We start from the raw sequence: 72089 nt of genomic DNA, 5'->3' as shown, positions 1-72089 counted from the left end.
TGTAGGAAAGATTTTCTTTCTCTGCACTGTAAGTGATGTTTTTGATTTTCTGCAAAGAACAAAGGTTAAAGAGATTCATGTAGTTGTAGCTGTGTACTACAATTCTATATCTGACACTTAATCACTGTTCCCTTTCTTGTGGGGAAAAGATTCATCAAAGTCATGTATGAGGCAAAAGGGCTCTGAACTTGAAAAGTAATCTGACAAAATAATTTTAAGTTCTAATTCATCGTGAATATAGTTACTATTTCTGTGGAAAATGAAGATTCAGATGTTATTTTGTGTTGGTCTTTTGTCTAACTAGATTAAAACTTTTTTTATGTTGAGACATATATGCTAAAGTGTTCATTTCTCTGCAGTGAGGTATGCAATGTCATTAGCTGACATAGAGGCCAGCTTTTCAGAAGGACTTCAGAAAATCATGTTATCATGTGTTAGTTTAATTCTAGGAGGTGTTAATATATGATTGTATTTCCATCACCTGGGTTGTATCTCACAAGTATGCAGTGAAAAGACAGAGCCAGGATCTTACAGTAGAATGATTATGTAATGGAAGCAGTCACTAGAAAGAAAGAGACAGTTAGTTCATGCATTGTTATGGTGAATATCTCATACAAATGTACTCTCTTGATGATTCATTACATTGTACAACACTAACAATAAAAAGGTATATCATTCAGTCATTCTGCCCTATCAATGATTTTAATCGACATTACTGGAGCACAGGTAGCCTTATTTTGGTTAAACATAAGAAGTGTCATTTTATACTTAAACAAGAGGTTCATCAGATTGAGATTATACTAAAACAGCATTGAAAATACCAATGGTATCTAGGTTTTGGTATACATATTGTATCCCTTTCATATGCTAACTTGATATCAGACCTCAATCCATAAGGAATAGACCTTGGTGATCTGTATGGCTCCCTAATATCCCTGCATGTGATGGTTACTCAAGCTAGGGACAATGTCTTCGGCACCACCTTGGACTGTATTAGAATAGATGGCAAGGTACAGTTTGACACTCTTCTTTTGATATCTTACAGGTAGGGGTTTTGGACATTGTAAACCTGTGACTGTTTAGCAGAGGATGTCAAAATAAAATATTAACTACTATTATAATATACATCACATAATTAGTTAAATCTAAGTATAGCAGAAAGTGATTGCAATTTTACAAGGTAGATCTAAAACTGTACATAAGATCTTCTAAGCTCGATTCTGGTCCAAATATGGTTCATAAGTGTCACGGGGCAAGGATAGTAGTCTTTTTGGGGGGGTGGGTCCACACTCCACACTTGCAAAATGGGCAGCTGTTATCCTAGTGCTTGCATTGCTGCATCATACCTGACCTGATAAGTGAGAAAGGACAAGAACTTAGAAAAACACATAACCAGGTGACCATGGTAACAGAAATACTGATTGTATTACTTACGCTTACGATATAACAGAGTTATCGCCCCTAGTCTTATAAATTGCAGCATGCAGAAGCCTATGGCTACATTTCTAGGCTAATTTTGATACAGGGAGACAAACGAGGCAAACACATTATGATGTCTATAAACGCTTGTGTTAGCAGTTCAGCAGTTACTAATAAAAAAATAAAAAGAAGCTTGAGAACACAAGTGAAAATGCCTAGAAATGTTTCTCTGTTATGCCGTTCCTGTAACTAGTCTAGTCTAGATACAGATTTGCTGTATCCAAGACTATTTGCAAGCTTCTGAATGGTGTCAAAGTCTGCTCTTCAATTTTCCCTTAATTTTGCTAGTTCTCTCCTCCTGCACTTTTACAAGCTTATTACTCTAGCACTTTACCAGACTTCTTGTAGCAATTATTGTAGCACACAAAAGTGCTACCAGCACTAAACGTTCTACAAGGAAACAGCTCCAGTACTTATTAGTAATGCCCAGCCCTCCAGGCATGTCTAAAGGTCAGTTCTATGTGCTTTCTCCAATTAACCTGGTAAACTTGGGCATCCTGAGGCAATGTAGCAACTGCCTCATGTACACTGACAACCCTCTCCTCTTACCTTCCAATACTCACACTTGTGAGAGATGCATTTATATATCCAAATTGGAAGTCATGCACTCTCCAGCCAAGACCAGAATAGCTGGTTAAGAGGAGAAGGTCAACACTTGCACCACACCACATGGAACACATAGTCCTCTAGAACACAAACCAGCACTCCCTTTACATAAAAACATGAACTGCACACCCACCTTTGCAGAGGCTCTCAATAGAAATCTACCCAAGCAGCAGAGACCTCCAAGGCAGAAACACACTTGACCACCACAACACAACACTAATCATGAGACACATAACTCTCCTAAACAGTGTTCCACTCAATCAAAGCCCCTAAGGCAAAACAGCATGCCCAACACACTAGTCATAGGTGACTCAATAGTGAGGCACACTGATGTCCCACTCACTAGGATGAATAAGGAGAAAGTAACAGTCAGCTGCCTGTCAGGTGCTAGGATCGACCTCATAATGCACACATACAGGTCCCACAATAATAGGTACAAATATGACTCTGTTATTGCACATGTGAGTGTAAATGACCTGAGATGTACCTCCCTGGACTACATGAAAAGAGACAGGTAGGAGCTCTTGGATTATGTAGCCCAGGTGGGTATGACCCTAGCCCTGAGGAGCATCCTACCATCACCCAGAATGATACCATAGTACAAGCAGAAAATTATTGATTTCAACAACTGGCCAAGTTTCTGATGTCATTCTAACGGGATCCAGTATCTGCCTGGGATGACATGATTGACAGACCTTGATGCTTTGCCAGAGATGGCCTGCATTTGTCACCCCTGGGGTTCCAGATACTGGCCAAGGCTCTTGCCACCCCCATAGTGCCTTTTTTAGGTGGTGTTGCACAGACCAAATTACCACCATAACAGCTACAAACAAATGCAATCTGAGTGTCTTGCTGCTCAATGCTAGAAGTTTAAATCTGAAAATACACTCGCTTGAAGCACTCCTTAAAATGGAGAACATTGACATTTGTACCATAACAGAGACCTGGTTCAAGGCAGCAGAAATCACCCCTGTACTACCAGCCTATAAATCATTCCACACATTTTGGCCTCAGAACTTGGATTGAACCTCCAAATGCGGTGGTGTTTCCGTATTCATAAAGGATGCACACCACTCCAGACTGGTAGCCCAACATAATGCATCTGAGATACTTCAGGTGCAGCTAACATTGGGTAAGACAGTGATTCAAGTCATAGCCTGCTATAGGTCTGCAACCATGTCCCAAGACTCACACTCCATGTTCCTAAGTACCCTGGAGAATATTAAGGTCACACCTAACACTCTCATACTGAGCGACTTTATCTACCCCCTCCAGTAACTGGGAAAACTACTCATGTATGAATACACTTGCCCGACATTTCCTGGAATTCATTAATTCCAATGCACTGGACAAGCTAGTTCATATCCCCACTAGAGGTAGCAACATCCTTGATCTGGTCATTACTAACATGGGCAACCATTGCTCTACACCAATAGTCAACTCCTCCCTGGTTAGATCTGACCACAAACTAATCACCTTGGAAATCCACATCCCCCCCCCAAAGGTAACCACCATGAAAACCTTTTCCAAAGCTAACTTTGGGCACCTAAAACAGAGGTGGCTAACTTCACTGCACCCGCTCAAATGGAGATGAGTTGCATGACTGCTGAATCATACACCAATGCACTGTATGAACACGTACACAAATGTATCAATCTCGTCATACCCAATAGAACCAAGACGCTCTCCTCCAAAAAAAAAAGAAAGCCAATTTGGTGGTCCCCTGCCATAAACAAACTCTACAACAGAAGGAGGAAACTGATGCGGAATAAGTTGAAGTCCCAAGACTGGAAAAACTCCCTTATCAGCCTCAACAAAAAGTTGAGATCCCTCATCAAATCCTCTAAAGCTAGCTATGAAAACAGAATTGCAGCAGATAGTAAAGACAACCACAAGACTTTTTTAAATTATGTAAAAAATCTCCACGGCATCACCTAGATTTGATCTGAGCTACTGCACAATGGTACCTCCTATACCGAGCCAACAAATATTGCCAATATATTGGCTGACAGATTCAGTGCCAACTTTACCCCTCTCTCCCCCTCTAAAGGACCAATCACAATACCAGTAGATTGCCAGGAACCCAGTATTACTGCTGCACAGGTTAAAATAATACTGTCCAAGGCCAAGAATACAGCTTCTATGGGACCTGACAATATCCCTGGCTGTGTTCTACATGAACTACAGAGTGAACTGGCACCTCACCTGTGTGCCCTGTTTAATCACAGCCTCACCTCAGACTTTGTCCCTACCGAATGCCGCACTGCTACAGTCATCCCTCTCCACAAAGGAGGAGCGACTACAGACCCTGGTAACTATCGCCCCATTAGCCTGACAAGTCTGATATGCAAAACTATGGAACGCATCATCATGGACCTAATAAACAAGGATATAGAGATTCTCCAAACTCTGGATCCCACACAGTGTTATTTTGTGAAGGGTAGATCATGCCTGCTCATCTTGGTCAACTTCTTTGAGTCAGTCACCAGAGCTGTGGATGAAGGCAAGGTGGTTCATACAGTCTACCTTGATATGGCCAAGGCGTTTGATACTATTCCCCACTCAGGAATCATCGAAAAACTCACTAAACTAGGCATCAACCCCTATATCACTAGGTGGGTTGCAAACTGGCTCACAGGTAGAACCCACATTGTGAAAGTAGCTGACTCCAAGTCAAGAGTGGAGTCCCACAGGGTTCGGTCCTGGGTTCTCTCCTGTTTAGTATCTACTTCTCTGAAGTCCAGGCCAACACAAAGGGACTCTGGCTGACAAAGTTTGAAGACGATTGCAAGTTGGGAGCTATTGTTAACTCCCCAAGTTATGTTGACATCCTACAGAAAGGCCTCACTGAGACCAACTACTGGTGTCTGAACCATGGCCTTAAGCTCAATGCCAAAAAATGTGTTGTCATCCCCTTTTGGAAAAAACTCGGTTCCCATGAATTACCACATCGATGGTAGTCCACTGAGCACAGAAGGCGTTATAAGATATTTGGGAACACAGGTTGACAGCAACCTCTCTTTTGACCACCACATTGCCATTGTGGTCAGAAAGTCCTTCTGTGTGGCACATCTCATTACTAAGGGTTTTGCATCCAAGAAGAAAGAGGTCACTGTCTCTCTACTCTTCCATCATTAGGCGAATCATCGAGTACAATGCCCCATTTGGCATGTACCTCACTAAACACTTGCAACAACTAGAGAGGCCACAAAAGTACCTAAAAAAGATGATCCTAGGCCTTAAATATTTGTCCTACATGGACAGACTAAAAAAACTCCAACTATTCTCTGTCTCATATCACCTATTTAGAGGTGATCTCTGCTTGACTTACAAAGCCATGTCTGACCCAGCTCTGTTAGAAATGCTACATCTAAAAAAATCCCAATACCTCCACACCACACACTCCAGAGACCTCACCATCATTACCACAATCAACAGAACATACTGGAGGGACAGGTTCATAACCCAGAGACTGCCCATGCTATGGAATAGACTTTACATACATGTCAAACAGAGCACCTCACTAGCCCTCTTCAAGAGAAAACTTGATGAGTGGATGGGAAATAGAAAATTCACCCTGGGGATCACTCTAGTGGCTCTACTTGACAGAGGCACTGGGAACTAAGGTTGGTTGGCATGATGTCAGGGTAATCCTATTGGCTAGGCTTGTAAAGGCTCCAGGGCCATTAGCCTAGTACACACCTATGAACCTCTGAACCTATGAACAAGTGGAACATGCGGCATCATAAACTTAAATATATAAAATCTTTCTGATGTAAGACTAATACAGATTAAAAGCTATATAAAAACAGTGTGTCTATAAAAAATATAACCAAATGAAGCCAAACACTCAAAATCAGGGATGTCACCACCCAAAAATAGTAACCAGATACGAAATAAACTTGTGTTGTTATCCATAGCAATTTAATAATGCAGGAGAGTTTTTGTATCTTTAGTTCATGAGACTTTAAATATCACACAAATCACATGGCCTACATTACATGATAGAAGTTAATTAAAATGAAACAAAAATATGCACAAAAGCAGCGTAAATAAATATATTAAAATTACAATTTAACTCAATACCCTATTAAAATTGCAACTTTGCATAATGCAGCTTTGACACAAAATTAATGAAAACATCTTCATTTTAACTTGTTATTCATCTGGTACCTAATTTTAACAGCCAAAATGATTCTTTGTATTCAATCATCCTTTCACACTCCTCAGCTCTTAAGGTAAAGGGTACCTTTTCCAAGACAAAAAATAAAAATCTTTTAAAATTTTTATACTCCCTTGAATGCTTGCTAAACACATTTATTGGACACTACATTTGTTGTCTTAACTAGTGTTCTGCCTTGCTTGCAAAAAATGATTCACATGAAATGCAGGTGGCAATATACAGCAACCCTTTTGTATCACAGCTGTATGCCCCTCTGCAACATATAGTCCTGGGGTAACTAGGAGCCATAGTATTACAAACTCGATTAACAACCTATTATTGTCTACAGCTGCCACAACTGGCCACTGTTATTGTTGTTATTACCTGAGCCATCCAGTCTGTTCAACTAAGATTCTAACTTTTCTTTCAAATTAGAAATGTATTTATTAATAAATAATGGCTCAAAGGTTCATAGGTGTTTACTAGGCTAACGACCACAAGGGCCTTTTTAAGTCTAGCCATGCATCCCACATCTCTGACAAGTTCTCTTAACCTTGATAAGTGTAAGTATGGGCCTGAGAGATGAGCCATTTACAGGTTACCTGTGTCCATTAGAGACATAGGTGCCAAACCAGGGATACATTTCCGGTTTCCTGTCCAATTGTCCAAGTTGCACTTGAACTGGGTTAGGGAGGAACTCTGCTTCACATGGATGGGGAGCCTACTCCATAGACATGGTAGTCTCTGGGATGCATACCTATCTCTCCAGAAGGTCCTATTTATATGACAGGCAAGGTTTAAGTCTTTAGAATGGGTAATTCTGGCACTGTTTGTTTTGTGGATATGCAGGAGGTCCATCAGAATGGGGTCTGACAATGCCCTGTATGCCAGGAATAGATCTCCCCTCAAAAGCCTGTAGGAAACAGAATACAGAGATAGGGCCTTGAGGCGGTCAGCATAGGACATATTATGTACACCCTGTATTCTTTTAGTGAGGAACCTCTGTGGACATTCCACTTGTTGGATATGCCTGGTTAGGTACATACAAAAGTGGGCATTATATTCAATGACAGGTCAGATGAATGCCAAATACAGTGGAACAATGACTTCCTTGGACTTAGATGCCATACCTTTGTTTATAAGTTGGGCAACATAGAATGATTTCCTCACCACTGTAGACACATGATGCCCAAAAGCTAGATTACTATCTATGTGTGTCTCTAAGTCCCTGACTACTGGGTCAACTCTAAGGGGTGTGTTGTCAATATGATAGTTACCAGGGATGGATGACTTCCCAAAGGATACTGTTATGCATTTCTTGGCATTTAGTTTTAGTCCATGGTTCTGACACCAGTTATTTGTCTGTGTCAGCCCCTCCTGGAGAACATTTGTGTCAGTATGAGATTCAATGACAGCTCTTAATTTGCAATCATCTGCAAATTTAGTCAGCCAGAAACCACTGACATTGGCCTTGACTTCTGAGAAGTAAATGCCAAAAAAGGAGTGGTCCAAGGATGGTTCCCTATTACGCCATCGCAGACGCAGGTTGTCAAATGCGTCTTTGTTGAACAGTAAAGCGTGAAAAGGCAAAATAGTGAAGCAGCGTTTCAGCAAATTCTTTCCTGGGAAAGAATTTGTTTGGCCGCTTTTGCTACTTTGCCTTTTCGACACTATAGTGCAATCTCAGAGTTGGTATATTTAAGTAGGGGGGTATGGGGGACACAGCCCCCCACATTAAGTAATGTTTTACTTTTTTTTTGTTTTGGAACAGTGATTGTTTTCAATTGGAAAATAATCACTGTTCTGAAGTTTCGACGTTGTAAGCTTTCATTTACATGGGATCGATTATCTGTCATTCGCTCTTCTGAGCATGCAATATGATAATATAGATCCTCCAAGGACTGATCCCTGAGGGACTCCACTTGTGACTGGCCTCTTTGTAGAGGTGGACTCCCCAATTCTAACTTCCTGGGACCTGTCTGTGAGCCAGTTGGCTAACCATCGTTCCCATCAATTGTTTTTGGAAGGTTCTTCTTAATAGTCAAGTCTCAATTTTCCTAATGCTATTTCTGTTTAACCCTGGCTTATTAGTATAAGGCAATATCATAGTACAGCTCCAGTTCTGTTCTACCTTCCCACCCCATTTCCATAGTCTCATTAAGATCAGTGGAAAATCCTCTCATCTACAATCCTTGACCTCAACAAAATTGCCATATACGAACTTTATTGTCTAACCCCTTTCTCTAAACATTTCACAAACCACTTTAGCTTCCTTCTAGGAATTACAATCTTCAGAAATTAATCTAGTAAGCCTTAGTAATGGGCCTGTAATCAGGCCGTTTTTCTGTCATATGGATGATAATTTGCAAAATGTAAATAACTACTGGAAGAGGAAGGCTTCCTCTACCTATTAAAAACAAGTTTCTTCCTATCATCTCTACTTAGTACATTCACAACAAAAAATTGATATTTTTATCAAAATGAAATGAAAACTTTAAAAATTTGTATTGTTCATAAAATCCATAAATTGAATGAACTCATACTTGTGCTGGAACCTGAGACAATAACTACACATATTGCAACTGTAACCATTTACTGACACAATAACCAACACAACTAATAACACATTATATTCAATTTGCAGCCACCAACTAAACACATTTGTAACCTTCTCCTTAAGCCAGTTGATGTAACCAAGCCCTTTCCAGCACCAGCTGATAAGTGTCTGGATACATAACACAAGCTACCTTGGGCATAGTTTCAATGACCTTGGGGGACTGCCTGTCAGGCCAAACACTATTTGCCTTGGTCGGGTCTTAAATCTGAACAATGAACCACAAGGGAGATGAAGAGCGAAAAACACAAAACCAACAACCGAACAAAATTCGCTCTAGAGAAGCCAAATAAGGGTCTAAGACCTGGAACAACGAAGTTAGTTGAAAAAAGGCTTTAATTACAAACCAGCCAAGCACACTTTAACGCTGTAATGCAAAACTGCGTTTTCGAATAATATCATCATCAACCAAAACGTATATCCTACATCATACAAATACTCTCCTTTTATAACCTACGTAATAAAACAACCAATCAATACAATAAAACAATTATACAATCACTTTGTGTCATTACCCACAGTAACTCATCTTGGGAAGACTGGTATTAATTACATTTTATCAAAAAAATAAATATTTTTAAAAAATGAATTTATAAATATTTAATACATATAAAGTTATAATACATATAAAATTACTTATAAATAATACCAACAATCAATTACAAATAAATATACTATATGAATTAAAATGAGTTAAATAAATCATGTGTTTGACACCATCTAATGGATAAAGATGGAATTGTAAGTCATAACTTCGCTGCCCTTAGTTTAAGAACAGGGAGGAGGGAAGCCATATCATTGAGACCAGGATTCATGTTGGCCTCTAGTATGATCTGCCAATAGAGTTCCCTATATTCCAGTTTACTTTCCCACATACCACCCCTAGCCTCCTTGGGAACCACTTCTAAAACAAAAAAGAGGAAGGAGGCCTGATGGCAAATCTGTGTATGTCGAAATAATGCATTGTTGCCATTGCATTTTTTAATTTCATAAAGATGTTCATAAATTCTAGACTTTAACTTCCTTTCTGTCTTTCCCACATAAAAGGAATGACAGAGTTGACAAACAGCAATGTACACAACTCCATTGATGTTACAATTGGAATATGTGTTATCAAAAATCTGCCTGTCTCTACTGGGAAGGTGGATACTGGTACTATTAGCAAAGCTTTCTGATGAAGTCTCCCACTTGGAGATGAAAGCGCTAAAACGTTTTTTGTTATTAAAGATGGAGTGTTTTAAATAGCAACTGGCGTCCTGGATTCCTGGTTCTTCCATGGTACTTTTCACTATTAGCAATGTACTGACATTGCGAACAGAAACCACACTTGAATGTTCCAACCTTACCTGTTCTAGTCTTGTGATTCAAACTACCCCCAAATTCAAACAAATTCTTGAAATTAAAATCTTTCCTATATGTAAATTTTAACGGTTCCTTGTATATGTGTCCCAAATCAGTAAACTGTTTAAACCTATCCCATTCTCTTGTAATAGTCTGTTTGATAATATCCGAGTCTCCAGTATAATCCATAACATATGCTTTTTCCCAACAATTCAGGACATTCTTGTTGATTGTAGGACTAACTTCTTCCAGACCCAAGATTGGTGCAAATCTACCCTTTCCCCCTCCAGTACCTCCTGAAACAACCCACTAACCAACTTTTCTGGATACCCCCTCTCTCTAAACAAATCCATAATAAATCCAGCATCATTGACAAAATCTAAATCATCAGAGGTCATACGACTAGACCTCACCAGTTGCCCCTTAAGAAGATTATTTTTCTGAAAAAAGGGGTGACCGCTCGTGAAATGTAAATAGGAATTTGAAAAAGTCTTTTTCTGATGAATTTTAGATTTAAAGGAATTATTAGACTTGGTTAAAGAAACATCAAAGTAGATACATTCATGTTTGTTTAAATTATAAGTGAAGTCCAGAAAATTCTGGTTCTTAAATCTGAACACCCACCATCTAGGTGTAGAGGCCACTAAGTACCAGCCAAGATGGGGGGGAAGAAAAAGTGGGGAAATGCTGCAAGGCACCCATCAGATGGCATTATCATGCTGTTTCCACACAGTGGTCCATGAGTAATGCACATAAACATATTAACTTTAGCAAGATACAGTATTGAAATACTTTTCGACTGATAACACAATATCCACATTAAAAAGATCAAAACCTAGGCTGTTCAAATGAACTTCATCTTAGTCATAAAAGTCTTTATTTGGCTTGGCCAAGTCTACCTTTTCAGTCACTTGGAATCCAACTTGCAAAGCTATATGTTCCACCCTATCATTTATAAAATATCTGGAGATTTCTGTTGCTGCCTTTTGCCTAGCTCTAAGCCAGTGAATTCCCAGGATGATGAATGACCAAAACAACACCATTTGCTGGTATACGGATGAAGATATTGTAAATCAGATAAACATCTGACTGCAAGTTCCTTTTAGGAGCGATTACTAAACCATCCACCCAGATGAATAAGCAGAAATCTGGGTAAGTTTCTGCCAGCTGTGAGCTAAAGCCACACCTCCCAAAAATGAAACCACGAAAGCCCTGAAAAACCAAAACGCTGGACTTACCAGTTATTATGCTTTAGTGACCCATGATAACCTAAAGGCTGGTACAAGGCTTGGGAAGCAGCTTTACTGACAAATGAATGTCTGACAATCCATACAATGTAAGGTAAATTAAAGAAGTTAGTATCTAATGTGTGACAAAAAGGCCACAGACCACAACCTCCCCATTTTTTTCAAAACCTCAGTAGAGTGCCTTTGCATTGCTAAATTGGATGTGTGCCCTATCCAAAAGATGCTACACCCTGGCAAGTGAGAGCTTTAGCTATAACCAAATTGCTTCAACTACCTTATTAGGCCGACCTGATGCTGAAGTAAAAACAAGGTCTTTCCTTGCTGGTCTAGGAACCAGCTTTGTCAGTAGTTTAAACCAATACACCAGGCAAATGGCCAGGTTCCTATTTCTATCTATTCTGACTTGATACCCCTCCCCCCCCGATCGTTCTTAGACTTAACCAACCAAATCAAATGAAGTCATCATGCATCATTACATCATCCCAGCTGAATGAGTTCAACATTTCATTAACACATAAGGCTCCTCCAGATAGGCACAGAACATCATCACCTACATGGCCAAGGAATAAAAATTGATGTCTGTGATAAATAACCCTTCAACAATGATGACTAGGAAGTGTGACCCAATCGTCTTTCTAGTATCCATGGACACTTTGAAGTTTTCTCACCCTTTCAGCATCCTAGACAGTACCCAATGCCCTGATACTTCCTGACACTCCAGTAAGTGTGATAACCAACCTAATGCTGCCAAGTGTATATAAATTGTATTAGGTGAGTCACCCTTGCAACATCTGTGAGCCATGAATTTTATGAACAAAGACAAACTCTTCTTCCCCTGATTTATTTGTAATGAAATATAAAAAAAAGTTTAAAGGCTTAAACTGATGATAAGTATTCCTTATTTTGTATTTTTAGCCCAGGAATTAGACATTAGTGATCCAGCTGTGGTTCTCCACTCAGTCATACTTCTGGAGGACTGTGCAATCTGCACAGCTATGCAGCCCAAGCCAAGTGGTGAAACCTGCCAAAGTGAAAAAGGGGCAGACTGTCCGCAATACCATTCATACTCCCTGGAACAATTATGCCAGTAAAAGGTAAACTCAACAATACCAGCAATCTAACTACCGAATGTAGCCATTTGAGGGCATGCACTACTGATTCATGGTCCGAACAGGCACCTTGCGATTCATCAACTGATCTTACCATACCAAAATAGCCGCCCATATTGGGAAAATCTCCAAGAAGGTAATGTCTGTCCTCCTCTCTAAAGACCATGAGATGGCTATTTGGTGGCTAACTAAGAGCCATGAAACCAGCACCCCCCCCCATAACAGTAGCTGCTGCATCCATAAACAGTTGCAATTCTGCGGATGAAACCCAAGGTGATTGCCAAAAGGATACCTCATTTTACTGGGCTAAAAAGGTGTAACACAGACAAAGGTCCTCCTTGACTCTGTGTCTTTATCATCACCTTGTAATTCTTGAGTTTGCTACCTTTATCAAATTGGAAAAAGCTCTTAGAAAGTTTATGCCTTGGGCAATGGTCCTGCAAGCAAAGTTCAACAATCCATGCAAATGCATTATCTACCCTATGGAAGCTTTTGTGGTACCAATAAACTGTCTGATAGTGCATTTTAAGTTTTACAGTTTAACTCCCTTAAGTTTGGAAGTCCTTGAAGTAATATTCACCGATAAGCTCAAAATGTTGACTCTTACGTATGCCCTTCTGACTTGTCCTTTGCCAAAGGAATCCCCATATTAGCACAGATATCCTTGAAAAACATTTCCTCTACAGCCCCATCCTTGCCCTTTCTGATAATCAGGAAATCATCTAAGTAATGGATTCCTGATTGCTGAGGTGCCCTTTGCTGCCAGTGACAATGTATGGCTTTGCTGAAAGTTTCGAAGGTGGAACAAGCTACTGAGCATCCCATGGACATGGCCTTGTCAAAATAGAATTTCCCACTTAGCTGAAAACCCAACAGGGCCCAGACTTCTTGACTGATTGGGATTAAGTGAAAGTGGACTTTATATCCAGCTTGCAAAGCCATGGACCTGAATATCTAAGGATAGCATCAGCTGCTTGACTTGAGGAAGAGTAACGCACTTTATATTGCATTTTGTCAATTAATTAGTTGACAGATACAACTTGAGAAAGAGAAAGGTAGTGGATCAACCTAATTTCACCCTCTCTCTTTCTGGGGACCAAGCCTATTTGGGAGAGTTTAATTTGGGCCCAGGGGGTTGCACAAAGGGACCCAAAACCCTACCTGCCCATAACTCCTCCTCGATTAAACAAAGGGCAATATCCTCATGGCCCTTAATTGATAACAGATTCTTAACCTGTCTGGAATCTAGATTAATTAAAGAACTAATTCTAAAACCATGAGTAAAACCTTCAATAGGAAACTGCACAGCTTTAGCATTGGGCTAACCTGAAAGCAACTGAATCAGATTATCTAATCTGACTGGGAAGTGAGAATTATTGCCCTCTGGCCTGACCCCTTGACACATTGACTCTAGAGCCTTGGTAAGGCCAGCTTCCCCAGCCAGCATTAAATTGTAAAGAGGCTGAGCTAAACTCCTGAGAGTTGGATAAACTGTCATGGAATAAAGGCTCTGGTTTAAGCCAGCACCAGTTTGATCAATGTCCTTTGCCACAGGAAGAGCACTGATGTGTGAAACTTGCATGGTGGCCAAAAATATCTGCCACTGTTAAATGCCCAACAATATTTAGCCCCACCTGTACTAATAGCAGCAACACCATTTTCCCCTGTATATGGTTTCTACAACATTACACTTAGCCAAATGTCAGGATGACGTTGTTCCCATTTGACAGATTTATCTACAGCTTTCAACTTCCAGAATCTCTGATCGAAAGAACACCAAGCTGCAGTGCCTCTGATGTGATGCGATTTCCTGACTGACAGAAAATAGGCAAGGAGTTGTAGAGCATGACTGGGTTCTGTTTCCTCTATAATACTCATGAAAACAATAAAACCTAAGGCCCTCATAACCAATTTTCTTGACAATGGCCTATCTGAAGCTTTTTTACTAATTGCTGCTAAGGCTGCCATTGGGCAGCCACGGTGGTGCAGCGGTTAGTGTTGCTGCCTCACAGCAAGAGGTTCTCCGGTTCGATTCTCGGCTGGGGTGCCTTCTGTGCGGAGTCTGCATGTCCTCCCTGTGGTCGCGTGGGTTTCCTCCTGGTGCTCCGGTTTCCTCCCACATCCCAAAGACATGCAGTAGGTGGATTGGACACTCTAAACTGGCCCCTGGTGTGAGTGTGTGTGTGTGTGCATTCTGTGGAAGGTTGGGTGCTGGACTGGCAACTTGACACTGTAAAACTCCACTGCCAATCATGAGCAGACAGATGATCCACTGTGACGACCCCTAACCAGGAAAAGTCGAAAGAAGAAGAAGAAGAAGCTGCTAAGGCTGCCATTAAGTTTTTTGCCTTAGGATTATCTGAGTCCATAAAGTGATGGATACCGTCTGCATCTACAGTCAAATATATCTACGAAATCTGCTTAAGTATTTTACATTTAATGTTAGGTGGAATGTAAGCAGTGATGTCTGATCCTGGAATGCAATTTTCAGCCAAATTGAAGCAAGCCATTGGAGACAGTAACTGGGCAATGTTAAAGTTGGTGTCCTCCAAGACAGGGGTAAAGAAAGCAGCCCAAAAGGGGATCCATGCCAGTTGGATGGGCAGGAAAGGGTGCTGCCCCACCAAAGTTCCTCTCTAAAGCTAAGTCAAGTAGTCTGGCCCAGCCCTCTTCTGGGAGCAAATTAATAAATTCATCAAGGTGTTCCACAGCAGACTGCTCCCTGTCACCTAAATTCAGAACACCATCCACACTGTTGCTATTACCTTCAAGCAGAGCTGTATCTTGATCAAAGGAAGTTGGATTCTCCCCAGCAGTAGGCATGTCCTTTCTAGCCCTTCTTCTTGCTTTCTGTGGAGGGTTGGATCCTTGCATCTCTTCATCTTCCAACAGTGGCAAAGTACGCTTCTTTCCAGACGACACTTGCTCCAATGTCTGAGCTGCATCTAACTCATGGAAGAAGCCCTGCACCATTTGAGTTATTTTGTTCCACCAGTCTTTGGATACCTGCAGGGACTGGAAGAGACTAGAGAGCTGCAAACAACATTTATGATTAGTCTAGTAAGGGGGAACATTTATTATTATTATTATTTTTATTTTTGTTTGTCTCAACATAAACACTTACTTAATCTAGAATTGTCAATATTAATTCAGTTTAACTACCTACACCCTTAGTGTGAATACCCATTTAACTAATTAGTTATTGACTCATATATGTCATTTACTTACTAATAAAACTCTAAAATATCTACTTGATTACTGAACAGTCAGCAGGTGGCACAAAACTTCACTAAAGCTCTTTGAGTGTTGCTGCTAGAACTAGGCTACATCTCCTCAGAAAAGGGGTGCAATAGCTGAGAAGCCCTTCACCATGCATATGTAAATACTGTCCCCAGGTATTGGGATACAGTAAATATATTCTCCACTTCTGACCTATAAATATCCCAAGGTACTGTAATACACTAAGTGCACTCTGCACTCACTGTGTGTAAGACTCCCCAGTTACTGTAATGTAATAAGTACAGTCTGTACCTGTTGTGTGTATTTAACAAAAAGTAATGTAATATTTGAAGTGCAGGGTTCAAATCCTGTATATAACTATTGCCGGTACTTAAATCATGTCTCTCACTGTCCAACTTTTCACAGAATGACCAGATTTTTGCCTCATATTTTTGGTCAATTCCTTATTAAAAGAGGTTTTCTGGCAAGTCACCAAGGACTGAAGTCTCTAAACAAACTACATATTGACATATATTTGGATTTCAAATTCCATATCCTTCAGAAAATGTATGCTAACAAAAATCCTGTTAAACTAGCAACTGAGTTTTTAAGAGCAATATTTAAAATATGTCCCTATTTTTTAGCCTTTGCCCCCCCAGTATTTTAGGCTTTGTCCAGATTTCTTATACTGAGAGGTGTACAGGTATGACTTAAATATATTAGCTGTAAACAACACTCAGAATTCACCCTCTTTCTTTAAAAGGAGCCCGTGCTGTGCCGAAACCCAGGGAATCCAAGGGCAGGGAAGCTCCCTAGCCCCTCTCAGTCACTCAATCAGAGTCTGCTGAACACCAACTTCCATCAGTAAATTCTTTTGTTTTATTTTATTATTGTTTTTATTAGAAAGAGAGAGAATGAATGGATCTTCAGACTCACCCAACCACTAACTTCACCCAAACAACATATTAAGAAAAGAAAAGAAAAAAAAAACAGATTCAAACCTTGTAGCTTGTGCTGATGGTACCAGCACCCTAACCATTATGCCAACCCTTGGTACAAATCCAGCTAAGGATATGATTTACTTGTTTGGTCACTGACAAATGGCTCCATCTTAAGCCAGTAACCAAATGATCCTCTGTGCTGGAAACCAAAAGATCCGCCGGGCCGGTGCCTTGAAATTGTGCACACAACAGCCACATTTGCATCAATATAACTCTAGCTTCAGCTCATGGACAAGTGGGCTTACAGATAAGCCTTTCTTGTCACCCTTCCATACAATAAAAATAACATCAAGGTAACATAGATACAAGCCCAAGAATTCTTTGAAATGTCTATCCAAAATGAAAGTTGTATCCCAATACCATATAATAGAATCTGCATGTGCATATACAGGGTTAAAGATTGACTCCATCTCTACTCCTTTTTTTGATGATAAAACTCTCCACTCAAAAAGCATAAAATGGTTTTAAGACTGTATCTATTAGACTATGAATTAAATTAATATTCAAACTGGAAAAACGTTGATCCCTAGACATTGCTACACCAAACAACTCAAAGCCCTTTTCATAGGGAATGCAAAAAAAAAAAAAATTGTCACAAGCAGGGTAGCTTTCCCAATCAGCTTCAGAGATAAATACTGAAAACAATTGTCAGGAGTTAGCGCACAACAAAAGGCTTGTCATTTAAAAAGAACTTCAACTTTTCATCAATAAACAATGCAAATCCTTCAGTTTTAGTCATCCCAAAGACCACTATAGCTGTATACTATAAATTATCTAAAGCCTTGTACACTTTCAGAATACAAATAGTGTTGGAATAGTCAAGGATTTAACCAACAAAACATAATACAACTGCTTAACAGTAACTCCTTCAATTAAATAGTCCATTAACTGCATATCAATGCTATTGTAAGATATATTAATAAGATTCTTAGATGTAAATTCATAGGTTTCATCACTCAGTAAATCATTTACCATTTTACTGCTGTTGTCCAGATGGTCTACCATCACCAGACCTCCTCCTCCTTTATCAGGGCTTCATAATATGTATTTCTTTACCCCCTCCTTTATCAAGGCTTCATAATATGTATTCCTTTACCCCCTCCTTTATCAGGGCTTCATAATATGTATTCCTTTACCCCCTCCTTTATCAGGGCTTCATAATATGTACTCCTTTACCCCCTCCTTTATCAGGGTTTCATAATATGTATTCCTTTACCCCCTCCTTTATCAGGGTTTCATAATATGTATTCCTTTACCCCCTCCTTTATCAGGGCTTCATAATATGTATTCCTTTACCCACTCCTTTATCAGGGCTTCATAATATGTATTCCTTTACCCCCCTCCTTTATCAGAGCTTCATAATATGTATTCTTTTATTACCAGTCACTCTTCCAAAGCTTCAATTCACCCCTGGTTAAATTCAACCTGCAAAATAATTTTTACTTACAAAAGTACTTAAAATGCTTTTTACAAAGACTTACAGAAATACATTACACAGGATTAAACTGGGGATTAAGAATAAATTGGAAACATCATTACAGTCCATTGAAAATGCAACTTCGTCTTTTGAATAAAACATTTGAGTTCAATCAAAATGCCAGCTAACTTTGGTTTAGTAGATGGCACAAAAATCAAACCCTTTAAAAACAGATCCTTTTTTTAGTCACTTTAGTTGAGCTATAGTTAAACATTTTAAAACGTTTCCTCTCCACAACTTTATAGTAATAAGGGCAAAATTAACCAGTACTCCCATTTGCACACTCTCTCTTCAACTTCCTGCAGATGAACTACTGTGGGGAGGACTGTTGATCCCTACACAGTGATAAAATCAATCCTGATTGGCCTACTACCCCACCAGTTATACAGATTTGCTCACTGTCTTCATCCTGATTGGCCTACTACCCTGCCAGTTATACCAATTTGCTCACTGTCTTCATCCTGATTGGCCTACTACCCTGCCAGTTATACTGATTTGCTCACTGCCTTCATTAATTTAATTTGCCTCTACCCCAGTTGAAGTCACATTATCATTGTTCCTTGTCAAAGGCAAATGTGAATTCTTTTTAGTTTTATTGTTGTTACCACCTGGTGTTGGACAGGCATGCTTCCCTGCATAATCTCCATGATCACATGTTAGCTTCTTTGCTTTCCTTACCGTAACTAAACCCATCTGTTTGTCAATGTTATTAAAAACTTGCCAATAATCACTTTCTTTGGAAGGGAAATAAGATCAGTGGCTATGGATTCATTTCATTTCATTACACCTTGCATTCAAACATCTAGGACTCTGTTACTCACTCTAAACAAAATTTACATTATTCTATAAAACAGCTGAAAATAAAAATGGGTCTATATTACATCGTTGAAGGGGCTGTTCATTAAATGCCTTTTCATCGACACATAATAATCAAAATACCAAAACCCCGAATGGCCACATAAACAATTTTTTTTCCCAGGGGGGAAAAATTGCTTGACCATCATTGGGGATTTGCCCTTTCCTCCACTGTCATGTGATCTTGGAATTGATATATTTAGTTAAGGGGTGTGTGGGGGGCACAGCATCAGGGGTTTGAGGGGCAAAGCTCCCAACTTCATACGGTCTGCAAATCTTTTTTTTTTGCTGCTGGTTGGGAAAAAATTCACTTATGTGACCATCCAGGGTTTTGGTATTTCAATTATTTTGTGTTGATAAAAGGGCATTCAGTGAACAGCCTCTTTGATAATGTAATATAAACCCAATAAAAACAGCTCACAAAAACAATTCACTTTATTAAAACAATAAACATTGAACAAATGGTAAGCACTTCCGTTCAAAATGAACTCCATATCTCTAGGTCCTTATAGTCAAAGCAATACGTAGCGGTCATGATGTGAAATAGAATTTGCTTCTGTATTGTTAGGAAACTTTCAAATTTGCAACTCCTTTGGGACCCTTTAGTTGCAAATATACTCACTGAAAAAAAAAAAAAACATTGGCAATGCCTATACTTCAACAACTTTTTTTCTTAACAATTTCAACTGCTCTCCAAATGCGGGACTCAAATGACTCCTTGAAGTATGCACCTTACAAGTAGACCCAAAAGTCACTACTTGGTTAAACCATGCTTCCCAATCACAAAAGTTTCTCTGCTTACTGTCACTTTCAGCCACATCAACTCCACATTTTACAAAGTTGTTGTGACCTAAATTAATGCCCATAGCAGTATCTCAGTGGGGGTAACTATCTCCAGTTAGGTCCTTGACTTGAAACTAATGCATCCACTTCTACATTACCATTGCTCTGCTGCACAAACTGTAATAACTCCAGCAATAATCCAGTAAAACTACCTGACATTTGTAACCCAGAGTTAGAACTCTGCTCAAGAGATAACATCTGAGTGCACATGGTACCACAAATATCAAGAACCAAATGAAACCAAACACTTTGGACCAGTTGCATCTCAACCAAAAGCTGGTAACTATGAATTTGATAGATGGCATTTCTGTTGAGGTAAAGAAAAGTAAATGGGTGAATTTTCCACCATTTTTAATGTGAGCATGATCAGTAAAGACAACTGAGCTACTAGGGTAAAGCAGGACTGGAGTTATGCTATGATGTAATAAGCAGGGATTAATGAGAATATGATTAGGAAACATTAAGACTTGACTTCTTTAAGAAGAACGTGGCTACCTAGAAATGGAAATTAGAGTTTGCGTTGGACAGACTACGTGGCTAATGTAATAGCAACAACAACAAAAGCATGGCAAAGTGTGGCAGCTGATGGCAATGCAAGATTATTAATGATGTTCCTAACATTATGGTACCCAATTACCGTAGAACTATAGGTTGCAGAGGGGCATATAGTTATAACACTAAAAGGGCAGCTTAAGTTGACACCTGTATTTCATGCGATCATTTTATGTTGGCCAGATGCTGTCAAAACAAAGAATTTACAAGCGTAATTATAGTATTAGAGCAAGGGATTCAGTAAATGCGTTAGGTAAGCACTCGATGGTGTGCAAAAATTTAACAGATTCCTATTCTTGTCTTTGAAAAGGTACCCTTAACTTAAGAGATGGGACATAGGAAAGTACAATTGAATTCAAAGAATTATTGTAGCAATTAAAATGAGATGTCATGTAAAAAACAGTTTAAATGAAAATGTTTACATTAATTTTGTGTTGAAGATACATGCTGCAAAGTTGCAATTTTGATAGGGTATTGAGTTAAAGTTGTAATTTTAATACATTTAAGTTTTTGTGTATATATTTTTATTTTAATTAAATTGTATCACGAGATGTAGGCCATATGATTTGTGTGACATTTAAAAGATGATTGTTTGTACATTAATTTATTTTGATAAAGTCTCATGGATAGATGAAACAAAAGCACTTGTGCTATTAAACTGATGCGGCTGTCAACTGTTGTGCTTTTCCTATCTGATTGTCAGGAAAAAAACAGAAATATCTATGCAACATAATGCTAAAATATAGAAATCCATAACCAGCAATTAACAGTGCACTAGTTCTGATGGATGTATGGTTTCAATGGTAGAGTTCATCCATCCATCCATCCATCCATCCATCCATCCATCCATCCATCCATCCTCAGCCTCCTTTTCCCATTTTGCATATGGGGTCAGGGTGTCACTTCAGTAGTGACAATCATCTCGACCCAAGGTTTACACCACCAGGTGGCTAGCCCTGCCGTGGTAGTTCATTCATACCACTCACTCGCATGCACACACACACCTATGGCCAGTTTAGAGTGTCCAATTCACCTACTGCATATCTTTGGAATGTGGGGGGAAACTGGAGCACCTGGGGGAAATGGAGGAAACCTACGTGACCACAGGGAGGAAATGCAGACTCTGCACAGAAGACACCCCATTTGAGAATCGAACCGGGAACCTCTTGCTCTGAGGCAACAATGCTAACCACTGTAGCACCAACAGTAAAGTCATCCCTTGCATAATTATAATAGTAACAATAGGAAATCTACTTTTGGAGACCTAATGCAACAACTTTCAAGACCATCTCCTCATGGCAGCAATGTCAGAATATGGATAACGGCTTGAAAAAAATGGGGAGCTTGTGATTTTATTTAAAGTTTAACACTACTTTCAACAAAAGCACATCGTAGCTTTTTTTTAAAAAAAAAGTTTAGCATTAGTTACAATAATGTCATACTGCAGCTTTCTCTGAAAGATAAGCACTAGTTACAACAATAGCAGCGTGGTGCAACTTTTTTGAGAGTTTAATACTAGTTACAGCAACAACATGGTGTAGCTTTCTTTGAAAGTTTAACACTAGTTACAACAATAGCATGGTGCAGGTTTTACTGAGAGTTTGACACTAGTTACAGTAGCATAGTGAAGCTTTTATTGAAAGTTTAACACTAGCTACAGCAATAGTTTAATGCAGCTGTTATTGAAAGTGTAACACTAGTTGCAACAATAGCATGGGGCTACTTTTACTGGAAGTGTAACTTACAACATTAGCACAGTGCAGCTTTTATTGAATGTTTAATACTAGTTACAACAACATCAAAATGTAGCTTTTATTGAAAGTTTAACATTGTTACAACAATAACACAGTGCAGCATTTATTGAAAGTTTAACTCTGGTTATAACAATAGCATAGTGCAGCTTTTATTGAAAGTTTAACACTAGTTACAACAATAGCATAGTACAGCTTTTATTGAAAGTTTAACATGAGTTACAATAGCAACACAGTGCAGTATGGAATTGCAGCTAGCAACGGTAAATAAAGTTCAGGACAACTATCCCATTATTCAACAGTTATACAGTGCACAGTAATTTTTCATTTTACTGAAATAGGATACCAAACTGCAAATATTAATACTAAATGTAGTGAATGGCTTCCTTTAAAATGAAAGCAGCCACTCTCTGCTTAAACACAGTTTTGTTATAAGCGTGAATGCATAAACATTATCTGCTAACCTTGTAATCTGCGTGAGGCAATCGGTTTGTTCACATGCACCAGAAAAGTGGCATTTCAACAACAGCACACAGTTAAATCCTAAACATATATTACTATGTCTTGAGTCAGAAATACCATTAACTAAGCAGTAATGTAAGCTATACTTGGGATTAATTTATGACAGATGAAGTAACTCAGAGAACAAAAGTACTTCTGAACACACTTTACTTTTCCACAGGTTTAATCAGCATATCGATGCTTTAATTCAAATATAACTCATGTTATTTGCAGCAAAATATTCTCTGACAATAGCAATGATAGCAATGTCATTAGTCCAGGTATAACCCCCTCCCCACACACACAGTTATATTTCAATATGATATCCACATACTTGTTTGATGATATTAGTTTTTCAGAATAATTCACTCAGACAAAAAAAAGGAACAAGATTGCACCTCCAAGTGGTCTGCAGATATTACAATCTAGGGATCATAAACATGAAGTTAGATTTGAAGACAGGGCAGCACTGTTTACATTTATTAGAGATCTGCATTGCTGGCTTCCACGGCAGTTGATGTTCTGGTCTCCTTTGAATTAGTCATACCTATTTGTTCCTCTTTAGTGGCTTACACTGCTGCAGCCAGCATCTGGCAGCAATCTTTATCCCAGTTAGCCACTGCAACATGTTCTAGTTCTTGATCTAACCCACATTTGCTGGTTGGCATGCATGCTAAGAGAGATAACCCCTGCTATTCAGCTCTTTTTACATGTGCACACCTTTATATGTGTGTGCTAAAGTCTCCAGTCTAGGTATAGCTTGCAGAATCCAGCATCTCTCCAATTCCATCTGCTGCATGCTGTGAACATATTCTGCTGTAGTTACCAGCATCACTGCAGATTAGCTTAATTGCCAGCCCATGATGTGTGAGAAGATGTCACTTCAAACACTTACCCCTCCTGCCCCTTAGCAGCTGCACCATTGTCCAAGTTTCTAGTTGCTCCCAGTTCATGTTGGTCACCAAAATACTTTTCTGTGACATGGAAAGAAGTTACACAATGTCATTATATCTGATAACCATTTCATGGTTTTTATGCTGCCATTATCTTATATTTCTTATTTATTCCTTGCTACATAGAGCTTTAATCCCTGAAAGTGGCATATGTGGCAATTTTAACATAATCCGTGATATTTAGAAGGAGAAAAACACACCTGGAATCTGACAAAACTCACTATAATTTTCGACCACATCAAAAAAGGACAAGGAAATCCACTGACAGGACATACAGTTCTTTATTATTTCCATTGGGTACCTCGGCTTCTCGCCTTCTGTTGGAACATTTTCAAATTCCAGTAGCCATGCACTTCTTGTCAAAACACAAAGGGTTGGAAAACAATTTATTTTTCAGCATTCTTGCATGTCCCATGTCTTTAGGTGGTAATTTTAAACATCAGTTGGACGGACTGGAACGTCATATGATTATTAATTTTCATACTTTACATCCCCAGAGAATGAATATGGAAAATAATTTAAATATTTAATACAGCGTAGTAATACATTTGAATCAAAGTTAATAAAGGTTACAAAATCAATCTTAAAAGAATGTACAATAATTTGTTAGGAAATTGCACTTAGTGTTTGAATTAATATTTGATGTATTTATACTGAATGTGTTTAATTTAATGTGAAAATGTGTGGATGCATGTTTTTGTATTTATGTGTATATATATATATATATATATTTATATATATATATATATATATATATATATATATATATATATATATATATATATATATATATATATATATATATATATATATGTATATATATATATATATATATATATATATATATATATATATATATATAATATGCGTTCGTATATTTATATATTAATGGAGATATTCATCTGTATAATAAAAGTATTACAGTTGTATGTATATATTTCTATGAATTAATTTGTATTTAACAGGGGTATTGTTTACTGGATGAACAGCATTCCTTTTCAGTGCGTTTGCTATTTTTTACAAAAACTGGTTCTGTGGTGAAGTATTCACTTAAGGGTGTAATTAATGTAATTGGGAAAGTTTAATTGATTTGTTGTTGGTTAGGATTGGTATATAAAGGGACATATTTGGAATATGAAAATGTTCCAACAGAAGGCGAGGAGCCGAGGTACCAGAACGGATGTAATAAAGAACTGTATGTCCTGTCAGTGGATTTCCTTGTCCTTTTTTGATGCGGTTCAAAAATTTGGTTATCTTATGTTTTTGTGGAGAAAACTCACTATAATGCCTTTTATCTGCTTAATGAACTGAGCTTCTTGTTGGAGTTATTTCTGTTTGAAAACAAGCAAGGTTTGGCAGATTACAGTAGAAAGAAGAACATGTCAAGTTTTCCTAACATTAAAATCTATACCTGAAAAGTTTCTGTTTCAGTATTTACAAATTACCATTGATGTTAGACAACTTATTATGGTAATATGTAAATGGTTTTAGAAAACAAGAATGGTGTGCTGTAAAAAAAAAAATTCAGGTGAAAAGTGGCTCTGAGGTTCCTTTATCTCCCTCTCTTGATATCCTGATTCAAAAAGCGACCATCATGTGATCTATTAACTTATTCTATGGCATTTGCAGCTCATGGTATTATATAGATGCTTCATACACCAGACATTTATACAAAACTGAGTAGCCTTTTACCTGTCTCAAGTAATGGCATTTTCACGGATTTACCATCCTCTGTCATATATATTACCTGGCACATTCCTCTTCAGATTCTGATTACAATCAGCTTGAGTTCAGCACAGGAGTCTTATATTTTAATACTAGCTTTTACTGAAAAATAGGACAGGAACCTTAATTATGAATATCACGTTTTAATGAAAATGCCTATAAAGCAACTGATTTTTTATACAAGTGTTTATTCATACTGATAAATAATAAAATCACATATGCCTTTCTTTCATGGAGTTGTATCACGCATCTCTACTAAGAGATTGATTTCAATTTATATTTTGTAAATGCTGAGTAATATTTGCAAGCTATATAACAAGGTGTATTTATAGTTTTCAGATGTAGTGCACTTGGTTCTGGTAAAAACAAAAACCAGCTGTGTCTACTTTGACAGGCTCAGGTATTTTACTATTTTTATCAAAGCTGGATGACAGAAGGTCAACAGCAATTTGGATTCCATGTTTCTACTAGTCTAATGTTTTGTTTCCAAAGTCTGTTACAAGTGAGTATGTCAACATTGACTGGATGACTGACCAAATCTGAGGCACTGCAGACTCTGTGCATGTTTGACTAACTTTTTATCTAGACGCATGACTCCCAACTTTCCAGATTTACACAGAATGTCCAGATTTTTCATTCATATTTTCGGTTTGTTCCTCATAAAACTTAGTTTTTCGGGAAAATTATTAGCAAATCTTTGAGGGTTAAAGCTAGAAAATAATGACAGACATTTGAGTTTCAGACTTTAAACCCTTTAGAAAATTCACACAAATGTAAAACCTGTTATTTTATCAACTTTCTAAGCTTGTAAGAGCAATATTTAAAATTGTCCCTATTTTTTGAGCCTTTACCCCTTATTAGTTATGACTTTGTCAAGATTTTTTGTTATAAGAGGTTGAGAAATATGTCTATACATTATATTTAAAATATACACTATATATATATATATATATATATATATATATATATATATATATATATATATATATATATATATATATATATCGGTCTACTTCTTTTGACCTAACTTTCATTTGCCTGACACTTCATTTGACTGACAAGTATTATTAGCAAGAAAATGGAATATGCCCCCTTCCCCACTGCAGTGCAACCCTGGAGTTAGAATATATAGTTAGGGGGGGTGTGGGGGGCACAGCCCCACACAATGGGGGGTGTGGGGGGTGAAGCCCCCCACTTCATTTCATATGATATTGTTAACTTTTGATGTAATATTGCTTAGTAACAGAAAAGTAAGTGGGGGGGCTATTTTGACTGGATTCAACATTTTTTATCGTACCTGAGGTCCGTTGAATTGCTTTTGCCATACCTTTGGTGACTGATTTATTGGTTTCTTGCTAATAATACTTGTCAGGCAAATGAAGTGTCAGGCAAATGAAGTGTCAGGCAAATGAAATTTCAGTCATTTGGTCTCAGGCAAATGAGTGTCAGGCAAATGAAAGTTAGGTCAAAAGAAGTAGACCCATACATACATATATATATATATATATATATATATATATATATATATATATATATATATATATATATATATATATATTTATATACACACACACACACACACACATATATATATATATATATATATATATATATATATATATTCAAATAAGATATGCAAACCATATCCTCTGTTTCACTCATTTTACTCACTTCGATTGTGTCTTGAAATAAATCTGACTTGCAACATGGATAATGCTGAAAACAGCCTCTCAACAAACTCCCATTACCCAATGGGAAAAAAAAACAACGAAAGGCAAGTGAACAAACAAACAAATATAAACAAACAAAAAATTGTGCATTTTTTAAGGAGATATGTTAGCTTGTTCTATAACTTCCCTTGGATCTACACAAACAGCTTCAGAAAACATTTAGTCGATCTTGTGAGTTTGTGAAAAACTGAAAAAAAAAATGTCATTTAAAAAAAAATCCTGTATTGTAGTGCCCATTTGTTAGAAGTTGCCATGAACAAGCACTTGGAAATTCTTTTCAATGTATATAAAGTGTTTATTCACTCTACATAAAAGTGAATATAGACCGTCTACAAAGGCTGTTCTGATCTATGCAGAACAGCTTATGTGCTGCTATGAAATGTGTTATACAAATTCTGCATATCTGCTGGTCATGTTATTATATGGTTATGTTATGCACTTCCTAACGTATGGAGCTAGTCAAAATTACACTATTAAAATGTACACTAAATGGAAGTCCATTTAATTCATAATAGTGTTTTATAGCAATTATAATAGCAAGCTTTAATCCTTGCCAAAGACATACATTGTATAACTATGAGTCTTTATTTTGCATGTCTTGGTAAAACACAAAAGAGATGCAAACCTCAGATAAATATACTCAATACCATGCATTATTTCTTTACTGACAATAATATGATCACAATAGGAATGCTTTTTAGTACTATTAAACATATACATAGGGGTAAAATAATGTATGTAATGAGTTAAGTTTTATTTATTCACAAAACTCTTTTGCTGTGTCAGAGGATAGATGAGGAACTTAAAAATAAATGAAACATGGCATGGTTTACTTTATTTAATTACTAGCTTGCTGATGTTTTTTTTTCAATTTTAAAGGTCAGCTCTGCATGCCAGCATATGTTTAGCATAAAAAAGAAGTTCCAGCTGGTAAGCGTTACTACAATATATATTTTTTATCTTATTTGAGTCTTTGCAAAATGTTCATCACAGCTTACTAGTTCACATAAAAACTCTCTAGAAAACTGTTTGAAAATGTGTCTTTATTTTTTTATACTTAAAAAGCAAAGACTGCAGGAGGAGGAAGGAATGTAAACACTAATTAAGGGAAATGGGAGTGCAGAAGGAGCCACAATCAGACACGTGCAACATCATCATCCACAATAAATGCATAAATATGTACAATGTTATTATGCATACTTCTATCCAACTGCAATAGAAAAATGTAAGAGAACAAGGTAATCTATATCTTAGTTCATATTGCAATTCTGTTTTGTATTATACTATCTTATATCTAATTTCTGTATAAAATTGCTAAATATTAAAAGCATTGTCATAAATCTTGCATCTATTCTAAACCAATGTTTACATATTATGTCTAATTTGGTATAATTATTTAAACTGTAGTAGTTTTTTCTAGTATTTTAAAGTTTATAAAATTATTGTTCTTAAACATGCTTTGTAATACTTTGGAGCCCAGGCCTCTGCTGAAAATGGATTCTTACCCATTCGGACTTTCCCGATAATCAAATGTCATTAAATAATAAATAAAATAAATATCACCTATATACAAACTACAAAACATTCGAAAAAGGAAGGTGCATCTCTGAGGTTTCCAGTGCAGAAGCTAAATGAACTGAGATCCTGTTGGAAAGTTATACAAGACCAGAGATCATTTATTTGCTAAATGGACACCTATATTTTTACAGTGGAAATCACCAAATGAAAGCTTCTGCATGCATAATGGTTGCAGTCTTTGAATGATCAGTGGAGAGACGGGTTGCATAAAAGACAAAATGGTACAGTTATTATCCACAGTTAAGATGAGTGATAGTATTTTATAAAATTATACAGATGTGCTTAAGTATTTAACAGAAAAGCCAGACCATCCATTTAATCTAGTGGATCTTTGGTTTACATTTGTATGGATGCTTCATACCTAAGCAAAAAGATGACATGTTTGTGAAGCCAAAAACATATATTTCCAGGTTCCCATTGTGACCGGTACATATTTATATCCATTTTTAAATGACAAAGAGATTATATGTTGCAATCTCTGCAGGGAAATAAAAAAAAGTGATTTAGGATTTTCCACAAGAAGATTTTCAAAATGAGGACAAAGAAACTGTGTCTGTGTTTGAAAAAGTTAAAAATTGTATTGCCTTATATGCTTTTACAGTTGCACTTTCTAAAAAGTCATTTTTGTATTGTTTAATTGGTGTAGGCTACACACTCAAGTGCGCTACCCTGTTTATAGCATTTACGGTGCTTTCTGTGTGATTTTCTGTTATTCTCTGCAAAAAAACAAGAAAAAAACAAAAAAATATTCTTTTTCCCACCTTACTGAACTAGATTAGTCCAGATTTCAGGCTTTGCTGAATTCCGGACTGTGGTATAGGTTCCTGTGTTGCCCATATCCTTACTTGGATAGGAGGAAGCTTCTCTGTTCACCAGTGAGAGTGGGGAGCTTTGAGCAGCCGATCTGTCCCTAGAGGAGTGGTCTCAGCCCAGAAACTAGTAGCTTATTGGCCGTTTTGGGTCAATTCCTATCTCTTTCAGTTTCCCTGCTTTAAAATCCGCATTTGCGTGGTTTTGCACAATTTTGCGCAGAGCGCAGCATCGGGCAGCGCCACTTAAACAGGTTTAAACTATTCCCAGCTCCACAAAGTCTACTCTTCACTTTTTCCCTTAGAACTGTTGTAACTCTCAAAGTAAGCACTCTATTTTCCTTCTAAAGCCCTGCACTTGCTCAAATCTTATAAGTAAACACTAACAAACTAAAGCACTATACCCTCTTATAATCTTTATAAGTACTTGGCTCCCTATTGGTCCTTTCTGATCAGTCAGTAAATAGTTCCTTATACTATTCTGGTATGTCCAAAAGGCAGTTTCAGGTTTACTCTCCAGTCGAGCTAGTGAATCTGGGAATCTTGAGGCAATGTTACAATTGCCTTATGTACACAGACCACCCCCTCCTCCTCCCAACAAGCTCAAATATATGTGAGAGATGCAACTATACAGCCAAACTGGAGGCTGAGCTCTCTCAACCCAAGACTGGCACAGTCAGTCAGGAGGACAAGGTAACCACTCACGCCACAAATCCAGTCTCACATAAACCTATCGCATCAGCAAACCAAACACATAAACACACAAAAACATACTCGGAGGCTCTAAATAAAAATCTGCCAAAGCAGCAGAGACCTCCAAAGCAGACATCTAAGCAACCGCTACTCCACAATACCCACGTAGCACATACTTCACAAAGTCAGTGTGCCACACAGTCACAGCCCTTAAGGCTAAACAACACACCAAATACACTTGTAATAGATGACTCTATTGTCAGACACACTGACGTCCCACTCACCAGACTGAACAAGGAAAAGGTCACTGTAAGCTGCCTGTCGGGTGCCAGTATCTGCCACATAACACAAGCACTCAGGTCACTCCAAAGCAAGTACAAATATGACTCCGTCATTACCCATGCTGGTGTGAATGACCTGAGACGTATCTCCCTAGGTTACATGAAAAGAGACATAGAGGAGCTCTCTGATCATGTAGCCCAGGCTGGTATGACCCTGACCTTGAGTAGCATCTTGCCCTCACCAAGAATGATGCCACAGTATAAAGACAAAATGATCAATTTTAACAATTGGCTAAAGTATTGGTGTCATTCAAAGGGAATCCAGTGTCTGTCAGCCTGGGATGACATGCTCAACAAGCCACATTGCTTCGCTAGGGATGGCTTGCACCTGTCACCTATGGGCTTTCGAATACTGGCTAAGGCTCTTGCCACCCCCATAGTGCCTTTTTTAGGCAAGGCTCAAAAGACAAACCCACCTCCATAGAAAACACAAGGAGAAAAAACTAAGGGTAATGCTGCTCAACATCAGAAGTCTAAATCTCAAGATGCACGCACTCGAGGCTCTCCTCAGTATGGAGAATATCGATATCTGTGCAGTAACAGAAACTTGTTTCAAGGCTCCCGAGAGCACTCCAGCACTACCAGGTTATAACTCATACCATGCTTTTCGGCCCCAAAACTCAGACCAAAACACAAAAGGAGGGGGAGTATCCATATTCATCAAAGATACCCACACCTTCAGGTTAGTGGCACTGCACGAAGCATCGGAGACCATCCATGTGCAACTAACAGTGGGCAAAACTGCCTTTCAGTTTGTAGCCTGCTACAGATCACCCTCTCAATCTCAGGAACCTCACTCAGCTTTCCTGAAAACATTGGAGAATATGAAGGTCTCTCCAAACACCACAATATTGGGTGACTTCAACTACTCAAGCCCAAACACCCTCACCCAGTGGTTCCTAGAATTTATAAACTCAAACGCTATGGAACAACTGGTCACCACTCCCACAAGAGGGGACAACATATTGGACCTGGTCATCACCAACATGGGGACTCTATGTTTCACACCAGAGGTAAACCCCTCATTGATAAGATCAGACCATAAACTAATCTCACTGGACATCCATATCCTGTCCCCACCCCCAGCCAAGGAAACCACTGTGAAAAATTTCTCAAAAGCAAACTTTACACTTCTTAAAACTGAGGTGGAATCCGTCAAAGCCCCAGTGCCAGTGGAAAATACTGGCCGAACCACAGAATCCTTTTCAAACGCATTCTATGAGCACCTACAGGAATGCATGGATCATGCTATCCCAAATAAAACCAAGACTCACTCCTCCAAAAGCAGGAGACCTGTCTGGTGGACCCCGGCCATAAATAAGCTATACAATAGAAGGAGGAAGCTACTACATGATAGAGCAAAATCCCAAAAAGGGAAGGCACCTCTAATCAGTACTAGCAAGAAACTATGATCCCTCATAAAATCATCAAAGGCCAGCTTCGAAAGAAAAATTGCCCAGGATGCTAAGGATAATCACAAGGCTTTCTTTAGTTATGTCAGGAATCTGGGTGGCAACTCCCAGATATGCTCTGAGTTAGTACAAAATGGCAAAAAATACACTGAACCCGCAGACATTGCCAACATCCTGGCAGACAGGTTCAGTGCAAACCCCCCCCTTCCCCCCCAAAAGAGCAAATGTCTATCCCAACAGAATGTAGCCTCCCGGACATCACAGATGCACAGGTGAAGGCTGCCCTCTCTTTAAAGCAAAAAACACAGCATCAGTGGGACCTGATGGTGTCCCAGGCTACGTCTTACACGAGCTCCAAGAAGAAATGAACCCTCACATAAAGTCACTGTTCAAACTCAGCCTTACTACAGGATATGTACCCAAAGAATGGCGTACAGCAACAGTGGTCCTGCTCCACAAAGGTGGTGCCACAACGGACCCCAGGAACTATCGCCCTATAAGCCTGACTAGTCTGGTCTGCAAAGCTATGGAGTGTATCATCATGGAACTCATAAACAAAGACAATGGGAACCTCCAGACACTGGACCCTACCCAATTTTGCTTTGTTAAGGGCAGATCTTGCCTCTTAAACCTAGTTGACTTCTTTGAAACAGTTACCAAGGCCATAGATGAGGGGAAGGTAGTCCACACAGCCTAGCTGGACCTTGCGAAAGCCTTCGACACAATACCCCACTCGGGCATCATAAATAAGCTTACCAGCTTAAATATCAACCCCTATGTCACAAGATGGGATGCAAACTTGCTCAGGGATAGAACCCACATGGTCAGAATTGCAGGTGCCATGTCCGACTCTAAACCAGTTACAAGTGGTGTCCCACAAGGCTCAGTCCTGGGACCTCTCTTGTTCGGTATATACTTCTCTGAGGTACAGGCTAACATGGGAGGACTATGGCTGACCAAGTTTGCAGATGACTGCAAACTGGGAGCTATAATTGACTCTCCAGCTGACACAAGCATCCTCCAAAAGAGCCTCACAGAGACAGATGCCTGGTTCCAGAGCCACGGCCTCAAACTAAATGCAAAAAAGTGCACAGTCATCCCATTTGAGAAAAACAAAGTGCCCACAAAGGAGGTAATCCATTAAGTACTGAAGAAGTAATTAGGGATTTGGGGACACAAGTAGATAGTAATCTCTCCTTTGACAATCACATTGCCATAGTGGTTAGAAAGACCTTCTATATCGCCCACCTTATCATGAAAGGGTTCACATCTAGATCTAGAGAGGTCATTGTGCCCCTCTACTCACTCATTAGGCCCATAATTGAATACAATGCCCCATTTAGGATGTACCTTACCTGACACCTGCAGCAACTGGAGAGACCCTAAAAGTACCTCACCAAGAGGATCACGGGCCTCAAACAGATGCCCTATGCAGTTTGACTAAAGAAACTCCAGCTCTACTCAGTTGCTTACCGCCTACTCAGAGGCGATCTATGCCTGACGTACAAAGCCATGTCTAACCCAGAATTAATGGACATGCTCCACCTCAGGAAATCCAAATCCCTTAGAGCTACACGCTCCAGGGACTTAAACCTCAGCACAGCAATAAACAGGACATGCTGGAGGGACAGATTCATATCCCAGAGGCTCCCCTCACTCTGGAACAAAATCCCAATCCATGTTAGGCAGAGCCCCTCACTGACCCTGTTCAAGAGAAATCTTGACGAGTGGATGGGAGATCGTAAGTTTACCCCTGGGATCTCTTCTGTGTCCCTACTAGACAGAGGCACAGTAAATTAACCTTAAATGGCTATCCTCTGTGACCTACTATACAGAGGCACAGTTAACTAATCTAAAAGGGAGGCGAAAGCAAAACACACTCTGGCCAGGCTTATAAATGCCCTAGGGCAGACAGCCTAGTATCTACCTATGCACCTATAATGCTCTCATTTAACTTCTGAGTTAATTTTTTAACCAAGAACCTTTGACGAAGTATTCCAAAATATCACATTTGGATATAAGCAAATAATAGGCAGCTGATAGGTTGTGGAAATTAACTTTTTATAATTAATTCAACCTAAATATAATAAACTGTTCTGGGATATAGTCACCATTTAGTTTCTTAGACATGACATTTCTGGCCTAAAATGTTCAGTTTCATAATAAAGCCTAGCTTACATTTGTGTAATGACTCACAGAATAATAAGTAATCTGTTTAATGGTGTGACTTTTATAACCTTTGCCATGTCTTGTAATTAAGTATATCCACCTGCCTCAGCGAGATCAAGGATATGTCACCGATAATGGAAGTCAAAGCCAAGTATATGAAGATAAAAGACAGTTCTTCAGAAGTTTAATTGAAGAAAAAGTATTGATTATATGCAAGTATTCAGGGTTATCTGCAAATTTATACTAGTAGGTCACGATGGTCCTCCAGAATATTTCCAAACTTTTCTAAGGGCAGGTAAATATGAATAGTCTATTCAAACAGTATTGTCTTGTAAAATGAAGCCTGTGAATATAAATTCAAGCCCAGTAGACCAAGGCCTCCTTAATATCTATATTTGTTTGATAACATTTTGATAATGGTTTTGAGACGTGTGACATGAAAAGCATTACTAGATGAGTTCCATAATATGACAGACTTGCTACTTGATGGATGTCGGAGTACAATAGAAACAGTGTTGAAGAAATTAAATATATAACTCCTGGAAACGTGCTACTGAATGAGTAGTGAAAGAAAACTTCAGTCCTTTAAAATCTGATTTATAAATGCATTAAAATAAAGGTAAATAACACATCAGGCCTGCTCCAAGGAAGATCTAACCACCAACACATTTTAGTTGATAGGGCAAAGGCGGGACCATTTCTTACTTTATAAGAACGTAGGACATGACTTAATTAGTATACAACGATATGAGGAATCATGACATTATAGAGTTTCTAACAGGGACTGGTGTAAGTAGGGACAGGACAAAGTCTAAAAACAGGAAGTTTCAGCTTATTTTCACTGTTCATAAACCAGGAGTGAAGGACTGAAGAGTGAACATTCTGTTTAGGCAAACTTTGCAGATAAACACAGAAAATGTCATTTTCAGTGGCTTTGACTGATGGATAACTTAGCAGTTGAGTATTAATTTGCAAAAATGTATAAGAGGAAATATTTATTGCTCACATGAGGATGTTCAGTTATAATGGATTACTTTATTTTAGCCCTATACCCTGAAAAGGATGGACTATGTGCTAGAAAATAATGCCATATAAAGCACAAAGAGTGATATTAAAACAGCCTGAAATAGAACGTAGAGTGGGTGACTGTAGAGATAATAATACACAGAACTGCAGTATAAGTTCTCTAGAGATCCTAATGCCCAAGCAAAAATACCTTTTTAATTGTGGGTTCCTGGTATCCTCAGTGCACTTTTATTCATTTGCATTTTTGTTGTATTGTGAAGGTATATCCATCATTGACTTCATTACGTGTTGACACCCATGCCTTCTTCCTCCTTCAGGGCTGGTCATTGGTCAAGACTAGGACTGTGCAATCCTTTACTTTGTGGGAGAACAGATCCATCTGCTACACTGGGGGTTATAGAATGTCTCGGTTTGTGACAAGTCCAGCCCAGTTTCCCAACATGCATGTTCCTAAACCAGGTGAATGCAGAGGATGTACAATTGCTCCATTATCTGAGCTGTGTAGAGGTGTCAGCCTACAAAATATTGTGGCTGGCCATCTACTGACTGAATCAAATAGCTGTAGTCCCTAACATGCATGTGTGCTAGCAAGTTGGGCAGGGCTTTGTAATGACTTCTTGAAAGTGATGTCCCATCCTCTGCAAGTGACAACCTCAATAATCTCCCTCTTCTCCAAGACAGATGTCCAAGCAGTACCCTGGTCTGTACCAGACAGTCTAACCTCAATAACACCCTCCTGTTGTATCGCCTTTTCAAGAATTGCAAAGCAGATCAGTCCTGGAGTACATTTATAGGTACCTATCCAATCATCCAGGTTTAATTTTAAGGATGCCAGGTTGTCATTTTGTTTAGTGCATAGGTGAAGTTTGATACAGAGGTGGGTAGACACTGATTAATATATTATTCTCCCTGGGGTGTTTAATTTATGTGCTGGTGAAGATTTATCATCCTAGTTTTTGTTTTAGTTGAGCTACGTGACTTGCAAAGATACAGAAGATCAAGAAGAATGGGGTATTAAGTGGGGCAGATCACAAGACACAGCCACCTTGCAAGACAGAGATGAAGAGCTAGGATTTTTATGGTGAGATGTGAATAAAGACGTCCTCAGTGCAGAGAATATGGCAGCAGAGGGCATAAGTTGTAAAAAGACTAGCAACATACTCAAAAATAAAGAAATAAGATTAGCCTGATTGCAGAGAGAGAGAGAGAGACAGAGAGATTATGAGAATCACTTAATTTATAATAGTAGGAATTAATAGAGCTGACATTAAGAACAGAGAGTAAACACCTCACCATGCTGCAGAAAGAGGCAGATTTTTTTAATGCAGGAAATATTTGGTAGTGTAACGGGGATAAACCAAAGAAACACCAGTAAACCACAGCCAAGAACACGATGAACCAAAAATAAATAATTCCAACAACCATTCCAGTGTCATTTGCCAACCGCCATCCCAATCATCTACAATGAGCGTGTCTAATATACAGGATATAAGTTTATTAAACCATGGGCACACTTTTCCATGTTTACTTAAAGCACTATATTGATCACTTCTTGTAGTATTATTAAGGTGCTCATATATTTTGGAGTGGAGAGTTTGCTCCGCTTTCCCCCACATGAAATAAATCACAGTTTGTGCAACATGGAAGATAAACCACTTCAATGGAGCAGCAATCAAATCTTCCAATAACAGAAAATTCAAAGTCAGGCCATCTGAATACAATAGCTAGTACTGCACCCTTCCTGTTTTTAATTAGTATAAGCACAGGCCTTCTAGTTAAGGTAGATATCCAACTAATCAAGTTCATGGATTGGTCAGGTTTTTTTTCAAATCTGTTCTTTTTTTTTTTTAATTTTGTACCCTTTGGCACAGAAGGAATAGTTTGATACCCAAGGTCTTTGTCATGTTTTCAAAATAAGAAAATACACTGCAGCTGTGGGTAATCGCTTGTTTTACCATGGGACTCTCAATATTACTGAATAACACCATGAATTAATCAAAAGGCTGGTTATTCCAAACTTTTCACTTTTACAACTTTTGCAACAGCTTTGTTTTAAGGACAACAAAGATCTCAGTTTTAATTTTATCATTTGCAATAACAACTATTTTTATTCCTTTGCTAATAGAGAGTTGTGAGGTCAGTATGAAGAAAGAATGGCACCTCCCTTACACCTCTGGAGGATCTACACAAATGCTGGTGCATCAACAGGGCCAAAAAGATTTCCAGCGATCCAATGCATCCTGCCAATGGTCTGTGCACTCACCTGTCCTTAGGCAGGAGATACAGAAGCCTATATTGTAAGACCACCTGACTAAAAACCAGTTTCTTTCTGCTCTCCATTAGACTGTTGAACTCTTGCGAAAAACGAACCATGACACCTGTTACATAACTAGGCTATGAAGGGGCTTACTTTATGGTTGTGCAATAGCTAAGTGCAATACTAAGGTAGCTCACCTACACACTGAAGAACTGTAAAGTGCAATATACAAATGGTGCAATAATTCATTCTATTCATAGATATGCTGCTATTGTTTCAATTTTACTTTGACAATATTACGTTCATATTGTTCTTTGTCTTCCTTGTCTCCTGTTCTGGGATGGGTGTGGGTCACTGCTGTCCTACTTTACTTACAAATTGCTACTTATTAAAATTCTACTGTGATATTTTATTAATTTTTCTCTGTCTAAATGTGCGACTGTTTCCTGCATTGAGAACTAAGCATTGTAATTTTGTTCAGCTACACTGCTGTGTAGTGCTGAATGACAATAAAGTTTCGTTTGACTTTGACTTTGATATTGTTTTTACCTTTGGTTGGGAAGTGAGTCCCTAACATTTAATGTAGACCCATTGAATGTTGATAATTTCTGTTCCTTCATACACAAAATTCCTCAGTTATCATATACACACACACACACACACACACACACACACACACACACACACACACACACACACACACACACACACACACATATATATATTTTGTTTTTTATCTATCTATGTGTGTGTGTGTGTGTGTGTGTGTGTGTGTGTGTGTGTGTGTGTGTGTGTGTGTGTGTGTGTATATGTGTCTGTGTATATATACCTTCCCTGAAAAAAATATTACATTGAACAAGTGATTGAGGACAAATATTTGGTCATCAACCTACTGAAAAAAGAGAAAAAAAATAAAACATTTTTTTTTTTTGCATGGGGACATGCCCTCCCACCCCCTTGTTAATTGCCCGATTCCTGTTGTACTGAAATTTTAGACAGAAATAAAAAACAGTATGTGTGATCAGATGTTTTTTGATTACACACACAGATTTCTTGTTTGTTCGAGAAAATGTTTAATTAAAGGAACACTGACCATGTCTATCTATCTATCTATCTATCTATCTATCTATCTATCTATCTATCTATCTATCTCTCTCTCTCTCTCTCTCTCTCTCTCTCTCTCTATATATATATATATATATATATATATATATACATATCATGGGTCTGCTGAATTTTCTCAACATACCCAAATGTCAAAGTTCACAATGATGCCAACCACAAAAGTTTGCCAACTTGAAAGTTGACACCCTACTAGAAATGTGTAAGCAATAACCTTGACACATGCAAAAACAAGTTAAAAAAATGAATAGGTGCTCCTTCCATACTCCCTGCTAATTATATATACCAACTCCAAGGTTGCACAATGTCAGGAGTAGGGTATTTTTTCCCGCCCTGAGAAATGTGTAATCTTGCACACCTGCCAACCATCTGTATAGTCTACCAAATTTTGTCAACTGTGCTACTGTGTATGAGCGCTTGAAGAAATATGCTGCTGCATTTTTTGTGGTTCTTCCTACATACCTGGAACCATTGATTCCTTCCCCTATAAGCCCAATCAATTCAGTCCCTCATCCTGAGCATTTTCCAATGAAGGCACAGGTGGGCAATCATGCGGACACATGATAATGTTTGCACCTTTGCTGGCATCTTTGCATTAACAGTATTTTTTGGCCATAATTCCACCCCCCCCCCAGTGGCTGACATATGTGCCCACATCTTTGCAGAGGCATCCTATGCCCTACCCCCTATATTGACATGTTTCTACACCAGCACACATGATGGTTACCTTTACTGTCTTCTGGTTATCAAGCAAACATTTCCTAGTGTGGTGGTCTTTACTATCATGAAAGCCTAAAGATGCAAGATACCAGGTTGTTCTGACTAGGACCAGCATCTACCTTCCCCCAGGATGGGCAAACACTGCTTATTCTCATCCATATGTACCCTCCCATTCTCACATACCCAGATCTTTCAGATTCTGAGTGACTATTCAAATTTCGCTCACTTGGATTGCAGTCATGGCTTTTTCCTTATGCACCACAGTGCCAGATAAATACACTGTTGTATTAAATGAATACATTCTTCCAAACTACTGCCAACGTAAAGTACAAAACAGATAAAACCTTCTGTACTGCAAAAGAAAACGTCAAAAAATAGGTCAGGAAACCATGAATCTTTAATGATGAAAATGTATAACATAAATGCTGTTAATGCACAGAAGTCCACATCTGAGAGCTACTTTATATTGAATACAAAAATTATTATCAGCTACAAGCATGTGCAGTATGTAGAGCCCCCCCCAATAAATAAATAATGCTTACCCATGTTTAACACTAAAATTACATGCATAGTAAAAATAAAATTAAATGAATCTGCTAAATAACATTATTCAGCAAGCAGCTATAACCTTCATAGGGGTTTTCACACAATGCAGACAAACTAGAGACTGCATATAACAGGCCATTATACTTTTTGACTGTACATATTCTTTAACAAGCAAGGAAACTGAAATAAAAAGTATCGCTAAACCTAAAAAAACCTCATAAACTAAACAGTGAAATACAAGTGCAAACTGGCACCTGAACCTTGTGCAATTAAGCCTTGAAAGGCTCTACACAGAGAAAAAGTCTTGTTATACTAAATTCTTTGGAAAAGTCAGTTGTACTAAAACAAACAAACAATAAGAGCTCTATACAGAAATAAAAAATTATGACCTTTCACTCCAGTGTTAGCACAGCAAGATCGTATCTACTACTTAGAATGTTAGATGTGTGAAAACATCCAGAAAAATACATACTACAACCGTATAAAGAAGGTTGAGCAGACATAATAAAACAGCACACTTCACATCTGGTCCTTCCTGTAGGACCACTGTACTTTAATGGGACTACAAACCAATGCAAAGGAGCATACACTACAATGGAATACCTTAATAAATGCCCTGCTCTTCAAAAGCTCTAAAGCTTTGTAGTGATAGTCATGGCAAGAGGAGTGGGTGAGGAAATGGCAGATGTTATTAAAAAAGACTGTAAGGTGGTAGAGTTTTTTTTTTTGTTTTATTTATTATAAGGCAGTAGTGAATTGAGGCTGGCCATATTCTAGCTGTGCAAGCAGGACATTTTTAACTAATTCTGCTCTAGCAAGTTATTACATTAAATGACATATCTGGGGCACAGAATATGGGGTCTATATCACATATTTGAAGTTTTATAACTTCGAACATGTAATGTTTGTACCATTATGTTTGAACTCTGAACAGCAAACGTCTTCTCAGTTGACCAGTACTGGTCAATCTAAAGACTTTTGCTGTTCAGAGTTTGTGTTTTAGTTTTTAAGACCATTATGTTTGAAGTTACAAAACTTTGATTATGCATAAAAAAAAAAAAGAAGGGAAAACAAAATAAACTGTTTTAAGCAGGGGGGCAAGCAACCCTCTACCCCCCACTACTTAAATATACCAGATCCGAGAGCACACCACATTGAACAAAACGGAAACCTCCGCTTATGGAGATTTCCATTGAAATGCTCAAACTTTTACAAATTCGAACTTATGGCCTCGACCATATGAGGTTCGAACTTGTAAAAGTTCAGCTATGTGATAGAAACCCCAGAATTTGAAGTAGTTTACTGTAAGATGGCAGGAACAGATGATGACAAAAGGATACCCTTTAGCAAACTTGAAACTCCCCTGAAAAGTAGTTATTTGGGGCAAAAGATACATGGGAAAAATCTACTCATTTTTTTGTTAAAAGGAAGTACAAAGTATGAGTCAGATTTTCTTGTTATATCTGGTTAGCTGTCTTGTACTATGACCATTTATAAGCCAGTAATCATAAAAGGATTCAGCAGCCAAGAATCATTAAAAAACAAAATTATCATACCCTACTATTTATTGCTCATTTGTACTGCAACCTTTCCTTTATGGGCCTTCTGCTGTCCCATGATTAGTGGGATAGCCTATGAACAAAATGTCTATGAACTGATTTGTCAAGTGCATCACACTCCCCCCCCCAGTGGACACAGCAAGGTGTATTTGCTTTGAAAAAAGGTGCTAGGTGGCACATGTTTATTTTTTTAAATAAAGAAACTTAGTGGGTTTTTTTTTTGTTTACTAAATAAGTAAGCAATCACCTCACAGTGCCTGATAGCTGCAGTGCCCTATTCCTACACAGACCATAGTTTAGGCTATGGGCCCAGGGAGCTGCCCAAATCACCCCATTATGTAATCTGCCAGTGGGCAAAGAAAAATCTGCATATAAAACTGCAAATGGCTATATTTACTTCTTTCAAACTTAAATTTAAATATTTCTTTTGAAGTTAAACAATTCTTAATTGTGCATGCAGGATGGTTGTAAAAAATAAAATGAATAATTAACACTAATGCTGTTTAAAATTTTAAATACATTTGCAGAATAGCTTTGCAAAGTTCCTAAAATACTTTACTAGAAACTGAAATTCTTCTTTAAAGTAAAAATATGTGGTCACAATTTGTTTTTATAGCCAAAGTCCAAAGTGAGCTATTGTTGCAGAGGTGAGGCTGATGCTATGCCAAGGCTTCATCTATGATAAAAACTGCAAACTGATTCAGAAGTTAAGACCCCTTGCTTTCTTCCTTGGAAATATAAACTTCCCATAGACTTTATTTACAATGCAGAGATTGGTCAGTCGACTGACAGTGAACCACTGATTGACATGGCAAACCAGAAAGCCACAAGAATGATTAATAATGGCATGAGGTATTGCTAAGTAACACTGTCTCAGAATGTTTCACTTGAGATACGTCTATATAGATTTTTATGTTTATGGATGAGCTTGTTGCAGTATTCATCTGTGTACACACATATATATATCTATATATCTATCTTTATATCTATCTATATATATATATATATATATATATATATATATATATATATATATATATATATATATAATATGGAAAGTCGTCTGACACACTGGAAATTGTTTCTCTGAAAAAGGGCATCGCATCAAAGAGGAAAGAGAGAGTATGGGAGGAAAATTCAGATCCACTTCCAAGACATGAGGGACATGAGAAGCCTATGGCAGGGATACAGCAGCTCACAGATTATAAGTCCATGTCACCCCAATGTGATAACAGTTTGGAATTCCTAAATGAACTGACCTCCTTCTTTGACAGATTTGAGGAGAAGAACACCACCGTACATTCTAAAATAAACACTGACAAAGAGGAGACAGTGCTCACCTTAAACTCCGAGGAGGTGAGACATCAGCTTATGAAAGTGAATCCCAGGAAGGCTGCTGGATCAGACAACATACCTGGCAAGGTGTTGAAGGGGTATGCTGATCAGTCATGGCTGGTACTGCCAGACATCTTCAACTCATCCCTTTCTATGGAGAAAGTTTCTTCATGTTTCAAGGAAACAAGTGTCGTCCCACTTCCAAAGAAACCCAACCCTACTTGCCTCAATGACTTCAGACTGGTCACCTTAACTTCAAACGTCATGAAGTGCTTTGAGAGGATTGTGAAGAAACATCTATCTGCGAGTCTGCCTATGTCCTTCGATCCACTACAGTTTGCTTACCAGGAAAATAGATTATAGATTCATAGATTCATAGGTTCATAGATTAGTACTAGGCTAACTGCCCTTGCGAGCCATTTTAACCCTAGCCAGTTATCCCCTGTGAGATTCAAACCCTGTACCTTGTGTTTGTAAGGCAAACACCTTAGCCATTAGGCCATTCTCCCAACCCTCAACTGCGGATGCTATGTCAGTTACACTACAACTTGCATTAAAACACCTAGAAGGGAGGAACAACTACGTAAAGATGCTGTACATCGACTTCAATTCTGCAGTCAACACTGTGATACAGATGCAACTGATGGATAACCTCATGAAACACGGGATAAACAAGCACCTATGTAACTGGACTCTTGACATTCTGGTTGGTAGACCCCAGTGGACATGCACTGGAAACAACACCTCTCAATGCACAGTCCTGAATACTGGTGTCCCCCAAGGTCGTGTGCTCAGCCCCTTGCTCTTCACCATCCTCACCCATGACTGCACTGAAAAACATAAGTCAAACCATATTATAAAATTTGCTGACGATACCACAGTTGTGGGTCTCATTAGTGGTGGGAATGAACATAACTACAGCGATGAGGTGAACACTTTGATTGCCTGGTGTGACAGGAACAATCTGGAGCTGAATATGAATAAGACCAAAGAAATGATTATGGACTTCAGAAGAAAGGCAACAGTTCACCAACCACTCACTATCAAAGGAGAGGTAGTAGAGAAAGTCAAAACAACCAAGTTTTTCGGCCTTCACATCTCTGATGATCTCTCCTGAGCTGCTAACACTAACCATATAGTCAAGGAGTCTCAACAGAGGCTTCACCTCCTGAGAAAGCACAAAAAGGCCAGGCTGTCACTCTCTGCTCTTGCCACTTTTTACAGGGGAGCTATCGACAGCATCCTCACTAGCAACGTCATAGCATGGTTCAGCAACTGCACAGTTGCTGAGAAGAAGAAACTACAGAGGGTGGTGAGGGTGGCTGAGAAAATCTTGGGCACAAACTTCTATTTAGCAGCTTTTCTTTACAAAAGCAAAAAAGACAACATACAAAATACTAGCTGATTTGGCCCATCCGGCCCACAATTGGTTCTCACAACTTGCATCTGGTAGGAGGTACCACAGCTTCTGCTGTAGGGCTACCAGATTCAGGAACAGTTTGCATCCTACAGCTGTGAGACTTATTAATACATACACCAACCATAATACCTGATACACTGAAGCCTCTCTTCTTCATTTAATCCTACTGCTCTGTGCAGTTACTGCCAGCATTACTATCATGCAATATGATGGCTATACTGAGTCACGTCTAAGGTTAACAAGTGCAATGTGGTAACTAAACAGCTGCTATTCACTCGTCTCTATTTATTCTATATCTTAACAGTGTAGGGGTTTGCTGGTGGTTATTTATTTATTATTTATCACTGGATAATGGGTATTGAATGTGTTTATGTTATGTGAACTACTTCTTGCATGTCATATGTGTTATTTTCTTTCTTATGTTATTCTTTGATACCGTTGTATCTACGTTATTTACACTGCATTTCTCTCGTGAGCTGACATTTGTAATTCCATTTAGGCTGCACTTGTGTGGTCCTAAATGACAATAAAGTTTCTTTGAATTTCTACCTTAAAGTTCTCTGGCCTCCCACTGCTAGCAAAATGTAATCCCATAATCATAATGCATTTTCAAAAATAGGCATTTTGTAAACTGATCCGAGGAAATAAAATAAAATAAGTATAATATGCTACTATAGAGCCTATAATATTCCAGTATTGCAGGTATAATGCTAACTGGAAAATTTGAAATGGCGTGGTTAGAGTTATATAAGTAAAAAGCCCATATCTTAAATGTATTTACCAGTAGTACTTGGTGTGGCACACTTCTATACCCTTTGATGGCTCCATTTTAATCCTGTTCCTTATCTTTACAAGCAGTAAGTACTAGAGAGTGTCAGTGATGCAACAGGTAGCACATTGGGTGCTGGATAACCAGACAGTTGTTTTTTTTTGGTTTCACTTCAGGTGATTGTTTTGCTGACACTGCAGTATAGAATTGGGGGCGGGGAATTACTGTACTCCTGAGTCTGCTGTTCTTTGGATGAGACATTAAACCAAGGCCCCATCTTCTTGATTTGGTGGTAGCTCAGATGGGTGCAAAAGATCCCATGGCACATATCAGAAAGACTAAGGTAAGTTCACAGATGCCTTGGGCAAATTTCCCTTTGTTGTACAAATATCAGCTTGAATTCCCCTGAAAAGAGATTACTAACCTAGTGGGATTTACCCAGTCAACAAATAATAAATACATGTTTGGCACGCTGAGCTTTAGCTTATTTTTCTAACCATCTTTATAACTTGTCTTGGTTATCCTTTGCCTGGGAAGCTACCTTTACCTCAAATTTGGCCTTAGTAGACTTAATTTGCCCTCTTAGCTGTTTGTTTTGATTTATGAGAGCGGTTTTAAATTGCTGGGCTTAGCACCTCCTAATCTAGGCTATGATATTGTTTTCTTTTGTTGTGCAACCTGTTTATGCTCGGTTTCCACCAGGGTGGTTTTGTGTTTTTTTTTTTTAAAACAGGTTTATTGTTTTAACATATAAGAGAAATATCATAACAATTTTATACAAGTAATTAAAAATAGATATTATTATAATATTCAACAAAACAACTAAAGTATTTACAAAGACATCCACTACAATCAGATCAATTAATTAAACTAAAATACCATGCTATTGAAATTAGAATTTTTTTAACAAATTTTGTAAATTATCCCATACAATATAATAAGATGTTTTTCTAGTTATTCTTGACCTAATTGTGTTTATTTCCATATGGCACACTATATTCATAACATTTTTAAATTCATTGAACGAAGGAGGTGTATCTGAAATCCAATTTCTGGTTATTATTTTCCTAGCCACTGCTAGAATAGACCATAACAAGGGAAGCTTAACCTTTTAACACTTTGAGGTACAGGTGTGTTGAATAATATAAGAGATTTAGAAATAATGAAATTATCTGTAAAAAGAGCCTGCAAAAATTCATTAATTGACTTCCAGTATTCTTTCAATTTTATACAGTCATAAAACATATGAGCCCAGTCAGCATTAATTTCTACATTACATCTCTTACATAGATTATCTTTATTATTTATTTTATTCATCATCAAAGGTGTATAAAAAGATCTATGTAAAAATTTCCATGTATAAAGTCTCCAGACAATGGAAGACGTAGTTCTATAGGCAGATTCCAATATATATTGTTTATCTTGTTGATTTGGTGGGTCCCCATTAATAGAAGTGAAATAATTCCAGTATGTATCTACACGTTGGTTTTGTGTTTTGAGTTAGTTCTGGACTTATTTTTGGTAGGCACAGTTCTCTCTATACATTTATTGAAATACTTGTACAGGGTTTCCCTGCACAGTTCTACACAGGTAGCTGTGTTCTCAGGGTTTGAAGGGCTTGCCATTTTCACAGGTTGTCACATAGTAGTAGGAAGTTTATCTTAGAGTAATTCATGAATGTTGAGAGGCTAGACAGGGCCATAGAACTAATATTTAATTACAAAAGACTCAGCTTTGCAGTCAGACCTTACCAGAGAAGACACTACACTAGGAGGAAGTACAGCTTTCTTCTGTGTTTGGCAGTACCATGTTGAGTATGTTTGCATCCTTAGTAGGTGTATGGACTATCTGGTTGAAGATGTTTGTGTTTATGTAGTTCCAGAATCATTGGTGCCTTTAAGTTTGGGGTTGCATATCTATCCCAGTTTATAATGGGGTAGTCAAATTTGCCCATGAATATAGTATTGGGCTGAATGGCGAGGGCCTCCAGTAAGTCCAGTATGAGCTATGGATTTCTTGGGTCATAAAGAATGACCTGTAGCTTGCAAGGATATGATGTAATGTGATATTGGACATTCCTTATGGAAATCTAGATATGAAAATGCTCAGGTGCATTGTCCTGTTTGAGTAATCTTGAGGTGCATTTGCTGTTGATGCAGAATGAGACACCACTGCCTTTTTGTACCTGATGATGGAGTAGCTGGCCTAAATGTCTGGAAGACATTTAGCCCTGCAGTGCCACAATGCTCTCCGTGGCTTTAAACCATGTCTCAGTAACTGCACAGCTGTCCACATTCTCCAGGGTGAGAGCCTGGAGGGAGTGGAGCTTATTGTTTAAGCTCTTGGCATTGAGCTCTAACAACATTAAATTCCCTTGGATTGGCTTTGCTATGGCACTGTGTCAAAGGAAAAATATACTTTAAAAATTATCAAAACACAGTAGATTCAGGTTAAGGCACTTTAATCTTGCAGCAAGGAGACAAAAACGTGCTAATACAGAGTTTGTCTAACCAGAAACAAGAAATACTTTTATTTTTATACATTCTTAAACTGGTTATGTCCTACCACGCTGACGTAACAGATTACCACCTTTTTCATTATCATCTGCTGACCATCTTTCCCATGGATTTCTGCTGATTTATCAACTTTTATGTGAAACTTCCTGAGGAAAACAACATGGCCTTGATTACTCCCAGTTAAATACATGTTATGTTACCATTCGAGGTACTATGGCTAATTCAAGCACAATGCTAGCGGTTCATTTCTCTAATAATTCTTTGTCTACTTTATCTCTAAGTTACTGCAGCTGCCCCGGTTCCCATTCTTCGAACAGAGCTGTTTGTCTAAAATCATTACATTTACAGAATAAAGCATTGTTAATTCATTCGTTTCTAACCTAGCAGATAAGCACCTGCTTCTCAAGTACATTTCCAAAAGGCATAAACATGAATATTGCTGTGCTAGCAATTACTAGGTCAGAGGGCAACTTGCAAGTTTCAGAAAGCATACTGCAGTTTTCAAAAAGCATCTTTTTCAGTCTTATATGAAACTCAATTTGTATAAAATATAGTGCATGAAAAATAGAATGAAAAGCGTATTAAAATACTTGGTTATTAATTGGCATTAAGCATACACACATTAATACATATTTTTCTAACATTTCCCTCCTGTTAATACTTTTTTATTCTATTTTCAAAAAAGAATAAACAGTTTGCTTCTTTTCCTAACCTCTTCCACTCAGGATTTACAGTTAAGAAAGTCATTCAGTTTAAACTTTTATGGAAGTGTTTCGCATTCTAGCAGCTCCTCAAATTCAGTACTTTGATACATAGTCTCAGATACGGATATATATATGAATTTTTTGATTAATCTCTTCATGCAGGGGATTCCACAACAAACACAAACTCCTATTAGGAGTAATCCTACCCCAATGGCAATCAATATGTTCATAAAAATGGAACCCCACCCCCTCAAATGCATTTTTGAAAAAGTCTGTCAGAGGGTTTGGGCCTGGCTTGGTCATGGCCGACACTTGCTGAATCACCTCGAGATGATCGTTAATTTCATGCTGATGGTCAGGAATAAACGCACAGCATTCTTCTTTGATTAAAGCGCAAGTCCCACCCCTCGCCGCTAGAGTGAAGTCAAGAGCCATTCGGTTTTGGAGCACTACAGTTCTCATGGCATTCAGTTCATCAGTTATCAGTTCAAGAGCAGAAAAAGTTGCATTACTCATTACTTTGAGAAGTTTCGACAGTTTTTGCAGCTCCCATATTGATTTAACTGCGCCATATGCAGGTAATATACCTGCCCAGGATATGACAGCATCACTCAAGTCCATGTGCACAAGTTTGGTTCCCACATCACGATGGTCTTTCCAGCCCACTTCGATCCGTCCCACTGGATTCTTAGGTTTCTTTACAGTCTTTTTGGTTACGTCTTGGGTATTTCGAATGTTTCCCTGAGGCAAAACTGCAGTGTGTCGGATGGCCGGAACCAGGTACCCCAAAAAACAACTGCCAGACCAATTCTCAGGTAACCATTTATATGCTTTTTTACCACACACAAAATAACAGTACTCTACTTTAGTTGTTACTTTGTTACGAAATGACTGCCCTGCATGAAACATTTTCCTATCTATTACAGATAACTGTTTAAAAAGTACAGGATTGCGTTGTACCTGATCAAGAGTCTTATGCATAGATTTCAAAAATGAGTCATAATCTGTACTACAAGAGCCACTCAAATCATTTGGTTTTCTATAACATTTATACTGTACTGTAACATTACACTTACTCCATCCCACTTGGATGGTGTCATTTTTGTAAAAACATACAATTCCTTTTTGTGTCACAGGCAAATACAGTGCTACTTTATCATGTGCTTTAATAGCAACTGTGTCAAAAACCAGATTTTCCCAGGTCTCATTGACCCCTAGGGGGATAGCAGTCATCAATAAACCCCTGTGTTCTGTTGGTATGGCCGTACAGACCCAGCAGTTCGAAACATTAAAAGTCTCAGCATACACACGTGTAATTGCCTGATAAGTGTTACTGTTTGGATGCCAGTCTATGTTTGGTTCATTACGTTTCATCAGTTTAACCTTTGTGGCAGGAAAAAGGAGTGGCCACAACAAAAAGAACAGTGTGATTAGCATAACAATTAAAATGATCATACAAGTTTTCTGAGGTTGCTCAATGTCTCTATTCACTCTGTACCTGTCCATTTTGTTCTCGTTGTACAACAGTAACAAAGTTTTTGTCCAACTCAAAGTTCTTAACCAGTTTACAGTGCATCAAATGAATCCAGGAAGCTCACTCTGCGATCTTGACTTCAGTGGGTGTCAACAGTAGTACCTGGTATGGACCTTCCCACTTCGGAGAACTCCAATTCTTTCGTTTCACAATCTTCACCCAGACCCAGTTGCCTGGGGCTACTGGTGCTTCCGATTTCGGTTGTTCTTTATCTGAAACAGAATTTAACTGCAAAAGTTTGTTATTCAAAAATTGTCTCATATACCCTGCAAGTGAACTGTCAGCCTCCTGCTCTGCAGACATGAGAGGTTTCCACTGAGGTGTATAATATGCCTTCCCAAACAAAGTTTCAAAAGGAGTTAATCCCTTTGCATTTGGAACAGTTCTCATGCTCAACAGTGCTAAAGGCAAACAGTGCACCCAGTTCTTCTGTGTCTCAGTCATCAGCTTCCTAAGCTTGTTCTTCAACACCCAATTATGCCTCTCTACTAACCCTGCAGATTGGGGGTGGTAAGCACAGTGATTCTTTAACGATATCCCAAAATAGCGACTAAGTTGCTGAACTGTTTGGTTCACAAAATGTGTACCGTTATCACTATAAATCTTTTCCGGTATACCAAATCTGGGTATAATTTCTTTAACAAGGACCTTTGCAACGGTAGCTGCATCTGGATTTTTAGTTGGAAAAGCTTTTATCCATTTGGAAAACATATCTATAATGACAAGGCAATACTTTTTATTCTTGCATTTATTAAATTCTATGAAATCCATACAAATAGTATGGAACGGATACAGTGGTGTAGGGAAACTCCCTTGCTTAGGCTTCAATGCCCCTTGTGCGTGATGCTTGTTACAAACATGGTATGCTGCACAGAAATTTTTTGTATAATTTGTAAATCCATAGGTTGTAAACACCCGATTCACTAACTGTACCATCACCCCTGTTGAGACATGGCTCTGCCCATGACTCAACAATGCTGTATATCTAAACAAATTAGATGGCAAAATTGGTTTTCTTTTCTTGGAGATGTACAGTCCCTTTTTAAGGATTGCTCCTCGTTTTATCCACTTCTGTTTTTCTATATTTGTAGTAAGTGTCTGCATTGTTTTTAACATTTCTAAATCTAAAGTCTCAGAGGGTTGTAATTCCTCACTCAAATGAAAAGTTTCTGTGGCTGAAGCTGCCTGCTTTGCAGCTGTATCAGCCCATGCATTACCTTTTGAAATTCTATCCTGTTGCTTCGTATGAGCTACGCATTTGCAAATAGCTACTTTTTTAGGTAACTGAATAGAATCTAATAGATCTAAAATAAATTGCGCATGATTAATTGGTTTAACAGTAGATGTTATCATTCCTCTATTTTTCCACTGCTGTGCAAAAACATGTACAGTAGAAAAAGCATACTGACTGTCAGTATAAATGTTCACTTTCTTACCTTTTGCTAAGGTACATGCCCTTGTCAAGGCAATCAACTCTGCTGCTTGTGCAGATAAATTGTGCAGTAAAGATTTTGCTTCTAAAGTTTCAGTATCAGAAATGACTGCATACCCCACTAGAATCTGTCCTGCAGGACCCCTCCTGCACGAGCTGTCCACATAGTATGTCACCTTGGCATCATCCAAGGGAACATCCGTAAGGTCTTGTCTAGGTAATGTCTTTTGCTCAATTTCCTGCAGACAGCAGTGCGGTTTGCCATCTGCAGGGGTTGGGAGCAAGGTTGACGGATTCAAAGTTGTGCATCATTCAATTGTCATATGAGGTTGGCTCAACAGTATAGTCATACAGGAAAGATGTCTAGCAGGAGAAAGATATGCTACTTTGTTTTGCAGTAAAATAATTGCAACTGCATGAGGCACTCTCAATGTGAGAAGGTGGAATAACACTACTGAGGCCGAAGCCTGCACTGCCATTGCAGCTGCAACTACTGCTTGTACACAGTGGGGCAAGGACTGCGCCACTGGGTCTAACTGTGATGAGTAGTAAGCTATGGGGCGGTGCTTGTCCCCATGTTGCTGTGTCAATACTGATGTCATATAACCCTGCTTACAGTCTACAGTTTTAATAAATTGTTTATGATAGTTTGGTAATTCTAAAACTAAGGATGATGCTATCTGTTGTTTCAGCTTGCAGAAAGCTGCTTCTGCTTCAGGTGTCCATTGTAATAAATCCTGTGCTGCCATCGGCTTTTTAAATATTAAATTGGCCAGTGGAGCAGATTCCAAAGCATAATTTGGTATCCAGCTCCGACAAAAATTAGTAGTTCCCAGGAAGGACATCATTTCCTTCTTGGTAGTTGGTCTAGGTGCCTGTAATATTGCTGTTTTTCTATCTTCGTCTAATATTCTACCTTCCTTGGATATTACATATCCCAAGTACTTAACTTGTTTTCTCCAAAGTTGTAGCTTGTCCTTGTTTACTTTGTGACCTTGAGTAGCTAAAAACTGTAATAAAGCTATCGTGTCCTCTTTGCATTCTTGCTGGGTGGGGGCTGCCAGCAGAATATCGTCTACATAAAGTAAAATCTGACTACCTTTTGGTGGGATGAATCCCGCCATGTTGCTTGCCATTTCTTGTGCAAATATTGTTGGACTTTCACAATATCCCTGTGGTAATCTTGTGTATGTATACCGCTTTCCCTGAAATGTAAATGCAAACCAATATTGGCTGTCAGGGTGTATCAGTATTGAGAAAAATGCGTTACTAATGTCTACCACAGAAAAATATTTTTGCTCTGGCTTTAAATCATTCAGTAAGGTGTGTGGGTCTGGCACCGTTGGTGCCCTGGGTATAACTGCATTATTTACAGCTTGTAAATATTGGACCATATGCCATTCCCCGTTTGCTTTCCTGACAGGAAATAAAGGTGTATTACATGGTGAATCTGGAGATTCTATTAAGACTCCTTCCTTAAGTAAGGCTGCTATTATAGGCTTGATTCCTATCTCTGCATCCTTTCTCAAGGGATACTGTCTTTTCTGGGGTCTAAATGCTGACTTTGGCATAATAGTAACTGGTCCTGCTGTTCGTATAAGTCCTACATCTGATTTCCCTGTTGACCAGAGAGTCTCTGGTATGTTCTGCAAGGCTTTTTCCTCTTCTTCCAATAAGAGTAATACTCAACTATTCTCACTAGCCTGTGAGTGCACAGCTGGGTGTGTCTGTGTAATCCAATTCAGTTTCTGTTTCTGTACTCCTTGTTCGGAGAGCTCTAATTCTGTCTGCTTTTCCCACCTTGTGACTTTTTCACCTAAGTCTGCCCATTTCAAATTTTTATTCTTAGTTAAGCTAACATGTGGCAATCAATTAGATTTGTAAAGTGCTAAAAATTCCTGGGGCAATGAACAGCTTACTACACTGTCTCCCTCTGCATCCCAGTACAAATTTCGTAACACTAGTCTGTTTTCATGGTTTTGAAACAATTCCTGTTCATAATCTTTATCAGGTCCTGGTCTATTACAGTAATATAGAGTACAATGCAACAAATGCTGTTTGTCAATGTCGAGGGAGGGGGACTTACTGATGGATACGTTCATCAGTTCTTTGGTTACTGCCCCTGGACCAGTCGTAACTAAGTCCTGGCTGTACCAATAATATGTCTCACCCTCCGGTCGCACTACAAAAGTATCCATTTATCGCTGTACTTCCATACCCTGCATGGTTGGAACTACGGCTATGCCAAATATCTGCATTAAGTCTCTACCCAAAAGATTTACTGGGCATTTTGCAGAAACTACAATTTTACTTCTCTGGGTCATCCCTGAAACGGGGTCTGTTACTGCTATGTTATGGGAGAGTGGCTCCCGATACAGCTGTCCATTAGCTGCCTTCACTAGTATATAATCTGGTGATTTTGAATCTTCCGGTAACTTGGAAGGATGTATCAGGGTCCGTGAAGCCCCTGAGTCACACAAAAATTTGACTTCCCTCCCCTCTACCAGAAGCGTCACTTCCGGTTTTGTGTCTGCTAAGTAAAGCTCTAAGCTCAATAAAGCTAAGTCCAAAATTTCATCTTCTTCAGTGTCTGCAAATTCATGTACATCCTCTACCCCTTCTGTCACATCCTCTACTCTTGCTATCACCTTTGCACTTGTCTTTTCCTGCTTATTTTCAATCAGTGATTCCTGACTATCATATAGTCATTTCTCATCTTCTTATTTTCTGTAGTCACCTTCTTATTTAGCCTGCAATCCCTTGCTAAATGTCCTTTTTTCCCGCACTTAAAACATTCACCTTTTTTCTTTCTTTCTTCAAAATCTTTTGATCGCTTGTCAGATTGTTTATTTCCCTGGGCATTTTTCTTACCCTTTCTCCCAGTTTGTACTACAAATACTTCTGACCCATCTTCTGCCGAAAATACTTGAGTTTTCTTTTTCTTTTTAATATTAAAATGTCTCTCTGCATGTCTAGCATATTCAAGTAATGGCTGTAATCTACTTGTACGATGATCTACCATGTGCTTTGTAATAAAGCTGCTAATGGGAGTTATACTACCCTTCAAGAATGCATTCTTTAACTGTTGTTCATATGAGGAATCTTGTGTCTGGTTTTCTGGTATCTGCATTCCGCAGTGGTTATTAAAACATTCTAACAGTCCAGCATAATATCTATCAACTGTTTTACCTTCCTGTTGAATGCACTGATTAATGCAAGTCCAATCAGCCCTAAGCTTCCACTTTTCAGAGATTCGGTCTGTCAGACCTTTTACTCTGCCATCCAGTTCTGCATTAGTATGTGGGAGTGGTCTAAGTTGTGCGTCACGAGGATTCCAGTCACCACTGATCATGTGCCAATCTGGACCCACAATTTGTCTAACTACTTTTTCTACTTCTTCTCCATTCAAATGGTAACTAAATCTCATACCCTGTAAGTCTTCTAAAAATTTTCGAAAATTCACTTTTGGGTGGGGAATTCCCTCCGTGGCTTTCCGGATATCTTCTGGTGTCCACGGTCTATAAACTAAAAGAGTCGGATCCTGTCCTGCCTGTCCTGCCTGAGGATTTGGTACTTCTATGAGCGGACATATCTCTTCTTCACTCATAGCCTGTGATTTTCTATTTATTTCACTTAACTCAATCTCCCTCCTCAAGTCGTGTGTTCAAGACCTTGTCTTGATAGGATCCCTGACAAATGGTTGTGATTTTGCAGGAACAGCTGGGTATAGCGGAGGTAGATCAATCTGTCCACTCGCTTCATATTCTGGTAACAGAAGCGGAGGGGGTGAAGGAGGGGCCGTTGCTATTACCAAGTTATTGTCTTCTTTGTCTAAGAACATTGTCTTTGAATTCTTTATTCTCTGTTCCCTGCGATTTGCTTCCTCAAGCCACCTATGCACCTGAGGGACTCCTAATTGTCTTTGCTTTTTTAGTTGACCTTTCGCATCTATTTTTAATTGCTTAACAAGTTTCATAAGTGCAAGTTTATCTAAATTACCATCAAATTTATACTTATCAACCCATTTTGTTTAATAATTAACATTGTCGGCATGCTGTAATTGCATATATTTCGCGTCTTCAGTTAGGGGCGGGTCTCGGGAACTTTTTGTGCACTGATTTCCCATCGCTATCTTAGCTAAGCTGTAAATTGTTACGTAACCGTTTCTATCACGTGGTGCCACAGTTCTATACCTTTTCACAGTTTATCTAGAATAACTGCCTACTTATTCTGTTTCCCTGATTTATGACAAAAACAGTAACCCCTTTTTCTGTCCCTGATCTGCTCATGCAAATCTACCTGACAAAAAACTGTTCTGTAATTAGTCCCTGATCTTAAAACAGAAATAAGGTAATTCCTCCTTACCTGACCCTCCGTGAGTTGATCCACCGGATCGTTGACTCGTCCTCCAATCCCAGTTCAGAAACAGTGGCTGGCCTCTTTCGAACGACAATTCAGTCGGAGGTCTTTCAAAGCAGAAGAGCCAATTTGGCCTCTTCTCCGTACGGATACATGCCACCGGGCCCAATTCTGACCTAGGCCTAGAGCGAGAGGTACTTTCCGGTCTGAAGGACCAAACTGTCAAAGGAAAAATATACTTTAAAAATGATCAAAACACGGTAGGTTCAGGTTAAGGCACTTTAATCTTGCAGCAAGGAGACAAAAATGTGCTAATACAGAGTTTGTCTAACCAGAAACAGGGAATACTTTTATTTTTATACATTCTTAAACTGGTTATGTCCTACCATGCTGACGTAACAGATTACCACCTTTTTCATTATCATCTGCTGACCATCTTTCCCATGAATTTCTGCTGATTTATCAACTTTTATGTGAAACTTCATGAGGAAAACAACATGGCCTTGATTACTCCCAGTTAGATACATGTTATGTTACCATTCGAGGTACTATGGCTAATTCAAGCACAATGCTAGCAGTTCATTTCTCTAATAATTCTTTGTCTACTTTATCTCTAAGTTACTGCAGCTGCACAGGTTCTCATCCTTCGAACAGAGCTGTTTGTCTAAAATCATTACATTTACAGAATAAAGCATTGTTAATTCATTCGTTTCTGACCTGGCAGATAAGCACCTGCTTCTCAAGTACATTTCCAAAAGGCATAAACATGAATATTGCTGTGCTAGCAATTACTAGGTCAGAGGGCAACTTGCAAGTTTCAGAAAGCATACTGCAGTTTTCAAAAAGCATCTTTTTCAGTCTTATATGAAGCTCAATTTGTATAAAATACAGTGCATGAAAAACAGAATGAAAAGCGTATTAAAATACTTGGTTATTAATTGGCATTAAGCATACACACATTAATACATATTTTTCTAACAAGGATATGATGTGATGTGATATTGGACATTCCTTATGGAAATCTAGATATGAAAATGCTCAGGTGCATTGTCCTGTTTGAGTAATCTTGAGGTGAGTTTGCTGTTGATGCAGACTGAGACACCACTGCCTTTTTGTTCCTGATGTTGGAGTAGCTGGCCTAAATGTCTGGAAGGCATTTAACCCTGCAGTGCCAGAATGCTCTCCGTGGCTTTAAACCATGTCTCAGTAACTGCACAGATGTCCAGATTCTCCAGGGTGAGAGCCTGGAGGGAGTGGAGCTTCTTGTTTAAGCTCTTGGCATTGAGCTGTAACAACATTAAATTCCCTTGGATTGGCTTTGCTATGGCACTGCCTAAAAGGGTTATTATGTGGGAGGACAATACTTTAGCCAGTATTTAAAAGCCTAGAGGGGGTATATGCTGACCACCTTTGGAAAAACAATATGGTCTGTTGATCATATCCTCCCATGCTGACAAATACTGTACCTCCTTGGAATGACACTGGAGACTAAGCCAATTATTTTAGTCAGTCAGTAATTTTTTGTTCATATTGCAGCCTTATTACTGGTGAAGGTGGAATGCTGTTCAATGCAAGGTACCTACCAGCCTGGGATACACAGTCCAAGAGCTTCATAATGTCTCTCTTTATACAGTCCAGGGAGGTGCATCTCAGGTCATTTACACACACATGGACTATGACTTAGTCATACTGATACTTGTGGTATAAAGACTTGAGTGCTTGAGTGATTAGATGGTTCCTGGCCCCTGATAGACAGCTGACTGAATTTATCTTTGCTCAGCATAGTGTGTGTGACATCTGTATGTCTCACAACTGAGTCTTCAATGACAAAGAGTATTCAGTAGTATGTTGGTTTGCCTTACAGTTTTTTTGCAGGTTTTGTAGTTGAGGTTACTGGTCAAGGCATTTGACACAATACTCCACTTGGGGATTGTTGACAAACTCAAGAGGTTAGGTACAAACCCATATGTCATCCAGTGGATAGCCAACTGGCTCACAGACAGGACCCAGGAAGTTAGAACTGGGAAGTCCACCTCTACAAATAGGCCAGTCGCAAGTAGAGTCCATCAGGGATCAGTCCTTGGACCGCTCCTTTTTGGCATTTACTTCTCTGAGGTCAAGGCCAATGTCAGTGGTCTCTGACTGACTAAATTTGCAGTTGATTGCAAATTAGGAGCTATCATTGAATCTCACACTGACACAAATGTTCTCCAGGAGGGGCTGACACTGACAACTGGTGTCAGAGCCATGGACTAAAATTAAATGCCAAGAAATGCATAACAGTATCCTTTGGGAAGTCATCCATGCCTGGTGACTATCATATTGACAACACACCCCTTAGAGCTGACCCAGTATTCAGGGACTTAGGGACATACATAGATAGTAATCTAGCCTTTGATCATCATGTCTACAGTGGTGAGGAAGTCATTCTATGCTATACAACTTATAAACAAAGGTATGGCATCTAAGTCCAAGGAAGTCATTGTTCCACTGTATTCGGCATCATCAGACCTGTCAATGAGTATGGTGCCCCCTTTGGTATGTACTTAGCCAGGCATATCCAACAGTTGGAACATCCACAGACGTTCCTCAACAAATAAATATAGTGAATAAGTAAAGTGTCCTATGCAGACTGCCTCAAGGTCCTATCCCTGTATTCTGTCTCCTACAGACATTTTAGAGGAGATCTATGCCTGGCATACAAGGCATTGTCAGACCCCACTCTGATGGAAATCCTGCATATCCACAAAACAAACAGTACCAGAATTACCTGTTCTAAAGACTTAAACCTGTCCTGTGATATAAATAGGACCTGCTATCCCAGAGACTGTAACGTCTATGGAATAGGCTCCCCACCCATTTGAAGCAGAGTTCCTCCTTTAACCCAGTTCAAGTGTAACTTGAACAATTGGATGGGAAACTAGAAATTCATCCCTGGTTTGGCACCTATGTCTCTAATGGATACAGGTAACCTATAAATGGTTCATCTCCCAGGCCCATTTACATTACACCTTTCACTTACTGTACCTGTTTCTCTAAGGATTAGTTGGCTGTCACTGAACATGAGATGATTCGTACATTGTTTCAGGATGCCTACATCTATTACACTGGCAGTAGAGAACCTGGGAAACTTCCCATCCATGGTGAGTTCCTTTCAGGTGAACTACAAAAGGGTTGTTCAGCAGGAGTTTACAGCTGGATAACTTGGGTGTTTTGAGGGTAGAAACTACAGCTAGGCTATGCATGACTGAATCTGTGGAACTGTTGGAAGGTTATCCAACACAAAGGTACTGAAAGTTCTGCTCAGTAAATAAGTCTGAGGCTTGATAATGTTAAAATGTTACTTAATAGAACTGCTTCAAAAACAGAGATTCTCTAAGAATCTACAATGCTCTGAATACTGGTTAAAGTGACAAATTTTGGATTATTTCTTGATAAGTTCTGTGTGTGATAACCGTGTAGTGCATGGACTGTCAGGATTATGCTCCAAAACTGGGGAAATGACAGGCGGGTTAAGCACAATTATGAATCAGAATAGTGATCAACAAGCTTTGTTGTGCATGGAGTACTGCAATTTTGATCCAAAATAAGGAAAAAGTCTTGGTAAGACATCGCTAGTGCAACACCTGATTTTAATAACACTTTGGGGTGCTTATTAAAAGCTTGTTAGGGTCTCCTAAGAGTTGCTGAGATCAGGTCTCATGCTAGAGCTTGGATAAGTTCTCGTGCTAGGGCGTAGATAAGGTCTCATGCTAGGGCCTAGATAAGGTCTTGTGATTGGGTCTAACAGTGGGCAGTGTCAGCTAAGACTATCAGCAGAAGGTAAACCAGATTTTAAAAGCTGTTAGAATTCCACTCTGCTACACTTATTAACAAACTTTGTGGCAGAGCAAAGCGTCTAACAGCTTTTAAAGCTGTTAGTTTCACATCCAGACACTTTGTGCCTGCTATCTGTCTGACAGTGCTAAGTGATTTGTCTGATTTCAAAGCCTTTGAAAATCAGTAGAACATTGCACTTCTACACTTTGTATTCTATTACTGATAGTACATGCAATAGATATAGCTCCACGCACTGTAAAGAATTATATTTGGGTCTCTGATAATAACCAGCTTTATGTGTTCTCAACATGGATGCCAAGATTCACTTCTCCAGCTTTGCTCTCAAGCTGAATTTCCTGGCATTAATGACTAGAACACATAAAAGTCTAGTTATGATTAGAGACAGATTCATCATTTTAAATTGTATGCCCCCCTACTGTTAAACTCCGGTCTCACACAAACTTCACCTTGTTAAACAAACACTTGTTATTGAAATGGTTGTTAAGAAAAGTGGTTATAATTGTTTGGAAATCTTGACTTTCATGCATAGACTTAGCACAGAATAATATTTGTAAAGATTTATTTCTCTGAAAAGGATGTTTGTTCATTTGGTTAATCTGGCAAAATAATGACAATTAATGAAGGATGAATAATATTGCTCAGACTTATCTCGCAAATGTGGATTTGCTAGTTAGATGTTACAGATGTTGATGAAAATTGGGGTTGGGGGTTTGCATAATAATTAAGGAGTTTACCTCACAAGTTGATAATGATCTTAACTTTGATCACACTGCACCCACTGTAGTAAGAAAATCCTTCTATGTGGCCCATTGTATAAGTAAATGCATCACAACTAGATCTAAGAATGTTATAATTCCATTACAATCAGCCTTCATCAGACCAATAACTGTGTACAATGCTTCCCTTTTGTATGTACCTCACCAGGCACCTGCAACAACTGGAGACCACAGAGGCTTCTCACCAAGAAATTACAGGGAACACAAAACAAGTCTTATGCGTAAACCCTGAAAGCCCTGCCACTGTATTCTGTCTTCTACAGGTTGCTAAGGGGCAACCTGTGCTTGTCTTACAGGGCAGTCTCTGACCTGGCCCTGATAGAAATGCTACACATTCATAAATCAAGCTGCAGGAGGGTCACTCACTCTGGGGATCTTAACCTAGCCTTTAACATGAACAGGTCATCTGGAAAGAGATACAACTGCCAGAGACTGCCTCTTCTCTGGAACAAGCTTCAAATTCACGCGAAACAGAGCCCCTCCCTCGCCCTCTTCAAACACAACCTAGATCAATGGATGGGTGACCACGAATTCACTCCTGGGGTGGCACCACTGGACAGAGGAAGTCAATATTAACTAACATAGACCCTTACCTCTGTGAACTTCACTCACCCAAAAAACACCAATTGGGTGAAATCAAGATAAATATGGCTAGGCTTGTAAGGGCTCTAGGGCTGTTAGCCTAGTAACCTCCTATGAACTATGAACAAAGTGCAATGCTTAATTTGCACCTTTGAAAGAAATTGGCTAGACTTAAAATGGCCCACAAGGGCAAATAGCCTAGTACTTACACATGAACCTGAAATTAATTATGAGTAGTAAGGAATTCAATCAGCTGTCCAAGCACTTGTCATTCACCCCCACTATTATGTAATCATGAAGATTTTATATATATATATATATATATATATATATATATATATATATATATATATATATATATATATATATATATAGGCGGTGGAGCTGTGTCACCCCACATAGGGGTGCAGGAGTGTTTACCATGCAAAAAAAAAAAAAAGTAGATTGGAGGTCACTTTATGAACATTTGTTTGGTGATCAATAAAATTCTCAGGTGCACAGTTGTTTAGCAATAACAATGTTGTTTGAATCTTAATTACATGATAGTACTATAGCTGAGCTATACATCTTATTAATTAAAACAATTAATGCAAGAATTAGAACTACCACTTAAAAAATGGACAGTAAAAAAAGATGGTAAAAGAGTTTTGCTTTATTTAGCAGGTGAAGTTCTTGGCCCTAAATGTAAAGTAAACTCTCAGTTAGCCAGAACTCAATCAAATGGTACTCTCAAGCAACCGGCAAAAAATATTAAGGAAATACAGTACAATTTTTATGTGTTGCACTTTCTGCCCCCCCCCCCCCCCTGCAGAAACATAGCTTACATTTTTAGAGTTTTAGAATTTCAAAAATGAAGATAGGAATAAATTCCCTCTCTCCCCAACCTGAGAACAAGTCAAACCAAACAAATAGTACAGGGTACAGTATCAGTCAGGTCTATTTTTAATAGTAATTCTCATGCAACCAGAAACTTCAGTTATCTGGCATCTCCCAATCCCCATGGGTGTACAGACATATTTAGCATTAAGTTTTGACTGTTTACACATATACATACATACAAATATTTCAAGCACGTGCATTAATGCCTTTCTATACTTCCCATAAGTGTCCCAGCTGTTCTTAAAAATATCTAAAGGAGTAATTCCTTTAATGTAATTTGGTAGTCTCTTCCATACATCAGCTACTCTGTCAGAGAACCCATTAGTACACTTCTCATTTCTATAGAACCTTCTACAGAGGTCATCTGATGATTCTCTAGTACTTTTTGATAACCCCAAACATTCACAGAGGTAGCTGTCTCTAAATGCCCTATATACCTGAATAATATCTCTTATATATCTGTAAGAGCCACTGTACAAGTTCAGATATTTTAGTATTTCATTATGGGGCGGACTTTAATGGGCATGTTGGTGAAGTGAAGAGGGGATGAGGAAGTGATGGGTAGGTATGGTGTTAAGGAGAGGAATGCAGAAGGTCAGATGATTTTGGATTTTGCGAAAAGGATGGACATGGATGTGGTGAATACGTATTTTAAGAAGAGGGAGGAGCATAAGGTGACGTACAAGAGTGGAGGAAGATGCACACAGGTGGATTATATCCTATGTAGGAGGGCCAGTCTGAAGGAGATTGGAGACTGTAAAGTGGTGGCAGGGGAAAGTGTAGTTAAGCAGCATAAAATGGTGGTCTGTAGGATGACGTTGGTGATCAAGAAGAGGCAGAGGAGTGTGAAAGCAGTGCCAAGGATTAAATGGTGGAAGTTAAAAAAGGGTGATTGTGAAGTGGAGTTTAGGGAAGAGTTAAGACAGGCACTGGGAGGCAGTGGAGAGTTACCGAATAGCTGGGTAACTACAGCAGAACTAGTAAGGGAGACTGCTAGAAAGGTGCTTGGTGTGACATCTGGATAGAGGAAGGAGGACAAGGAGACCTGGTGGTGGAATGAGGAAGTACAGGAGAGTATACAGAGAAAGAGGCTGGCGAAGAAGAAGTGGGATTGTCAAAGAGATGAAGAAAGTAGACATGAGTATAAGGAGATGAGGCGCATGGCAAAGAGAGAGGTGGCGAAAGCTAAGGATAAGGCATATGGAGAATTGTATGAGAGATTGGACACTAAAGAGGGAGAAAAGGACCTGTACCGATTGGCTAGACAGAGGGACAGAGCTGGGAAAGATGTGCAGCAAGTAAGGGTGATAAAGGATAGTGAGGGAAAGGTACTCACAAGCGAGGAGAGTGTGTTGAGGAGATGGAAAGAGTATTTTGAGAGGCTGATGAATGAAGAGAATGAGAGAGAGAGAAGGTTGAATGATGTGGGGATAGTGAATCAGGAAGTGAAACAGATTAGCAAGGAGGAAATAAGGGCAGCTATGAAGAGGATGAAGAATGGAAAGGCTGTTGGCCCAGATGACATACCAATGGAAGCATGCAGGTGCTTAGGAGAAATGGCAGTGGAATTTTTAACTAGATTGTTTAATGAAATTTTGGAAAGTCAGAGGATGCCTGAGGAGTGGAGAAAAAGTGTTTTGGTACCTATCTTTAAGAATAAGGGCGATGTGCAGAGCTGCAGTAACTACAGAGGGATAAAATTGATCAGTCACAGCTTGAAGTTATGGGAAAGAGTAGTAGAAGCTAGGTTAAGAAGGGAGGTGATGATTAGTGATCAGCAGTATGGTTTCATGCCAGGAAAGAGCACTACAGATGCAATGTTTGCTCTGAGAGTGTTATTGGAGAAATACAGAGAAGGTCAGAAGGAGTTGCATTGTGTCTTTGTAGACTTGGAGAAAGCATATGACAGGGTGCCTAGAGAAGATTTGTGGTATTGTATGAGGAAGTCGGGAGTGGCAGAGAAGTATGTAAGAGTGGTACAGGATATGTACGAGGGTAGTGTGACAGTGGTGAGGACTGCACTGGGAGTGACAGATCCGTTTAAGGTGGAGGTGGGATTACATCAAGGATCAGCTCTGAGTCCTTTCTTATTTGCAGTGGTGATGGACAGGTTGACAGATGAGATCAGACAGGAGGCTCCGTGGACTATGATGTTTGCAGATGACATTGTGATCTGTAGTGAGAGTAGGAATCAGGTTGAGGAGACTCTGGAGAGGTGGAGATATGCTCTAGAGAGCAGAGGAATGAAAGTCAGCAGGGCTAAGACAGAATATATGTGTGTAAATGAGAGGGAGGGTAGAGGAATGGTGAGGATGCAGGGAGTAGAGTTGGTAAAGGTGGACGAGTTTAAGTACTTGGGATCAACAGTTCAGAGTAATGTGAATGTGGAAGAGAGGTGAAGGAGAGAGTACAGGCAGGGTGGAATGGGTGGAGAAGAGTTTCAGGAGTGATTTGTGACAGACGGGTACCAGTAAGAGTGAAAGGGAAGGTCTACAAGAGGGTAGTGAGACCAGCTATGTTATATGGGTTGGAGACAGTGGCATTGACAAAAAGGCAAGAGTCAGAGCTGGATGTGGCAGAGTTAAAGATGTTAACATTTGCACTCGGTGTGACTAGGATGGATAGGATTAGGAATCAGTATATTAGAGGGACAGCTCATGTTGGACTATTTGGAGACAAAGCAAGAGAGACGAGATTGCGTTGGGTTGGACATGTGCTGAGGAGGGATGATGGGTATATTGGGAAAAAGATGCTAAGGATGGAGCTGCCAGGTAAGAGGAAAAGAGGAAGGCCTAAGATAAGGTTTATGGACATGGTGGAGAGAGACATGCAGGTGGTTGGTGTGACAGAGCAAGATGCAGAGGATAGGAAGAAATGGAAAGAGATGATCCGCTGTGGCGACCCCTAATGGGAAAAGCCGAAAGATGATGATGATGATTATAACTTACATTTTCACGTGTATTGGTGTCCTTCATATATTTCCACTGTACTCTTTCCAGTTTATTCATGCTTGTTTTCTTATAAGGTTTCCATATTGTTATTCCATACTCAAGTTTGGGTCTAATATAACTAAAACAATTTCTTCATCATTTCTAATTTCTTAGACTTTATAAATATTTTTATACAACCTACAGTTCTATAACTATCATTAAACAATTTTGATATGATTAGAAAAACTCAAAGCTGGATCTACCTATATTCTCAGGTTTTTAAATGAGTCTACAGTTTCAATCTCTGTGTGCTGTATTAAATATTCACCTTCCAGTTTATGTTTTCCAAATCTCATGTTTAGTTTTTGATGTATTTATCAGCATATTATTCTTCTGTGCCCAAATGGTCAATTTAGTCAAGTTCTTTTGCAGACATGCCTTATTTGTAACAAATGTAATCAGATTACCCAATTTCAGGTCATCTGCATAAAGAGTATAGAACACCTCAGATGAAAAGCGTTAGTTCTGAAAGATACAATCTTAACAAGTAAGGGCCTAGGACAGAGCCCTGTAGGACACCCTGACTGTAACCAAGAATTTCATCTGTCCAGTTACTGTATGATACTTGCCATGTCCTATTTGTAATCCATGCAGTTATCCATCTTATCAAGAGTACATCAATACCTAGTTGTACTAATTTACTGATCAGTGATTTGTGTATGACCCTATCAAATGCTGAAGTTAAATATATACAAATTACATCACAGCACAATATTTCATTGATATGTGTTGTATTGTTATAGAACATCATGTTACAGGTGATAATAGATCCATTTTCAACATATTCATGCTGATGTATGGTTCCAAGTCCCAACCTATCCAGTTCTGACAATAACTTATCCAGTATTACCTTCTCCATTATTTTTCCACAACATGAAGGTAGACTTAAGGGTCTATATGATTCTGGGTTTGTCCCTTTCCCTTAAAGACAGGTTTAATAAGTGCATGTCTCCAATCTTCAGGAATCTCCCCATATTTATATGACCTAGTGAATAATAAAGATAATGTTACTGTAAGTTCTTGCTGAAGTTTTCTCAGGTCACTATTACTAATTTCGTCTCCACCCTTGGGCTTTGTTTGATTTTTGTTTGGGAAGTTCTTTTTCAGTGTGATCTAATTTGATTCAAGTTTCTGCAGTTACCAAGATATATCACCAGAACAACTCATCACCCACTTTGAGGAGCCAAACTGTTTTGCATAAGATTTTGTAAATATATCTATAATCTGTTATGTCTGAGAATAAATTTTAGAATCCACACACAGTTTATCAGTTTGTATGTCTTGTATTTCTATTTTGAGTTTTAAGGATATAAAATATTTATGAACTAATCAATAGAAAGTATGAAAAGGTATGTGTTTTTCTGTGCATAAAATGTAGTTTAGATACTATCTATTTCAGACTGAGACATGTATTAGTTTAGTGTGTTTTGAGCACTGAAATATATAAACGTAATCAGTATGCTACAAGTTAAAGATGAATATTGATTTTAAGTATTAGTAAGTGAGGCTTCGCTAGTGTGAACTTTAATGGTATGTTAATGCAAGACAGATGTCATAAAATGGTGAACAGCATGGATGAAACATTCCATTTTTAGTAGGGTGATTTGATTTAAGTTTAATTAGCCTTGATAAGCTTATTGTCATATGTGTTTATATTGAAAAGTATGTTTGTTAAATGATGGAAATCGATACCAGATGAGTTTATCATGATGGATTTGATGTGGCAGGATGGCCAGAAGAATTGTCCTATTAAATGTTGCCGTTAGACAATGGGACACAGGCTCCCTCTGTCCACAGTGGGTGAGTCCAATGGGTGGAAAATGTGATGTTCTGGTCAAAGTAGAAACATATGTGTGGTTGGTGAAATGTTGCTAAAGGTAGACAAAGAATGTCAAATATGAGTTGGGTGAGGCTTAGGAAATGTACTCATTCCAAAATGTTTTCAGGATTCAGCTAAGGAAAGTAATGACAAAGATTACTTTTGCCTGAAGAGAAGTACAACAGAACTGGATTCTGATACTCATATTTTGAGAAGACAACTGAGCGGGTAAGAGAGAGGTGACAAAAAGAGCGGTGGATTGGAGAGGTGGTGTGGTGTGTTCAACCATATATTTTTGAAGGGCAGTTGAACATGAGATATTGCCTGTGTGGTGATTGAGGATATTAGAGATGTAGGCTAGAGATAGTACTGCATTATATAATATGTGGAAGGTGTGCAGGGGCAAAGGTAGGGCAATTACTTATAATGGATAATAAGGATAAAGGGCATACTACAAATAATTATAACTCTGTTGTGTGTGAGAATAAAGAAAGAGACGGGTAATTAGTTTAATACATAGAAAAATTTTAACTGTCTTTCACTCCAGAAAGGTTGAGCTAGATGTCAAAGGAATGAAAAAAATATATTCTGTTTTAATTAAATACAAGTGATTAAAGTGTAGAGAATGGATCTACTACAAGTGCTTATATGACAGTAGCTTATGGCAGTCTTATTGCCCTAACTCCCACGAGCCTGATCCCAGTGAGTTACCTAGCCCTCCCAGCATCCATCCCTATTGAACTGCATAGCCCTACCAGAGCTGGGATTCCAACTCTAAAACTCACACCCTTCCCACCTCACTCCCTTCCTTAAACCTAAAGTCTCTGATCACTCTTTAAAACTAAATATTTACTCTCCCCTCCCTAAACCTATAATTTCCAATCACCCCTTCCCCAAAAATTCCAGTCCTACTCCCAGAACCTAGACCTACCTTCCAACTTCCCAAACTTAAAATAATGGATCACTCACTAACCGCAAACTCCGCTCTCACTCTCTAAACCTAAAGTGCTGCCTCTTTAAACCTATATCTTATTATGGATTATTGTTTGCAGCCCTTGTCTGTGCTCCTGTTCACCATCTTACAATCTCCCCTGATGCTAGACTTACCATATTTGAAATCTATAATTTGATGATGGGTCTATATTATAACATCAAATTCTACAAAGATCGAATGTTATAATATCGACCCTGTAATGTTGAATGCTGAAAGCAGCGAAGGTGCAGGACACCAAATTCTTTCCCAGGGAAAGAATTTGGTGGGCCGTTGCTGTGGCTTCGCTGTTTTCAGCGTTAGATATGTTGGAACATTACGGGTTGGGTTCAGGTAAGTGTGCGATTGTGTGTAGGTTAGGGTTGGGGGTGGGTTAGGTGAGTTAGGGTTAGGGAGCGGGTCAGGTAAGTGTGCGGTTTTGTGGACGTTAGGGTTAGGGCGTGGGTCAGGTAAGTGTGCGATTGTGTGTAGGTTAGGGTTAGGGTGTGGGTTAGGTGAGTTAGGGTTAGGGAGCGGGTCAAGTAAGTGTGCGGTTTTGTGGACGTTAGGGTTAGGGCGCGGGTCAGGTAAGTGTGCCATTGTGTGTAGGTTAGGGTTAGGGGGTGGGTTAGGTGAGTTAGGGTTAGGGTGCAGGTCAGGTAAGTGTGCGGTTGTGTGTAGATTAGGGTTAGGGGCGGGTTAGGTGAGTTAGGGTTAGGGCACGGGTGAGTTGAGTGTGCGATAGTGACGGACCTTAGGGTTAGGGTTGGGTTAAGGTAAGTGGATAGCTAGTAGTGTATGTAAAGTTTAGTTTAGGTTTAGGTGTAGGATTTTAAGTGTATGTGTGTGAATTGCTGTTTTATGTGTGTGTTTATGTTGTGTGTATGTTTCTCAGAATAGCAAATTTTTTCCCTGGGAAAAAATTTGCTATTCTGACTGTTCGATGTTTTCGGATTTCGGTGTTCAGGGTTCGATATTATAATGTTCGATCTTTGTAGAATTTGATGTTATAATATAGACCCTTTGGTGACTACATTTAGGTGAGATGCATTATCGCCACTCTGCCTTTACAGCAGCCGCATCTTGGCTGAAAATATATTTGTGTTTAAATGAGAATTGCCAGCTGTGAATGCTACAAGATGCCCAAGTGCCTGGCTATAAAACAGTGGTCTTCAAATGTCTGGGACTTTAGTACTTGCAGTAGGCCCCCTAGAGAATATATTGTTATGTTGAGTAATGCTAAAGAAATAACACTGTACTGTTAAGAAGAATGCTCAAATACAGTTACAATAAAAAATTTAAGGTGACTATAGAAATGAATCTATATTTACGTTGCAGGCCTTTGTAAACATTGTAAATATATTTTGATTATACAGTGGTAATAATAAAGATTTTAAAAAGTTTACTTTAGAGAAACAGAGGATTATTGGGAGGAGTGCCAGCTGAAAAGTGTGTATACAGCATGGCAAGTATAGGAATATGAAAAGGTGTAACAGTAAGAGAGGGTAGATGCCAATGCTATTAACAAGAAGAGGCTATGGACACATTTCAGCTAGCGTTTTATATTCCACCTGCAATTTGTACACAGTGGATGAGATTTCTAAAACAGCAGTAATGGAAAAAAGGTAGGACTCTGAGAAATGTACAACAAATGTCAAAACGAAATTCAGGGCAAATAGACCATTAGGGCTAGGTGTGACCTGTATTAGGTGCACAGGGTCTAGCTAAGGAATGTAGAAGGAATGCAGATGAGCAGAGCTATAGAAGTAGCAACGGCTGTCAAAGATAGAAATCTGCAGTACTAAGGCCATCGCTGCATACAACACAGTAACACATTGTCAGAGATCTAACCTTGTACTGCTATCTAGGGCAAAGGAAGTGCTCAACAAGTGCAAGACTTTGAATAAAGTTACCCAGCATCAGGGCATTCCCAAAATGCTTGCATTCTCACATAGAAATGACTGAACACAAAGATGTACACACACACACACACACACACACACACACACACACACACACACACACACACACAGATGGGTACAGGACATTTTGACCCTGGGCAGTTTGACCCTGGATCATACAGTTACTGTGAAAATGCCAAAGATTAAAAAAAAAATGAGAAAAAAGAATTCATGCGAATATATTTATTTATTGACATTTGTTGACAGGGAAAGTCTACTGGGGTTGACATCCATTTTTAGTGGTGGCCTGGGGAGAAAAGCTCCACAATATACAAACAATACAACAGAAATAAAACATTATTAGAGAAATATATAGATTAATATAGTAATACACAGAGAAATACAGAATTAATACAAAAAAATATGTATGCATAACATAGGACTGGGGTGTTAGTACAATTTGAATTCTGAAATATATTGATATTATCATGCAGTAAAGATACAAAGTAAATACTTTTCATTCAGATAATAGATTCATATGTATAGATTCAGAGTATATATATATGTAGGAGAGTAGTAATACAGAAAAGGAAAGAGTTAAACCAAGGTTTAGAGTAGGATCTGAGTAGTGAGATATGTAGGAATTTAGGACGCTTAGACTGTATTTCACAGGTGCAGGTAGGATTTTTTAGATAGTGAGTTTTTAGAACAGCTTTAAAGGGTTTTGAGGAGTCTACTCGGGTAATGTAGGAAGGGAGGGCATTCCATAGTTTGGCAATGTGATAGGAATATAGGCATTGTCCAGCTCTCCCCTTGTTCAGCTCTTTTGTTGGATTTGGTTACATTTAATAGTTGCTTATTTGTAGACCGGAGGGTTCTATTAAGGATGTTTGTGTAGTAACAATACAGTAACAATAGTTGACACACCCCCTCCTAATCAAGAAGCATTTTTTACTCATCCATTAGCTCCAGCTGCGGGAGCTATCCCTAAGAATACTTCCAGTGCACTACCATCTCCGGTAACTTTTTTTACCGTACCAGAAACGGCAGTTTACACAACAAGCAAGAGGGCGGTCTCACAGCAGGGACTCCCGCAAGAGGAAATACTCAGCGGAACAGTTCGCACAAACCAGAAGAAGAAAGAACTGACTCCTAGCTTGCTTTTTAACTATTCTCATTATATACTGGATGAACCAAGCATTAGTGTCCTGAATCGAGGACTCAGTTTTATACCAGCGACTCCTGCCACACTAACAGTTACGTTGATTGATTTAAGATTATTTTGTAGGAAATTGAGCTTAAAATTGTTATTCAAAACTGATATCAACAATGAGCAGGAAGCTATACGCTATAGAAGTAGAAGTGTTTTTACACCGATTATGCCATCACATATTGAATGCTTTTTAAGGGTTTGTGAAAACCAATTTTATCATCTGTTTAATAATGTAATCAAAAAAGGTAGATTTTACAACCTTACACCAGCAGAAGTATGTTCTTTAAATGAACTTACACAGAATACACATATAGTTGTAAAACCTGCAGACAAAGGAGGGGGAGTGGTAGTTTTGGATAGCCATGAATATGTTACCAGTATGTTAGATATGTTATCTGAAGTTGACACATATACCCCCATAACTTTGAAAGAAGTAACTAATATTGTGAAAACAGTGAAAGATGTTCTCTATGACCTCCTTATGTGTCGCCAAATAACCCTAGAAATTTTTGAATTTCTGAATATAGAACATCCCACCATACCAATAATTAAAGGGATACCTAAAATACACAAGGAAGAGTATCCCGTCCCCCTTAGACCTATTGTATCAGGGGAGAATTGGACTACAGCACATGTCTCTACTTTTTTAGAAGATACTTTAAGACCAGTAGTGAATCAGTTTCCTACTATACTCAAGGATACTTATGATTTACTCAATAGTATAAAAAAGTTAGAATTAGACAATAAACGACAGAACATACTAATAACGATGGATGTAAAGAATTTATTTACATCGATACCGAATGATATCGGTATAGACTATATAAGAGAACTTCTAACTAAAGAGACTACTTTTTCTAATGACAGTGTTATTTTAGTATGCCAGCTCTTAGAATTAGTGCTTACAAATAATGCTTTTATATTTGGCGATACTTATTATTTGCAAAAATGGGGGGTAGCCATGGGCACCCCCTGTGCAAATACTTACGCCAATTTGGTAGTCCTTTGGTGGGAAAAGCTACATCTTTTCAGTAATGAGAAATTCAAATTTGTTAAGTTCTACAAGCGTTTTGTGGACGACATTATAATTGTATGGGAGGGCACCTTAGAACTATTTGAAACATTTCTACAATATTTAGGAACTACTACTACCTTCCTAAAGTTCACTAAAGAAACTTCTACAAAAGAAATAAATTTTCTTGACGTCACACTTAGTTTAACACCAGGGGGCAATATTGTCTCAACCCTCTATAGGAAACCGGTTTGGAAAAATGCCATCTTGACATTTGATAGCATGCACCCAAGACATACTTTCCATGGCATAGTGAAAAGCCAATTTATAAGAATACTTAGGCTTTGTAGCAAAACTGAAGACCTATTGAAAGAGGCCCATTCCATGGAAACCCTATTTATCAATAGAGGTTATGATCCTGGTATGGTTAGAAACATCAAACAAGAAGTCCTAGGAGATAGAATACCTATGGAAAAGGACAGTAAACATACATGCTATAATAAACATTTTTTTAGTAACAACATAAGGGATGATAGAGTTGATAATTATATAAAATATACTATTACATATACTAGTGACATAAAAAGTATACAACAGGTCATTCAGGACAATTGGCATATTCTAACTATTGATTTGCAAAC

This window comes from Protopterus annectens, chromosome 12.part0 (genome assembly GCF_019279795.1).
Source record: "Protopterus annectens isolate FY-2018-M chromosome 12.part0, PAN1.0, whole genome shotgun sequence".
Classification (NCBI taxonomy): Eukaryota; Metazoa; Chordata; order Ceratodontiformes; family Protopteridae; genus Protopterus; species Protopterus annectens.
Note: the sequence above shows the minus strand (reverse complement) of the source record.